The sequence below is a fragment of the Camponotus vicinus genome, unplaced genomic scaffold, assembly GCF_025532165.1.
Source record: "Camponotus vicinus isolate PSW18456_S1 unplaced genomic scaffold, iyCamVici1.0 SCAF_3, whole genome shotgun sequence".
Taxonomy (NCBI): Eukaryota; Metazoa; Arthropoda; class Insecta; order Hymenoptera; family Formicidae; genus Camponotus; species Camponotus vicinus.
In genome coordinates, this window is record NW_028141967.1 from 5,697,958 (window position 1) to 5,751,999 (window position 54,042).

General features: G+C 32.8%; 1 long non-coding RNA gene and 3 pseudogenes across 4 annotated transcripts in view; 2 read left to right on the plus strand and 2 right to left on the minus strand.

Moving 5' to 3' along the window:
- The first annotated feature begins 483 nt into the window (after positions 1-483).
- On the plus strand, positions 484-22,413 carry LOC145968028 (putative fatty acyl-CoA reductase CG5065; annotated as a pseudogene). The gene is made up of 8 exons (XR_014437647.1): positions 484-901; positions 7,001-7,198; positions 10,075-10,271; positions 19,521-19,630; positions 19,737-19,935; positions 20,418-20,660; positions 20,810-21,069; positions 21,840-22,413. The product of XR_014437647.1 is annotated as a putative fatty acyl-CoA reductase CG5065 (transcript).
- Positions 11,120-17,513, minus strand: LOC145968029 (uncharacterized; annotated as a pseudogene). The gene is made up of 8 exons (XR_014437648.1): positions 17,324-17,513; positions 14,465-14,663; positions 13,923-14,144; positions 13,665-13,724; positions 13,384-13,497; positions 12,741-12,964; positions 12,200-12,304; positions 11,120-12,027 (listed from the first exon to the last, which is right to left on the minus strand). The product of XR_014437648.1 is annotated as an uncharacterized LOC145968029 (transcript).
- Positions 22,021-24,458, minus strand: LOC145968030 (uncharacterized). The gene is made up of 3 exons (XR_014437649.1): positions 24,251-24,458; positions 23,954-24,168; positions 22,021-22,339 (listed from the first exon to the last, which is right to left on the minus strand). It is a non-coding gene; the product is annotated as an uncharacterized LOC145968030 (long non-coding RNA).
- Positions 24,459-51,282: 26,824 nt separating this feature from the next.
- The window catches only part of LOC145968329 (putative fatty acyl-CoA reductase CG5065), a 4,948-nt pseudogene continuing 2,188 nt past the window's right edge, over positions 51,283-54,042 (plus strand). Inside the window, exons 1-3 of the transcript XR_014437718.1 lie at positions 51,283-51,480; positions 53,307-53,503; positions 53,853-53,962. The product of XR_014437718.1 is annotated as a putative fatty acyl-CoA reductase CG5065 (transcript). The remainder of the gene's footprint in view (positions 51,481-53,306; positions 53,504-53,852; positions 53,963-54,042) is intronic.

Below are 54,042 nucleotides of genomic sequence, written 5' to 3' on the forward strand. Positions count from 1 at the left end.
CAACGTACTTGCGAAAAGCTATAGTAGCTCTTCAAATATTTATCATTTGAGATTGGAGAGGGGAAGAGCCGTCGCCGCGCGCCTACACACTCATCACTCCTTCCCTCCCCAATCACTGTTTCGCCGCGCGCCGCTATTATGTTACAGTGAGACCTTCATCGCCACGCACTTCTAGCCACGCGCATTGGCCGATTTTCTTTAATTTATTTCTCGTTAATTATTGCGAATATTGCATAACTGTACAAGACTTCTAACTTTGAGCCAATCTACCTTAATTTTTTAAAATTATGATCACTTTCATGACACCCTGTATATGTATATTTATAATATGTATATTTGTGTATGAATCGATATTGAAAAAACTTTAGTGCTCGGTAGAGATGCAAGTCAGATTACAAAATTATAATTGTTTGAATACAATAATCGACCTATCGTCAATTTTCTTTTACCATGATTTTTATTTGTGTAGAGATTTCAGTAGCTTTTGCATGAAAATTATGCGCTGCGATATAATACAATGATTTGAAAATAACAATATACATTTCACGTAGTTGTACAACAATACAAGCACTAAAAATATTATATTGCAAAGCAAATTTCTGTAGTTTCCTATATGTTTTATCGCGTAATAAAGTGCATTTTCTCTTTTTTGTCTATTTTTCTGTCGTGACCACAAATTTCGCAATATATGATAAATTTCAGCTATGAATCAAAGTCTGAGATTCAATCCTTCTACAAAGACAAGAGCATCTTCATTACTGGTGTTTCTGGTTTCATGGGCAAGGTCCTTATAGAAAAGTTGCTATACAGCTGTTCAGATCTCAACAAAATCTATATCTTAATGCGGGCCAAGAAGGGTCGCAGTTGCGACAATTGACTTGAAGATATATTCAAATTACCTGTAAGATATTGTGTGAATTATATTATCTTTATTATATCCTTAATGTCTCAAAATAATGTTGCAGGATAAGGTTGCTATATATTCTGAAATATTCTTATAAGAATCATATCACATGTTTGTATTTTCTATTTGTATATTTGTATTTAGATTTTATTAATTTTTTTTATTTGATACAACTAATTTTTATATTAAATTGTTTAATTAATTATAAATTCTTAGTTATCAAGATTTGCAATTAAGAAAGCTATATAAACTTCATTGACTTATTAGCTAATAATACAATATAATAGTATAATATAAAGAATACTTTAGGAGTAAGAATGATCAAATAAGTAGCGATTCTTATAAGAATTTTTCTTTTTAGCGACTTTTCAACTTTCAACTAAGTACATTTTTTAATAATTTTTAAAAATAATATAAAATTTGTTTTTAGGATAAAATGTATTATACACACACAATTTGTTACATGTCTCTCTCTCTCTCTCTCTCTCTCTCTCTCTCTCTCTCTCTCTCTTCATTTTTATAGTTTTTCTATAGCTTATTTTATATATAGGAGAGACCGAGGACAAAAGTAACAACGTCATGAAAGTAACAAGCCTCGTAATAAACTACACAATATGTTGAATAATTTGTACTATATAGTCGCGTACGCCCCGATTCTCTTCCTTTTCAGCTAATTGTTGTAGAACGATCGCACCGGTTGCACATGCAGGAGTAAAATTAGTATATTTGCATTATTCACCTAAGTATTTCTCGTTTTAGTTTTTTTGTATCTATGCCTAATTAAAGTGTATATATTGATGTAATTATTTGCCGGTGTATTCTTCTAAAATGTATTCATAAGATTTTATAGTTGATTTGGCTAAGTTTTGCATCATATTTAGGTTATAATACTTTTATTCTAAAAAATGTGTTTGGGGACAAAAGTAACACGACACTCTGTGGACGAAAGTAACATGTTTCAACGCTTAAAGTATAAGGATCCCATAATAACTGTACCAAAGGCGATTCTTATTACGTATGCCATAATTGTGATTCGGAATAGATACCAATCTCTTTTGTATAAGTAGTTATCATACAATTTTTACACTATTATTTAGAATTAAATTATTATTTAGACTTAAAAAGGTACAAAACTGGTGTGATATTAAGTATAATTATTTTATGTTATTACTTATAATTATTTTGATTAACGAAAATTATTTCTTTTAAGTTTTTCAAAGATGATAAAAATAAATATTTATTTTATTTTTTATTTTAATATAATATAATACAAATTTATAATAAAAGTTATCTTGCTTAATAAAAGATTATAATAAAAGTTGCCTTAAATTGAAAAAAGGCATATTTACTTTATTTTTCCGAAATTAAAAACTGCTAATTTTATCCTCAGACTATGTTACTTTCATCCCAGGCCCCCAGGATGAAAGTAACAATCAACGTACTTGCGAAAAGCTATAATAGCTCTTTAAATATTTATCATTTGAGGTTGAAAATAGGTATAATAATAGAACAATAAATGGAGTCTTTTAACATATAATCTTTTTTGTTATATCTCTAACGATAATTAATTAGTGACCTATAATACAAAAAAATGTTACTTTTGTCCCCGGTCTCCCCTATATATATATATATATATATATAGTGTTACGTCCCTGGTTCGGGTCGCGGTCGAGTCCGTCGTGGAAAGAGAAGAAGTCCGTTGTCAAGAGGTTGTTGACAGCGGCGGCTGTCATTTGAGTCTAGAGTCAGCTGTCAGGCTGTGTGGACGCGTTTCTCTTACGAGTCGATCCGTGTCATTATTATTGTGTATTTACGTTCTGAGTTACCGTTTGTGTTGTAATTGTGCAGTGCATTAAAGTTCTTTAGTTTCCTTAAGTGCTTGTTTATTTAGCGCGTCCCGCGAGCGGCCGATCTCTTTACCGCGCGACTTCGATATCTATCGAAGTCCCCGCCCCGGGCGTAACATTTTTGGGGGCTCGTCCGGGATCCGAACCAGGGACGTAACACTTGCTCCCCTCTCGAAAGATTGTCGTCCCGACAATCACGCTGTGGTAAGTCTTCAAAGGAATCTCGTCGTATTTCAGCTCCCGACGTGCCTCCATGTTCTCCCTGAACTGCTGTTGCAGGTTACCGAACCACACGTCTTCTTGGGATCAAACGACTTCACAGATTCCAACGACTTCACTGATTCTCTCCTTAGAGAAAAATCTTCAGGCAAGAGGGGGGTATCTTCCCGTGGACCCTCTGTTCTCCCAAGAGAACTCCTCAGGCCCCTGCCTCGGCATTTGCCCGAAGACCCCCCTTAGGGAGGAGGTCGAGCGTATCATCCAAGAGATGAGGCAACGGGGAGTCATTGAAGAATCTCGGAGCCCATGGGTGTCCCCTGTAGTCTTGGTGAGAAAGAAGGATGGTTCGCTTAGATTCTGCGTAGATTACAGGAAGTTGAATGCGGTTACGGTAAAAGACTCATATCCTTTGCCTCGTATTGAAGATATTCTAGATCAATTATCAGGGAATTCTTGGTTCTCCACTCTTGATTTAAAGAATGGGTATTGGCAAACGAAGGTAAGCCCGGAGGACAAGGAAAAGACGGCTTTTTCTATAGGTAATGGGTTGTGGCAGTTTAAGGTCATGCCTTTCGGCCTTTGCAATGCTCCAGCAACTTTTGAGCGACTGATGGAGAAAGTTTTACGAGATCTCCTATCGAAAGTTTGTTTAGTTTATCTAGATGATGTTATTGTTTTTGGCAGGACATTTGAAGAGGAGATGTCTAATCTTAGAAAGGTTTTTCTTCGCTTGCGTTCGGCAAATTTGAAAATTAATCCCCAAAAATGTTCTCTGTTTGGAAGGGAAGTGAAATATTTGGGACATATCGTCTCTGAGCAAGGAATTTCCACGGATCCTGAGAAAATCTCCGCTGTAAAGGATTGGCCGATTCCTCAGAATAGGAAGCAGCTTCGTAGTTTTCTTGGGTTTTGTTCCTATTACAGGAAGTTTATTAAAGGTTTCTCGTTAATGGCTAAACCTTTGTTTTCCCTTACGGAGCATCAGGTAAAATTCGAATGGTCTTCGTCTTGCCAAAAAGCATTTCAAGAATTGAAGCAGAAGTTGATTTCTTCACCGATCTTATCCTTTCCCAAGGAGCAAGGACAATTTATCTTAGATACGGATGCTTCCAATCACGGTGTAGGGGCGGTCCTGTCACAAGTCCAAGACGGCGCAGAAAAGGTTATTGCTTACTATAGTCGAGTGTTAAATAAAGCTGAAAGGAATTATTGTATTACACGACGAGAATTGTTGGCTATTGTGGCCTCTTTAAAATCTTTCCACCATTATTTGTATGGGAGAAAGTTCAAGATTCGGACGGATCATATTTCCCTTAAATGGTTGATGTCTTTCAGAGATTTGGAAGGGCAACTAGCTCGGTGGTTGGAAAGATTACAGCAATACGAGTTTGAGATAGTCCATCGTAAGGGTCATCTTCACCAGAATGCTGATGGATTGTCAAGGCGCCCTTGTTCTATATTCGGTTGTTCGTATTGCGCGAAGGTGGAATTGAAGGAAAGTTCTTTTGCTCGAATAATTTTGGGAGGCGAGGATCTTGAGGAGTGGCGGAGAAGGCAAGAAGGGGATCCTACCATTGTTTTGTTTTTGCGAGGAAAAGAACTTAGAGTACGCCCCAGTTGGCAGGAGGTAAAACATGACGTTTCTGCGAAAATTTATTGGACTTATTGGGATGCGTTAATTTTAAGGGAGGGAGTCTTATTCAAGAAATGGGAGTCTCCGAATTTCAAATCTGAGATTTTTCAGATAGTCGTTCCCAGGAATTTCATCAAACAGATTATGGAGGAGGCTCATGATTCCGTTTCTGGAGGCCATTTTGGAGTGAACAAAACATTGGGGAAAATCCGTAGACGGTTTTATTGGGCTACTTGTAAGAATGATGTGGAAGATTGGTGTCGTTCCTGCGAAGTCTGCGTGGCGAAGAAAGGCCCATCGGGTAAGAGGAGATCTCCTTTGCAAGTTTACGATTCGGGTTCTCCTTTCGAGAGAGTTCAGATGGATATACTGGGCCCTCTTCCGATGACTGCAGCAGGAAATCGCTATTTACTACTGGTCATCGATTGTTTCACTAAATGGGTTGAAGCCTTCCCTTTGAAGAATATTAGAGCTTCTACAATAGCGGATGTTTTTGTGAAGCAGTTTATTTCCCGCCACGGAGTCCCCTTAGAAGTCCACACAGATCAAGGGAAAAATTTCGAATCGAATATTTTTCAGGGAATAATGCACCTTTTGGGAATTAAGAAAACTAGGACGACTGCTTTGCATCCACAATCAGATGGACAGATCGAGCGTCATCATCAAACAATTTTGAATTATTTGGCTAAATTTGTTGCGGAGGATCAGAAGGACTGGGATAATTGGGTTCCCATGTATTTGTTAGCTTATCGTTCTTCCAAACATGAGGTGACGGGAGCCTCTCCTGCGGAACTTTGTTTCGCACGCGATTTACGGTTGCCTTTGGATTTATTACGGGGAAGCCCTCCAGAGAGGGGGGAGGAGGGTTCTTCTGAAGGCTACGATTCTTCTGAAGGCTACGTTCCTTCTGAAGGCTACGTTCAAAGACTGAAGAAGAAATTAAATGACGTACATAGTGAAGCTAGGCGGCATCTGAATCTTCAATCTCTTCGTTCCAAAATTCGTTATGATCAAAGGGCTAGGAAAGTTAATTTTAATATTGGTCAAAAGGTTTGGTTCTATAATCCTCGTAGGGTAAAGGGAAAATCTCCTAAATTGCAAAGTAATTGGGAGGGACCTTATGAAATAGTTAGAAAGCTTAGTGATGTTGTCTTCGGAATAAGGAAGTCGAATAGACACAGATGTAAGGTGATTCATTCCGATAGGTTGGCCCCTTTTCACGAACGAAGTTTTGAGAGGAGTTTTCGGGAGCCCGCTATTTAATAAGAATTAATTTTAGAAAAGCTAAGGTTTCTGCTCTTTTTTTTTTTAAATTCTTTCAGAAGCTCGACAAAGAAGGTGAAATAAAAGTGAAAGTTGAAGAAACTGAAGTTTGAGCGGAACCGAAAGGGATCTAAGCTGCCTCACCCACGGTTTTTGACCCGTGGTTTTCCCGTGGGTCTTCGGGCAAATGCCGAGGCAGGGGCCTGAGGAGTTCTCTTGGGAGAACAGAGGGTCCACGGGAAGATACCCCCCTCTTGCCTGAAGATTTTTCTCTAAGGAGAGAATCAGTGAAGTCGTTGGAATCTGTGAAGTCGTTTGATCCCAAGAAGACGTGTGGTTCGGTAACCTGCAACAGCAGTTCAGGGAGAACATGGAGGCACGTCGGGAGCTGAAATACGACGAGATTCCTTTGAAGACTTACCACAGCGTGATTGTCGGGACGACAATCTTTCGAGAGGGGAGCAAGTGTTACGTCCCTGGTTCGGGTCGCGGTCGAGTCCGTCGTGGAAAGAGAAGAAGTCCGTTGTCAAGAGGTTGTTGACAGCGGCGGCTGTCATTTGAGTCTAGAGTCAGCTGTCAGGCTGTGTGGACGCGTTTCTCTTACGAGTCGATCCGTGTCATTATTATTGTGTATTTACGTTCTGAGTTACCGTTTGTGTTGTAATTGTGCAGTGCATTAAAGTTCTTTAGTTTCCTTAAGTGCTTGTTTATTTAGCGCGTCCCGCGAGCGGCCGATCTCTTTACCGCGCGACTTCGATATCTATCGAAGTCCCCGCCCCGGGCGTAACAATATATATATATATATATTATGTATATATATATATATATATATATATATATATATATATATGAATTATAATGTTCTATATAATTTTTTAAATTAATTTAATAGTATTTAATAGTTTTAAATTAATTTAATAGTACTTCAAAATATTATAAAATTTCAAAAAATTAACAATATTATATTATTCAACATATAGTAAATCAAACATACAAATGAAAATATTACGAAAATTTATTATTAAATTTTGAATATAAATAGATTTAATAAGGTTATTCAAACTAAAATGTTTTTAAGCAATGAATGGTAATATATGCAGGAGATTAGCAAATAGAACTAATATTTTTACACAGTTGTTTCAAAGAATACGAACTGAGAAGCTTCAAGTTTTGAAGAAAGTGATACCGTTTAATGGGGACGTATGTTCGGACAACTTGGGCCTTACTGATAAAGAACGTGAGCAACTAATAAATGAGGTAAACATAGTATTTCATTGCGCCGCGAGTCTGCAAATGAATGCGAAATTGAAAGATGCCGTCGAAATGAACATGGTAAGATATTAGCTTCCCTAAAGAAATTTAAATCTAATCAATTTAAGTCAATTATCAACCTAGTCAATTTGAACAATTGAATTTATATTTTCTATAATGTGTTATTAGTTATTTGCATTGGATGCTAAATTTTTGATTACAATGTAATTATTTTTAAACTTTGTTTGCTCACATGATAAATTTTTATATAAAAATATAGAATAAAGATATTTATTTTTAGAAAGTCTTATGTTAAAGCAATATAAAAATCAAAGGACTCCGCACAAATCTTATGGAAAAGTGGTTTCAATGAAATTGTCTAAAAGTTGAATATGTTTTAGTTTATGATTTCCTAATCAAAATTCCCAATAGACGCGATCCTTAAAAACACACAGAATTTTCGTTACAGATGTTCAAAACGGACAATTAGATTCACGTACTGTAGACATGTATTCGACATTATACAGGGTGTTAGAAAAGTCTGGAAACGGTCAAATATCTCGATTTGATTATTTTGTACAAAAAAGTATTAAGATAAGATAATCGAAAAATGAATATTTTACTAGATATTTTATGGTTTATATAAAATTAAGAAATTATTTCAAGCCTCAACTCGAAAAGTACTCAATGAAGAAATACTTTATTATAGTGTTTTGGAAAGCTCTCGAGATAAGCTACAGGAATAAGTAATAAAAAATAGGGGGTCCCATTTAAAAAATTCAAGGTGACCTTGCTCTGACCTTGACGACGCCACTCAAGGTTAAACTCATCGCGCCAGTAAATAGATCTTTTGAAATCCTACAACTTTGGTTCGAAACATTTTTCTCAGAAACGTTTCGTTTTCGAGATATTTGACCGTTTCCAGACTTTTCTAACACCCTGTATGTGGAAATATGTTAATATATTCGCTTGTATACATGAGTCTGTGTGTGTATATATGTATATAGTATAAAGTATAGTATAAATTATTTTTTTGTTAAGTACTTTTCGTGTTATGAGGCTTGAAATAATTTTTTAATTTTACATAAACCATAAAATGTCTCGTAAAATATTCATTTTTTGATGACATTATTTCAATATTTTTATGTGCGAAATAATAAGAGGAATTAATTGGTATAAAGAAAACACATAATTTTTAAGAAAATTTGTGTAATTTGCAATTAATAATTACATATTTTATCTTAAACAGGTATGTATTTTCTTTACACCAATTAATTCCTCTCATTATTTAATAAAAAGGTAAAGGTTGATATTAGGAGATTCACCTCCGATGAGCTTCACCTTGACATATGTTGTCAAGGTCACTGTCCTGAGTAACATGCAAAAGATTTTAGCCGTCGCTCGTTGTTTATTAAAAAGTTATAAACAAAAGAAGTTTTACGAATTTCACATAATTTTCGGACACATGTACAATAACAGATTTCTTGTCGGGTTAAAAGTTATAAACTAATAAAGGTTTATTATTGTACGGTTTCACATAGATTTGTAACTTTCTATGCAAAGTGAAGTGTATCTCGCATCACAAACACGGGTTGGGTTAGGTTATATCGTCTGAAAATGAAGCCCCCCGTAGGGGGGCGGAACATACTGCACCTACGCATGTACTTCCTAAGATAAAGCAAAATTTACTCTTAATGGAGGTCAAGATTATGTGAACTTTGCTTCATCTTGGAAAGTTCATGCGTGGACAGTATGTTCCACCCCCCCTGCGGGGGGCTTCACTTTCAGAAGATATAATCTAACCCAACCCGTGTTTGTGATGCGGGATACACTTCACTTTGCATAGAAAGTTACAAATGTAACATTTTTCGCGCACAAATAGTTTAATAACTCATCATATTTTGTTGTTAAAGCGAGAAACTCGTAGAACTTCATGTTAACTGTACAACAATCTGTCTTGTACTAACTCACCTTTTCTTAAATATTTTCAAAGTCAGAAATATCAAAAATATAAAAGCCTACCATTGTTCTACTATCTGATTTCAATATAAAAAGTTAAAATATGTAACTTTCAATGTAATAAAAGGTATGTTATTGTACATTTATAATCAATGTACTTGGTAAGGTCAAAGAAATTGAGATGTTTTTCAATACGTTTATTCACATTTATAACTTTCAACGCGACAAGAGGTCTGTTATTGTACATGGTGTCCGAAAATTATGTGAAGTTCGTCAAACTTCTTTCGTTTATAACTTTTTAATAAACAACGAGCGACGGTTAAAATCTTTTGCATGTTACTCAGGACAGTGACCTTGATAACATACATCAAGGTGGAGCTCATCGGAGATAAGTCCCCTAATATCAATCTTTACCCTTTATTGTAGTGTTTCGGAAAGCTCTCGAGATGATTTATAAGGATGTACGATAAAAAATGGGGAGTTCCATTTAAAAAACAAAGTTGAAGTTCATATGACCTTGGTACATTCACTCAAGGTCAAACCAATGTCATCAGGTGTCCCCCTCCGAGCCCTACAACTTTTATCTGAAACATTTTTTCATCCAATTACTTTCTGGGACGTTAATCGGGGTGCTCAATTAAAACGGGCCTGTATGTATACACACACCGACTCATGCATACACGCGAATATATCAACATATTTTCCCATATAATGTCGAATACATCTCCAGCGTACGTGAATCTAATTGTCCGTTTTGAACGTCTGTAACGAAAAATTTGTCCATTTTTAAAGATCCTGCCTATTAAGACTTTTGATCAGGAGGTCATAAACTGAAACATATCCAACTTTTAGACAATTTCACTGAAACCACTTTTCCATAAGATTTGTGCGGAATCCTTTATAAGTAATGAGACGTAGTATATTTTTTAGACTTAATTTTGCATATTATAATATTCTTAATGATTTATAAGACATGAGACTTTGACTTAATTTTCAAGAAAGGTACAAAAAGGGTACTAAACTTGGGAAAAGAAATGAAGCATCTGCAAGCTTTTATACATCTAAGTACAGCCTTCTGTCACGTTGATCAAAAGGAAGTAGGCGAGCGTATATATGACTCCTCTAATGACCCTGAGGATATCTTGAGACTCGTTCAATGCTTAAATGAAGATACTATCGATCTTATTACGCCAAAGTAATTAAAAATCGGTTTTAATAATTAACAACATTTTAAAATCGATTTTAATAATTAACAACATTCAGCATAAGCGTACCCCACAAAACATTAAGATATACATAGTATATATAATGTATATACATTCATGTATATTAAGTGTGCCATGTATATGCTTTTGTGATGCACTGTATATACAAAATATGTGTATAGTATGTGCAAATGTTACCGCAATGATGTACATTAAAGATTCTCTGTATATACACATGTACATAAAATATATGTGATTTATACTTTCTATGTATATACCCATAAAACATTAGAATATATGTCATGTACATACACTGTACATATAATCATGTATATACTTTGTGCTTCAATGTACATACAAAAGATATGAAATGAATGTACAAATGTTACCAAAATGATATGCACTGAAGGTTCTTTATATATACACGTATATATAAAATGATTTACACATTTTTATGTATATATATCTTTATTCGTTTATCAATATGTGCATATTGTATAAAATATATATAAATGTGTATTTATGTATCATTATGGCACGAATATACATACAAATTTGTTTATATAATACATATATAGAATATGTACAGAATAATTCATCTTAATCTACTCAATTTTTCGAAAAATAATATTTCTCAAAAAAAATATTTTTAATAAAATCTGTACATATAATATGTATACACATTTTTTGTGTACATATAATAAATTTTAATCTAATTAGATGCTTCTTTGGAAAAATAATGTTTTTTGAGAAAAAATGTTTTATAGTTATATAATTTTCACGGAGATATAATACAGCTACCTTGACTTTGGGAAAATTTTTCAAAATCAAGATTAACTTGGTTTTTTAAACTATATGTACTTTTTTAAAAATAATACATTGTGTTGGAAATACTTTTTTTGAAAAATAACTTATTTTTCTAAAAATTAATTGGTTAGATTAAAATGAATTACCCTGTATATATATATATTATATAAACAATTTGTATATTCGTGCCATAATGATACATAAATACACATATGTATACATATGTGTGTGTGTGTGTGTGTGTGTGTGTGTGTGTGTGTGTGTGTGTGTGTGTGTGTGTGTGTATACATGTGTGTATACATATGTAACAATAAAAAATTAGTACGTCATAAATACAAAAAAAAACGAATTAAAACGAACATTATATAATATTAATCATAATTATATAAACTTAATTATATGTCATACATAAAAATAAACATATAATTATATTTACAACATATGTGCACGTTTGTAAACACATGTTTCGTTTTGCAAAAATATGAAAAATAAATTCTAACAAAATTTCTAATAAAAATTCAAATTAAATTTATAATATATTATATAACACATATGCTTAGAAATTTATTCTTAAATGGTAATAATTATCGTAATTAATCTAAAATACATGCTTAAAATTAAATAAACTTATTCTTAAATGTTATTAATTGTTACTTAGATTATAGAAAAATTTATCATAATAGTATATGTTGCATAGTAAACTATAGTAAATATATATCTTTTATTTAAAATATTTCCTGAATTAGTCTTTACGCTGCGGATCTTGTACATCCGGATTCTCTTCATTATTGAATGTTTCTATATCTTCATGAACTATTTCTTTATTTTTATTATTATTATTATTAAATCTATCCTTGCTTCTAACAAGCCATGCTTTTATAACATTTATTATTTCAACATCTGTACAGTTTTGAGCATTCTTGTTAAGTCGTACGGCAGCTATAAAATAAATAAATATATTAATAATAAATATTAATAAATTCATAAATTTTAGTCAACATCTTTATTTCCAAATCTTCAATATGAGTAATAATATCCATGAAAGAATCAGAAAATTTAATAAGAACTATTTAATATTAACATAATAGAAATTATGCATAATAAAACTTACACAAAATAGTAGTTGCAATAGCTAAATTTTTAAAAGCTTTTTTCTTTTTAGCCCCTTTCCAGGAATAATTCATGCCAATCCCCCGATGCGACTTAGATTTTCAGACTGTAATAATAAAAAAATTGCAATTACATATTTAAATATTTATTAGATAATGGCTTGAATAAGCTCTTTATTAGATTGCTGTCATTATAATTATGTAATATCATTATTAAATTATTATCATTTTTAATCAAAATTTATCAAAAATTTTTTAATATTATAAATGCTGCTTTAAAGATTTGTCTCTTTACACATAGCATATACATATATTATATTATTGATAATATTCTATAATATACTTATATACAATATAATAATATAAATTTAACACGTTTAAGATTTACTTAAATATAGAAAATAAAATATATAAGAATTATTAAAATTAAACATCAACGACGTCTTACATCATATTGACGACTTCTTAATATGATTTCTTTTAATATACTTTTGAATATACTTATATTTTATTCATTTTAATGGAAGGAAGAATTTTTCTTACCAACATTGCCTTATTTTGTTCAGAACTTGTTAGCCAATTTTCTAATTGAGCTAAGTACTCATTATTCACCGGAAATAGTTCCACAATATCAGGAACTTTGTTATATGTAGATGGATTTTGTGATTTATCTACTTTATTTTTCATTAGAACATTTATACTTTCTAAAATATCATCTATTTTTAGGCTAAGGATGTGTAATTCTCTGAAAACTCGTTTTTCAAATTCTGTAATGTAATTTAAATATTAGTCATAATTTTATATTAATATATATATATATATATACAGGGTGTCCGGTAACTAGTCCGGTAATAAACGGATCAACGCTCGTGAGAAAGTAGAGGGCGGTAAACTGAACAAAAAAGTCCTCTACCATTTTGCGATTTTTGCAATATATATATATATATATATATATATATATATATATATATATATATATATACAAATTAGCATGTTAAAGCTTATCCTGATAAATGTGTGTAACTGTAGAACCATATGCACAAAGAAAATTATCAAATCGCATTTCTATCATAAGAATACATAAAATGCGATTGGATAATTTTTAATGCATAATAGTTATGCAGCTATGCAAGTTTGTCTGGATTAACATTAAAAAGTATATATATCATAAAAATGTGTCTCTTACCAGTACTATGTCCAACAACTAGAGGAGATTTATGTTGCAGTGTTGCTTTTACGGTAGAAGTAGCACAAGATGAAGTAGAAGCAATTGCTGAATTATCAATTTTATTTGCTCTCTCTTGAAAAAATATAAATTATAGATTATAATAACTCTCTTCATGTAATTAAAATTTCCTTTTATATTACATAATGTACAAAAAAAGAATTTAAAAAGTATTCATAAAAAATTAATTTTCTGAATTATTTTCCTCTATACATTTTTCTATATTTTTTGTTATGAATTACCTTTATTGTAAATATCATCCTGATTAATAGATTCAAAGTTTTCGTCTATATCTGTCTTCTCTGTGTAATAAAGCAATGTATCAAGAAATATGTTATTCAATATAAATGTTAACAATACTATTGAATTGTTTTTGTAATGTAAATGTATAATGTTTTTCAATTCTCTTTTAATATGTTTAATAAACATGTACCATTATATTCAACTGTGTAAATAATACATGTAAATATAATATATAATTACATTATTTATCTACTTACTATTATTTAATTGAGTTTCTTCAATATGAGGATATATTGTATCATCTAATGAAGATACTTCCGTCTCAGAAGACAATTCATATTCACTTTCAAATCTTTTGTGATGTCTTTTTCTTATCTTCTTCTTATTTGTACACTTCTGTCTTAAATTTTCATTATTGGAAGAAAGATTATTTGTATTCTTCGCTTTATTAGCTTTCTTCTGTGCTATTTTATAATCATCTGTAAGAACATAAATCATAAATAAATAATTTTTATAATATAATTAATAATCATATAATCTGTAAAAACACAAATAATAATAAATAATTTATAATATAATATAAAATAATATGATATAATATAATAAAATTACATATATATATAAATTTAAAAATAATGCAAATAAGAGTGTTATTTTCATTGTAACACAAATACAAATATATTTGAAATGTGAAATATGCTTAATATATTCTTGTGTTATAGATATTTTATTAATATTATTTGATATGCATTATATTAATAATAATGTATTTTTTTATATGCGTAGATGAATACTGTACCATAACAGCCCAAAATGCTGGCGTCATAAAGTTTCCAATTTGCTTGAGGAGATCGCTTTTTTCTAATAAACTCTATTATGATATTCTTTGCAGTGCCTTCGGATGGCCAATAACATTGTAATTTGTCCTTAACATACCAACTATTTGGTACAGCCTCCACTGTATTATCGGCATCAAATTTGACAACGAGCCAATTCATCTTCAATATTTTATTACTATTTTTAATTAATTAATTAAAAAAATTATCATTAAAAATTTGAAAGTTTTATAAATTCAATATAAATTTGAATTTTAGGCTAGAAGAGCTATACGCAGATGGTAAGTGCACAAGTACTAGTTTATTGAAAATTTATTTTCGATGTAACTTATACTATCATTCGCATATTAAGGCTCTTCTAGTCTATTAAATTCAAACTTATAAAAAAAATATGCATACAAAATATTTAAAATCAACAATAATTACAAATTTACAAATGTAGCAATGGAAATGAAACAAATTTATGTTTATAAGGTAACACTACCAATTTTCTTTTGATGAAATTAATATTCCATGTTTCAAGTGAATTCTCCTTTTTTATATAATGAATATCAAATAAGGATGACGAACATGGTTTTAAATAAAAGCTATCTTGCTTACTATACCTGTATCCTATTAAACATACTGAGTTTTTACAAAAAGCGATATTCTTAATTTCAATAATTAAATTATTTTTTAATTCTACAAATCTGTCGCCTATTTTTAAAATATCTAAGCAATAATGATTTATTTGTGCTTGCCTATATTGTGGAGATGTACAATTATTTATTAAAGGTCCATTGAAATGTTCTATTCGTAATTTTACAGAATCATTATTTATAATATTAATAAATTCAGTATTATTGCCTTCTTCAATTACGCGACGTATAACTTGTTATAAAGGCTGAGCAGATTTGCGAATTTTTTTTTTTAAATATTGCATGAAATTTTCAAAAGGAAAGGCACTAAAATTATCAAGTGAACCATATAATTTTACGCAGTCACTTAAATGCAAAAAGTTATGTATATTATGTGATACAAAATCTGGACCGTAAATTTTAATAGATTGGGAAACAAAATGTTTCATCAAATTATGAGCATATGATACATAATTTTCTATTTTTGAGTTACACCGACTAATCATTATAGAACTTGCAAGACTTAATGTAATAAAATGATTATAGATTTTAGATGATAGAACGTCTTTTAAAACAATAGGACCAGTGTATAGCAAAAATAATCTAAATTCTGTAGCTTTATATCTTTTACATTCAAGTATAGAACACGTTTTTCTAGAAAATTCACGAGGAATATATCGTTTTAATCTTAAAAGATTTTCGGAAATGTTATTAATATCACGAAATCGTAATTTATGAGGTAGTTTGCCATGAATCCAACCATATCGTTTGTGACAAATTAGTCTTTTTATACCACCAAGTAAAAGATTATGCATGTAATCTATTGGTACGTTGTCTACCATATTAAAATTTGGAATATCTAACAGCATGCTTCTATTAATATGATGCTCAGGTTGAGCCATAGTTCTGAATGAATTATCGGTTCTTTTACGTAAATTTTCAGTCTCAGTAAAACACAATACATTATTAAACAATTCACCTTCTTGATCACATTTTGGGCATGAAAAATAGCCTGTATGACTTTTAATACCTAAAGCAAAAGATTTTGCAGGTAAATCACAAATTAACATAGAAATTTGAAAAAAATATCTAACAGAATTTATTAATATTCCATTGGTCGATAAACAGATGCATTCATTAACAAAATCACTGAAAAATTCATTACTAGGTTTTTCTGAACCATGATATAAAGCAATTAAAAACACATGTTTCATAAGTATTTTTATCGATTTTACTGAGCACACATAAAATAGGCCAAAATGAACTATTAGAACTCTTACTCAAGGGTAAGCCATCAATATTAACAGCTAATAAAAATTTTTCATTTGGTTGGATATTGATTTTATTATTTATACAAAATAAATTTAAAGTTTTTTCTATGCCAAAATAATAATATACTCCGCGAGCTAAAGGTGTTGTAACTATGTTACTAGGTGTTCGTAAAAGCGTTCTTGGATCTTTTGGTATGTTATCACATCCAGGTATTTCACGTATAATAGAGAGTAGATTTCTTAATGCCGACAATGTTATGTTTTCCTTTATAGCCCATTTGGCTATTTTCGAAGTTGGAGACACTTCGTTTTTAGGATTCTCAACTTGCGTAATATTATATGAGAATTTATTAATATCATTGTCCTGATTATTAAATAATTCACTGTTACATGGAATATTAATGTCTACATCATTGTCGCTAATGTCTATAGCATTGTCGCTAATGTAGCATAATTTTTTTTGTAATATTGTGTTATCGTTTGTTTTATTATCATTTGCGATATTTTCAATGCTATTATTATCTATATTAATGTTATAAAAATCATGAGATGACTCGGAAATTATTGTTAAAGATCGATTTATTTTATTTGTAAGCTTTCTAGAGAACTTCATTTTATGCTTTAATTCAAGCTTATCCATAGCTAAAACTAGGATTAAAAGAAAAAAAATTATAACAAATCAGATAAAAATTATAACAGACCAAAAGGATAAAATACTATGTACATACTACATACATAATACATACTATGTACATACAATATATATTATACACACACACACACATACATTTATATATATGCATAGAAGTGTATATTATGTATGTTATATACTTATCTTAAAAAATCTCGAAATTTCGGGATTATGTGAAGAGCAACGTCAATAATTACACGTATAGAGTTGTTATCATTCATTCTTTCTTCGTCCCGCGCTTACCTTTGCTTTATTTTGATCCGATTGCTCTCTCGCGAGCTGCGTTTACTCTCACGTGCTTAATGAAAATATCCAGAAAATACTTTCAATTAATCAAGTCGGGATCCGCACCGATACAGTTGAAATATAATAGAAAGCAGGCGGACAGTAAGCAGAGATCGGAAAAATAAAGTCGAGGCTCTACATACACGTAGCCACGTAGCGCGGTAATGACGAGGAAACAGCAGAACATCGAGCCTAAAGGCTTCTATACACGATGCCCCTATACGATGCCCATACACGAAGCCCCTTTACACGATGCGATAATGCATTGCATCGCTTAAAATTTAAGGACCCTCTGTTACTTATTGTTTGTTTCTAACGAAAAATTGTCGTTGTCGCTAACGATATTCTCGCATTTTTTAAATTACAATTTTTACATTTAATCATACATATATTAATAAAATAATATTAATATAATTCTTAACAGCACATATTCAAAAGACATTCAGAGGATATTCAAAGAACATCTAACTGGACATCATCTGGATGTTCTCTAAACGTTTTTCGGATATGTGTACTGTTAAGGAATAATATATATTATTAATATATGTTTAAATGTTTATTAATATATTTAATATATTTATGTTTATTAATATATGTTTAAATAAAAGTTAAAAATAAAAAATTAATAAAAAAATTAAAACTCTCTCTCTCTCTCTCTCTCTCTCTCTCTCTCTCTCTCTCCGCTCTTAGAAATTAATACAAAAATTAAACATTTTCGCAAAAATTAAAAATTAATACAAAATTAAAAAAATTTTTAATATTAATTTAAAAAACTTGGCGTCGCAAAATTTTAAAGTATATACATATATTAAAGATACAAAAAAATAATAATAATATTAATAATATAATAATAATAATAATAATAATAATAATAATAATAATAACAATAATAATAAATTTAACTTGGATCTTTAATGTAAAACTATTTTTAATTTAGTTACATTAATAACTGCAATGTAAATACATATGAAAGAATACGTTAATTTTATTGTTTAGCATATTGTTTAGCAGCATTTTTTTCTAGTTTTTTTAACTATATATTTTTAATTTTTTAATTTGTATTACTTCTTCATTTTTGTAGAAATTTTTAATTATTTGTATTAATTTCTAAGTTTTAATGATTCTATTAATTTTTTATTTTAAATTTTTTGTGTTTTGTATTGTTGGATATATTTTATATTCTAATAACGTAGAACGTACATGAAATGTACATACATTTAACATTGTGCGTTGTATATACATATGAAATACATTAATGCATATACGTATTACATACTATATAATGTATATTCAAATCACGTATATGAAATGTATATACATTTAATATTATATACTGTATATACATACGAACATTAATAATAATTACATTAATAAATATACATATTACGTATCATAATGTATATTCTAATAACGTACATAAAATGTACATACATTTAATATTGTACGCTGAATATAGATATGAAATACATTAATGCATATACGTATTACGTACCAAAATGTATATTCAAATCACGTATATGAAATGTATATACATTTAATATTGTGTGCTGTATATACATACAAATTACATTAATAAATATACATATTACATATTATAATGTATATTTAAATCATGTATATGAAATGTATATACATTTAATATTGTGTACTGTATATACATACAAAATACATTAATGAATATACATATCACATACCATAATGTATATTCAATCCAGGTATATAAAATGTACATACATTCTACATACAGGATATTATTTTCATATAATGGAGAAAAATGCATATACATAGGATGCCCGATGTTATATGGGGTAGCTCGCGCAAGTATATTCAATTTAGTCTTATTAATAATATATTTTTTAAATTATAATTTTTTTTAACTATTTATAATATTTAAAAATTTAAAATATTTAAATATTTAAAAATTATTGTAAATAATTATATAAATTAATGAAATAAACTAACTATATTGATGAAAGAATATTAATAAACGGTATTAGTAATATGTAAATATAATGCTTATAACTAATAATGTTCTTTTTATAATGTTTAATTAAATAATTAAATTAATTTAATTAAATTAAGTTATTTCTCTCTCTTAATTGTGCATAGGAAAATATATGAGATTTTATCGTGTTTATGTTTGCAATTTTTTTAGATTAATACATCCGCACCCAAATACTTATACATATTCGAAACATCTGGCTGAAAAATTGGTAGCCAATGAATTTCCTGAACTGCCTTGTTGCATTGCTAGACCATCAATCGGTAATTATAGGTGTATCTTATTAATTATAAAAGATTTTAAAATATAATATATCGGCGACTGTGTATAGACAAAGAAAAATATAAAAATTAATGAATCTCGTCGCAGTGTTCCCTTCTTACAAGGAGCCGTTACCAGGATGGATCGACAATTTAAATGGACCTATAGGATTACTTGTCGGTGGAGGCAAGGGTATTATCAGATCGATACATTGCAACGGCAATTTTAATGTCGAAATTATACCAGTTGATCTTGCAATTAACGATTTAATAATAATTGCATACAAAATAGCCACTAGCCTGAGAAAGTAAGTTTCCATTTTGCTCAAACTTTTCTTCTACAATAGTAAAATATATCACAATTTAAATTAAAGTGAAATTTAATCATCTAATATTATGCTCGTAATATAAACAAATCATTTTATCACTAGTGCTCCTTAAAACATTTTTGATATTAAGATTATATAATATATTTTAAATTATTATAAAGTATCCTAAATTAAAGTATCGTAAACTGTTAAAGTATCTTATCTTTTTTTTAAATTCTAAACTTTTCTTAAATTTATTGTCGTGATTTATTAAAAATAAATTTAATACAATTTATTACAATTTACTACAATTTCTAAATTATTTAATGTTATGCGATAGAGAGAAATGTTCAAGAGCTTTTCATATATTCTTTAATCGATTTCATTAACATTTAACTATTTTATATTTACACAATTGTCTTCCACTTAAATAAATAAAAAATATTACATTTAATTTTTTATGTTTGATTTAACATTTATAGTTCGAAAAGTATACTCGTAGTCAATATGACATCGCAAATCGATACAATGCGTGTCACATGGAGCGAGGTATGGAAGAGAAGTAAACAATTTGTTCACAAGTATCCTTTCGAGGGACAAATTTGGTATCCATTTGGCGACTTACATAGCAATAAATTTGTGCATAATATTATTGTCTTAATTTCCCAAATTATACCCGCATATTTGATCGACTTTCTGATGCTGATATTTCGACAAAAGAGATTGTAAGTTTCATATGTTTTAATATTTGTAGACATATATTTTTCGATTTTTATCTGTTGACTTTTTTGCTTTTTTACATGTAATTACACAATATCATGTAACTGTATAAATTTCCTTAATTATTATCTTTTTTCGTTATTCTTACAAACAGTATGGTCAGAATCCAGAAACGAATTTTAGACAATCTCGCAGTATTGCAATATTTCATCACGCGGCACAATGGATATTTTATAATAAAAATATAATTACTTTATGCAACGATCTAACACCATTAGATAAAAAAATATTTCCAACTATGATTTATAATGTCGATAAAATGGAATACTTTAAGCATTTAATCCTTGGCATACGGCAATATTGCATGAAAGAAGATCTATCTACTTTGCCGAAAGCCCGTCGGCATCAAAAAATGTGAGTATTCTTTATATATTCTTTATAATTAAATTCTTATAATTATATTCTTTATAATGATATTCTTTATAATTAAATTTCGCGATATATTTTCGCAATCAACAGTACCTTTGCCATACTAAAAATAAAATCTGTTAATTATTTGATTAGAGATCTGTTAAATATTTTATTAGAGATTCTTCGAAACAAGTACAAACAATAAGATAAATCTCTCAATAAGCAGAAGAGAAAAGTGGATATATAACATTTGATTATAAAATTTGCGGAATCTTTGTATATTAATAATATATTTTTTACATTTTTGGGAAAAAAATATTTCATCATATATTAAAGAAAATATAAAATGAAAAAAGGAAACTAAATATCTGAAGAAACTGAATATCTTTGAAATTGTTTCTCATATAAATGTGTACTTTTTTCCTTAATGTTACAGATGCATTTTCCATCTTATATTTTATGTTTGTATAAAGTATAGTAATTACCGTTTCTGGTGTAATAACGATTTAATCCACTTTTCTCTAAAAATTTGAGAAAATTATTTTTTAGACTTTTAAATTATAAATTTAAATAAATTAAATTTTATAATATATTAATTAAAATTATATAATAAATCTAAACTTGAATTATATAATAAATCTAAATATATATTAAGATTAAACTCTGAATTAATTTAAATTTAAAATTAATTTTTTAAATTTCTTGGAAATTTAAAATGTATTTTTATTTAAAACTTTTATGTTATCTTATTCTATGAAGCTCATTTATTTCAGGATGTACGTTATTCATATCACGACAATATACCTGTTTTACTACGGTGTATTATATTTTATATGTAACAATGTTGAGAAATAGTAAGATTTTTCTTGGATTACGTTACTGAGAAAATAAAATCGCTACCGTTTATAGGCATATTCATAGGACATGTTTAAGAGTTTATTTGTAAAGCAAACGTTGTATTGCATTTGTATTTATTGCACTATATACATAATTTGTGGAACTTAAAGATAAGAAGAGGAGAAACTATAATCTCTTAATCGTTCATTGCCCGACACATCTCTCTCTGTCTTATACGTATTTGTATTTTTAAACTACTTATACTTATGCGCAATGGGGTATGAATTATAGAATAAAAGTGAATCTCAATATACTATCTAAGTATATCTAAGTAATCTACTAATTACTATCAGAATTACTATCAGAAATCTTCTCACGACTATCAATATTAGCTATAATATGAAGACAAAGATTAGATTCTACATCGCGGACACATCTAAAAAGAAAAAAAGTAAATCTTACTAAACATTTGTAATTCCTTGATAAAAATATAAATGTAATACAAATGTTTTTAAGAAATTTGAATAAATGTACAAGTTTTTATGGAATTTATGTGTTATTTCTTTGATAAATATATTATTATGTTATCCAAAACATGTGTTTACTGGAATGAAAGATATACAGGGTGTACCAAAAGTCTGGAAACGGTCGAATATTTCATAAACTATGAATTTTAGAAAGAAATGTTCCAGACAAAAATTGTATGGCTTGAAGGGGGCCATAAGATGGTGTTATTGGTTTGACCTTGAAAAGTCGTTTGAAGATCACGTGAAGGTCACCTTCAATTTTTTAAGTATAATTCCCTATTTTTTATTACATATTCTTGTAACTTATATCGAGAGCTCTCTAAAATACTATAATTAAGTTAGTTTTCATTAAATACTTTCCGAGTTATGAGGCTTGAAATCATTTCTTAATTTTACATAAACCGTAAAATATCTTGTAAAATATTCATTTTTCGATTATCTTACCTTCATACTTTTATGTACAAAATAGTGAGAGAAATCAATTGGTGTAAAGAAAACACATAATTGTTTCGAAGAAGACATATGTAATTTGCAATTAACAATTACATATTTTTTTTAAAAACAACTATGTTTTTTCTTTACACCAATTGATTCCTCTTATTATTTTGTACATAAAAGTATTAAGGTAAGATAATCGAAAAATGAATATTTTACTAGATATTATATGGTTTATGTAAAATTAAGAAATTATTTCAAGCCTCATAACTCGGAAAGTACTCAACGAAGAAATTTATTATAGTGTTTCGGAAAGCTCTCGAGATAAGCTACAAGAATAAGTAATAAAAAATAGGGAGTTCCATTTAAAAAATTGAAGGTGACCTTCACGTCACCTTCATACGACTCTCCAAGGTCAAATCATTGCCACCATCTGATGGCCCCCTTCAAGCCATACAACTTTTGTTTGAAACATTTTTTTATTTAACGCACCGTTTCGGAGATATTTGAGCGTATTGTTTAAAATGAGACACCCTGTATGTTTATTCAATATGTTAAAATTAATGTTAAGAAAGTGAGATTTCGTTTTACAAAAAAATCATAACGATTTCAAAAATATAAATTTTAGTTATATTGTTGCGCCCGCGGAGCGATATATCTCGAAACGTGCGCGGCACAACTATCGGCACCCGATCACACTCGCGCACTCGCGCACTCGGGAATAAAAACACGGTTCTTTAGAACAAAGAACTTTAATACGAAACACGAAAAACATACAAGAACTGGAATAACACAGAACGAAACATAGGTTAACGCGCGTCCACACAGCTTGACAGCTGGCTCCAGACTCCATAACAGTCGTTGTTAAAAACAAACGTCTTGACAACGCGCGCGGAGACGATCTTCTTCCGTCGACGTACTTCCCGCCGACAGAATAACGGGTGGCGAATACATCCGCAGGGACGGGACGCGGGGGCGCAACAATATATACAAAATTTAAATAAATATTTATATACTGAAGTGAAAACATGAAATATAAAAATAGTATATAATATAATTTAAAAATAGTATATAATATAATTATAAACCTGCTGTTCTATATATAAATTCTATTTCATATTTTTCCAATTGTACGTTTACTTCAGCATATTTACAAGATTTAGTCAAATTTATACATTGTGCTGTATTCACATTAGATGGTCAAAATGTATATTTCTTGTCATCTGTTAACCATTGTTTCGGTACTGTAACCAAGCCATCCTTCAGTAAATTATGTAAAATACGTCTTTCCTTTGTATGTTTTCTAGAAAAAATAAAAGATAAAAGTATGTGCGCACACTGCTAAATTTTGCTTACTAGGCTATTTTACGCAATATAATATTTACCTACGATATTCATCATCCGTGAAAAATTATTAAGAACGCAGTATCTCACAAAATCTTTCTTTATAAATTGCTGCCTCGATTCCTACTGAGAATAAGAAACACGAGTTACACTACGAAGAAAATGGCTCGCGTATTAACAATGATGCAGTCTCGAGCCGGTACCGATACAAAGAGTACGTGGTGGATACATCGATATGTATAGACTGGATTAAGCATTGCGGTAAGTAAACGCGCGCCCGCTGTAGAAAGAGAGTGTACTACATAAGAGGCCTATCTTGTCTCTCTTATTAGCATCTCATTGGTAATTTTCAGCGCTATATTGAAAAAGCTACCAATAAGAGAATAGCATAGCAAGTGAGACAAAATAAGCTTTTTATGTAGTACCTCTCTTTCTATAGCGGGCGCGCGTTTACTTATCGCAATGCTTAATTCAGGCTATACATTATACACAGTGCAAGTGTGTTTTCACTTCAATATATAAATATTTGTACATTTACGTTCATGCATATATTTACTAACAATTGTCATCTTAATTATTTTGATTATCATCATATATAATTATGTATTAAACATAATTATCAGAAGCATTTGATATAAGATTACAATATGTGATCTTACATAAAATACTCCTGGTAAATTATTATATTTCATATATAATCATTTATATAAGCATTTTATGTAAGATCACATATTGTAATCTTACATCTAATGCTTCTGATAAGTAATTATATTTGCTACATAATTATATATGATAATAATCAAAATAATTAAAATGACAATTGTTAGTAATTATATGAAGTAAATATACGTAAACGTATAAATATTTATGTATTTAAGTAAAAACACAAAATATAATTATAAGAATTTACTACAAGATAATTTATTTTTGGACAATTATAAAAACTGATATTTTTATAATAATATTTATGTAAGTCAATGATCTCGATGGGTATATTTTATATATATATTTATACATGGACATTTTTTTCCTCGAGAGTTTATCAAAAGAGTAATTTTCATCAATCATAAATTTATTGAAGTACAAATAAAGAATTTTCTTTAATTTTTCTATCAAAAGAAACTTATAAAAGGGCTCGAGAAAAGGAAAAGTTAGCAGAGGAAATATCCGACATTAATACTACTGCAGATGAAAATGAAAGCAAACGTAAAAGAAAATGACGGAGTAAGAAAACATTAACTAGTTTTGAATCTGAAGATGATGATGCTTCATCTGTTATTGCAAAGTTGCCAAAAAAAAACCTTTACCTTTATCTCTACAATTGACGTATCCAAAACCGCCATCTTTGAAAGTTACATCTGTATCCAGTGTAATGAGAAATATGGATCACATTGAAAGAAATAAATCAGATTCTGATTTTGAAATTGAAAAAGAGATTGATAAAAATCGGAAATCAAACAATTCAAGTCCTCTAAGAAATACAAGTGACAATTCTAATGAAAAAAATATGGCACATAACACAAGTAGAAAAGCTATAGGTAAAAATGTTATTATGTTTGAAATATATTATTATATAACAATAGAAATTTACACCCGTATTCATAGATGATCCTTATCTTAAGGATTGAGGAATCCTTATTGGAGGATTCCTTATTTTATCAAGGCCTCCTTATTTCATAATAAGACCTTAAGGTTTCCTTCCAGAAGGAGCTTATTCTCTAGGAACTTTTGGTAATTTATAATTTTAACTTCAATTATGTCAATGTTCAAAGAGAGCATCTTTTTTTTTACATAACCAATTTTTCTTCAACTAATTCAAAGTGTCATATATGAGTGCAATTATGGATTGCGAATAAAAAAATGTTCATTATACGGAAACGGAACGGACGCTCCTTGCTCAATTAATCTCAGAAGAAAAAGTAATTGAAAATAAAAAAAACAGGAGCGGCAGATTTAAAACCATATTTACATACATATATTTACATATTTACAATATTTACATACATACTTGAAAACTACTGGTTGCATAAAATCGTAAAGTTATTAATAACTGCATAATTAGAGAAATCGGCAATCCGCGCTTATCTCGTTTTAACTGCCCGTATACCAGTGGTAATAAGATCTCAATTACACATCTTTTATTAAATCTATATCGTTTTTTAAAAGGTTCATCTTCGTAAAATTCAATTAAATTTTCCCCGTTACGAATGTACTTTTTTGGTAAACGCCAACGAATATAATTTTCCGCATTTTCATTAACAAGTTCATCATCTGAGTTATTTAAAAATTCGTTATTCATTTTAACACATGGAGCAGCAATAATAGTGACACTTTATAGGTTGTTATTGCGTCTTCTGCTAATAAAAGTTTGCAATCGCCACCTCAAGGAAGCTCGCAACCTCCCTTGAGATAAGGGAGCCAATAAGGTTCCTTATTTGATAAAGGAAGGTCTATGAAACGTGTTTTAGCGAATAAGGATTCCTTATTCCTCAAGGAAGATCTATGAATACGGCCGTTAGTTTCCATATATAATTATAAATTTAAAAAAAGCATTATTTGTCCTCTTCTACAGAAAACGAAAATTTTAAAACATTTGTTATTAAAAGCTTGATAGATATTACTAATCGGATAAAGAGATGCGAATTTTTATTGAAAAAAAAACAAAATTTTTCTGAGCAATTGGAAAATCAGATTAATGATACTGATGAAAACAATATTTTAGATGAAAAATTTCCTATGAAAAGTCTTGATGACGTAAGAGACATTGAACAGCAATTAAAAAATGACGAAACATTTAAAAAACAACTTGTACGTATAAATAAAAATATTATAAGTAGTATAGCTAGGCCGGTTCTAACTTAGGTCCTCTCAGGGAGGGTGAGGTGCGAGGGGAACTGCGGCGCGGGGGCGAGTGACGTCACGCGCGGGGAAGAGGGATCCGCGGCGCGACCGATGGACAAGGGGATCCGCGCGGGGAAGGGGGATCCGCGGCGCGACCGATGGACGAGGGGGTCCGCGAGGAGAAGGGGGATCCGCAGAAGGAGAACGGTGCGAAGGTGTGAGAAGGATAGCGCTACGTGTGGGAAAAGAATAGCGCTAAGTGTGTGAAGAGGACAGTGCGACAAGGATGGCATCAACTTGCGACAAGGACGATGCATTGTAAGATGGCGCATAAGTGGGAGAAGGACGACGCAAAGGTAAGTGAGTGATAGCGACGAGCATATGAAAGACAAGAGAACGATAGCGCGAGAACAACGCGTGCGAGAGAGAACGATAATATCGCGAGAACAACGCGTGCGAAAGAGAGAACGATAATATCGCGAGAATAATGACGAGTGTGATAGAGACAACGATAAAGACTTATAACTAGCGCGAGAGAGATAGCGCAAGGGTTGGGAGCGCAAGGGAAAAGTGTGTAAATAAATACATTTTTTCAATTATAAATATAAAATATACATTTATTAAAGTGTAAATACATTTTCGTGTCATAGCGCGTGCGAGAGAGATTACTATACTTACTCTATCTAAGCGCGAGAGAAAGAGATAGCGCGAAAGAACAATGACGCGTGCCGAAGATAGTGAGACTTATGATTAACGCGTGCGAGAGAGAGAATTATAATATCGCGAGACTTAGAACGATAATAGCGCAAGACAACGCGTGCGAGAGAGAACGATATTGCAAGAACAACGCGAGTGAGAGAGAACGCATACGAAAGAGAGACTTATGATTAACGCGAGACTTACAACTAGCGCAAGAAAGAGAGACGCAAGAGATGGGAACGCAAGGAGAGGCGCGTAAATAATCACATTCTTTTTTAAATTAAAACATAAAATGTATTTAAATGTGTGCGTGTACTATACAATTTGTGTGTGTATGTGTGTGTGTACTTAAAATTAAGAATAATAATAAAAAATATAAAAATATAAAATTTATAATTTATAAAAGCGCGAGAGAAAGAGATAGCGCGGAAGAACAATGACGCGTGCCGAAGATAGTGAGACTTATGATTAACGCGCGAGAGAGAGAGCGCAACGAAGATATCGCGAGACTTACAACTAGCGCGAGAGAGAGATGCCAAAGGATGGGAGCGCAAGGAAAGGCGGAATACAATTATAAATAATTGTAATTTTTTCTTTTTTTTTTAAATTAAAATATATACAATTTATTAGAATGTGTGTGTTTAATAAAATAATAATAAAATATAAAATTTAATTTAAAAATATATAAAATATAAAATTTAATAATAAAATATTTATATATTGGGGGGGGGGATGCACCGGGCTAAGGGGGAGGCCGCTCCTGGAAGGCTAAGGAGGCGATGCGCCGGGCTGAGGGGGGCCGCTCCTGGAACAGAAAAAGACATACATTTGAATAGTTATTAATAATTTATTTTAGGACTTTTGATGTATTATAAATTGAAAGTTATTTACAATGTTATCCATGATCCATTTATCTTAATTTGTGCAAATGGGACACATGTCGCATGGTATTATTTGATGCAATGATTTTCTGCATTCTTTACAATAACTGCCTATTAATAGGGCACAATAATCCGTTTTATGTTTCCGAATAGAATCGGCTTTACGAAACGACGATGCCAATCTCAGAAAACAGTCTGAACAATACTTAGTTCCTTCTTCAGCATCATAATAATAGTATTTGATGCGACACATTTTTATGGTAACATCCAGATTATTTATTTCCATCGCGTTTAAATGTCTATACTTTTTCAGTCTTAATTCTTCATCATTATCACTAGCATAATCTGAATTCACTAAAGATGGTATTTCCTCCTCGGATTCTTCCTCAGAGCCATCCTCGTCTGATTCGTCTAGATTATCAACATCCATTTGGTTGCCATCTTCGACGATAACAACCTCTTCAATGTCCTCGTCGACGATAATAACATCTTCGTCATCGATGATAATAACATCGTCTTCAACCATTATACGTGACCAACGAAACACAAGACCAACGAAACACAGAACAACGAAAGAAATAATATTCTAATGCTGCAGACTCCTCTTCATTATATATTTTTTAATATCTTTTGTCTCATTCCAACTAGAGCATCACGTCTCATCTACCATTTCTCTACATCTTTAGCGGAGCGTGTTGAGAAAAGTATAACTATTCTTATTCGTATGGAAGGAAAGAATTAAAATCACAGATGGAATAAAAATAATTATTTATTGCACACATCGTAAAGAATATCATTTACAGCACATGTTAATAATTCGCAATCGATTAATGATTCGCTGTTAAAGACATCACTCTCACGTATCGTTTTTACAGCATCGCATACAGTAGTAATATTGTACGTTGTAATACAGTTTCAAATTGTTTAAATTTTTCATTCACGAGATACGTATTCTCGCATAACCAATTGTGCATATGATCGATACAATTTTTAAAATTAAATAAATGTAATAATGTTTGTGGTTTCATGTACAAAGAATTGTAACATAATGTGAGTTTTACAATTTTCGATTGATATATTTCGATCGATAAATCTCCAATCCTTAATGGGAGAGCAGTCGATTGTAGAAATTGTTCGACATCTGCTTGCTTCTGCATCAACAAATTCCACGTTGAAAAAGGCAACACTATTTGATTGCCTCGATTATCGCCGAGAATCAGCTCCACGTATGATACAGCTCCAACGCTTATTCCAATGTCCAAATATTTATACGACGTTGTGGTTAGAGCGTATCTTCTTCCAAGTATACGAGTCGCACAACGAGGCTGAATGCTATAAAAATATAAAATAATTAGATCAATATTTTAAAAAATTAATAAATAAAATTTTTAAACGATCGAAACTTACGTGTCATATTTTTGCTTCTTACACGGTGGAGTTCCACCGTTTCGAATCGGAACGTAAGAATTCATGGTGATTTCTTCAGTGAACCTTTCACACGCGCGATTGATGTAATACTGATCGTATTAGAATTATTATTAATTCAAATAGTATCGCAAATTGCGATGTAGAGGGGATTATTGCTGACGCAACATTTTAATTTCCTCTAAAATTTTGTCACGCCGGTGTACGGCTGCGATGATATCATCATCCCCAGAACAAAGATTTAGCTGAATATAACAAAAATTTTCAAGCGCCGATGTACGGCTGCTCCTGATGCGATCAAATGTACGTGACAAAACGCGAAATTATCAAGGTTAAATTGCGCATCAGAACAAAGATTTAGCTGAATGCGCTAAAATCGAGCGCCGATGTACGGCTGCTCCTGATGCAATCACGTTAGATTTTTCAAATGTACGTGACAAAACGCGAAATTATCAAGGTTAAATTGCGCATCAGAACAAAGATTTAGCTGAATGCGCTAAAATCAAGCGCCGATGTACGGCTGCTCCTGATGCAATCACATTAGATTTTTCAAATGTACGTGACAAAACGCGAAAAAAATAACCGTCAAGGTTAAAATGCGCATCACCCCTAGACAAAGATTTAGCTGAGTGCAGTAAACTTCCAAGCGCCGATGTACGGCTGCTCCTGATGCAATCACGTTAGATTTTCAAATGTACGTGACAAAACGCGAAATTATCAAGGTTAAATTGCACACGTTATTCCGGGGAATTTTTTAAGATGAAATCATTCTAGAATGTTTGATGATATGCACGAGACAGTATATAAGTCATGATAAAGAGGCACACCCCGCCAGTATTTTCGCTAAAGTACATCCGGAACTATCATTGGGAAGCGCATTTCGCAAGTCTGATACAATATGGAGGAACAAAGTTTGCGAGAGCAATCCATTTTGGTGAATTCGCTGGAAGATTACATTGCGTGGGAGCAACGATGCGATACGTATATCGAGTCGCTGGAAGAGCAAAGTCGAATCAAACGACCGCGATTATCGATCGGGAATCGACAATCATTAATTGCTCGAATCGCGCGCCTCGAGGGTTTGAAAAATTTGTTACGCGGACGTTTCGTACACGCGGGTGCCGGATGTAGCGTGCGTCAAAATGGACTTATGTGGCGTGAGATTGATACGGCGTTCGAGAGTCGTATATTGACTGGTGTGGTGATAAACTATAATCACATCGAACCTCGACAATTTCTCAAGGACGTCAAAGACATTGTGTTAGAACATGTGAAGAACGTTATGAAAAAACATTATAATGTGAAAGTGAACACTATATTTAACGGTGAATTCGTGTCAGGTGATAAACGCGCAAATAAAAGTATCAATACGAAAGACTATGAACTCTTTCGCACATCCGATTTACGCGAGTGGTACGAACGGTGCGTCATCGAGCCCACCCTAGCGTCGCTGGAAAAGTTTCAGGAACGCGACAGCGGGTGGGCACTGTCGCGAATACTAAATTTAACTGTAAATATAAATAAGTATAATCCTATGCGCGCGGGATGTCACATTAAATTGCCGCGGGAGATTATGACGAAAAGAGCGGTGATTAACGTGCAATCAAAAGACAATGCGTGTTTCGCGTGGGCAGTGATCGCCGCTCTATACCCCGCAGAAAGGAACGCGGAACGGGAATCCTCGTATCCGCATTACGCGACAGTGCTGAATTTCCGGGACATTGAGTTTCCAGTGACTGTGAATCAGATTAAGAAATTTGAATTTGTTAACAACGTTTCGATCAATGTGTATAGCATTGAAAACGAAGGCATTGTCCCGATACATCTTACGGAGCAAAAGCGGGATAAGCATGTGAATCTGCTATACGTGGAAGACGGCAACAACGTCGGACATTTCGCGTGGATCAAGAACTTATCTCGACTCGTGAGCTCGCAACTGAGCAAAAAAGATCATAGGAAATATATATGTGACCGGTAAGTTTAATTTATATAATTATAAGTTATATAACAAATTGTTCAAATCTTAAAAAAAAAATGTTTTTCTTTTACAGATGCCTGCATTACTTTAGTTCGGACGACAAGTTGCAGTCTCATATGGTCGACTGCCGTGAGATGAATGGTTGCGCTATCCGGTTACCGAGCGATAAGGACAAGTGGCTTGAGTTCAACAACTTTAATCGGAAGGAGCGGCTTCCATTCATCGTATACGCCGATTTGGAATGCGTTTTGACCAAGACGGAGGAAGAGAAGAACGTGTATCAACACCACCAAGTATTTAGTATCGCATATTATGTACATTGCTCGTACGACGAATCATTATCGGCGTACCATTCTCGTCGCAGTACTGATTGTATAGCATGGTTCGTTGAAGACCTTAAAAATTTAGCATTGCGTGTAAAAAGTATTTTAACTACCAATGTCCCTATGGTAGATTTAACACCCGAGGAGTGGGAAAAATTTCATCACACTACTCAATGTCATATATGTGAAAAACCATTCGCGGAAGACGATACTGTGACGTCTCGATCAATAATTTTCTTCTTTTTACCATATAAGTGAATTCCTTCTTTACCTTATTAAAATTTGCGCAATTCCATCTAATTACAAAAGAGCAAGATTGAAGGAAATATCATCTTTTGTTATCATTAGCATCATAATTACATTTATCCTTAATTATATTTTAATTAATTTTTATTATATTTTAATTAATTATTTTAAATAATTATTTTAACCAAATTTATTAGAGTTATAGTATTAATTTTATAAGGATACTTATATAAAAGAATTATAAGTTCATCAACGAATAATGCATTGTACAAGGGAGCGATATTGAAACGCCTTTAAGATTCGAGCGCTTTTATCTATTATGGAATGTAAATCATAATTATAGATAACGATCGTTACTGGTCGTCATTCCCTCGTTATGACATCATTTGTAAATTTTCGGTTAATTAAATATTCCACTTAAGTAATATTGAAATTAGGAAATAAGAGCAAAATTCAAAATTGTACATAGCCAAATTTGGAAAAAGGAACTAAGCCTGTAATAGAATTGTAATATTATTAAGAGGAATCGTTCATATATTTCACACCGGGACTTGCTCTCGCTAATCAGCTAAACATAACATCCGCATACCAAGCTCTGGCCGATCGATATTCCAACGGACAAAGAAGATGACGAAATTTGCATTAACTAATCCCCCACTAAATCGTACTAAGGAGGACCAGCGTCTACCGGGATTGTCACGGAGGACCAGAAGTTTTTTCTCCGGCTTACAGTCGAGACGTACTCTGATTTTCGCTGATTGTCCACTGCATTATTCACTGACTTGATTGTAACTACTTATACACTTCTATTCTATACAATATAAATGTATAGTTAATTGGAAAGTTTACGAGAGATTTTATTGAGAACCACTCTTTACCGCCGAATTTTGAAATCTATTATCCATTGGAAAATTCATACTGCGGGATCTTTGAATTTCGAGCGATACTTCTGACAGATCTAGAAGGAAGGAAGAATATTAATTATTCTCCTAGTAAGTAAGGGATAATTAGAAACTAGGTGAGTTAAAATTATTTTAATCCTTTTTCTATCATATAATTATTATAATTAATGTCATTAATTTAATTTCCATTGGATTATTTAACATAATTTTGTCATTATTACTTTACTTGATATAATTATATTGTATGATTCATAATTATTACTATAATTTATAATTATTACTTCGATTTATAATTATTAATTATCCTATTATTTGAGTTCATTATCATTATTTGATTATTATCGTTTATTAATAAATGAAATGATTGAGTTAATAATATTTATATTAATATTGATTATTTTAATTTTATTCATTCTTTCGGCATTACTTTATGATCAATTGCGTTTTCTTATTTAATCTAATCATTTAGTTATATTATATTATTTTATTTTATCTTTTTTATTCTGTTTATCCTCATTTAGAATATAATTTTAAATTTGATAATAGATCATAATCTCCCTCATCCCTAGTAAACCCGGTGAATGCAGGGTGACTGAAAAATACGGGAGGCATTAGAATAAAATAATTAAGTTACCCATCTCGGTATTGTAGTTTTCTATTATTTTGTAACCGGGACGTAACAATACACGCGTACGCGATCATTGCCATCTGACCGGGCGGTACAGAGGTCCCGCCCATTCAAATTGTAATCTAAATTATAAAGAATCTTTTTGCATTCCCATAGTTTTTCACAATTTATCCGGTTACGATCGGCATTTCATTATCGAGAAAATAGCCACAGCGTTCGAAGGGAAAATCGAATTACTTCCAATAACTAAAGAAAAGTATATTTCGTTTACTAAAAATGTCGATCTTAAAGAAAAAAAATAAAAAAATCAAGTAAAATTACTTTTATCGATTCATTCAAATTTCTCGCATCGAGTCTCGACAAATTGGCATCATTTTTAGATAAAGATAAACTCAAAATTTTTAAATCAGAATTTCAAAATTTATCAACAGAAAAATAAAATTTCAATTTATTAACACGGAAAGGCGTCTTTCCGTACGAATATATCGATTCCGTTGACAAGTTGCAAAATACGTGTTTACCACCGCGCGAATCATTTTACAGTTCCTTGACCGGTGAAACTGTATCCGAGACCGATTACGCGCACGCCGAGAATATCTGGAAGCGATTCTCCATTCGAACGCTAGGCGAATATAGCGATTTATACCTCAAAATCGATGTCTTGTTATTAGCTGACATGTTCGAAAATTTTCGAGATAAATGTATCGAAAGTTACGGACTCGACCCCGCGTATTACTATACTCTCCCCGGATACACGTGGGATGCCATGTTGAAGCATACGAAAATTACGTTCGAGTTGCTTACTGACATCGACATGGTTATGTTCATCGAACGTGGTATACGCGGCGGTCTGAGTCAATGTTCCAACAGATACGCTCGTGCTAATAACAAGTACATGGAGTCGTACGATCCATCGAAACCATCGTCATACTTGATGTATTTCGATGTAAATAACTTGTACGGATGGGCAATGTGTCAACCGTTGCCTTACGCCGATTTTCGATGGGTCGATGACGTGACCAATTTTAACGTATCATCGATCGCGCTAGATTCGCCTACGGGTTATATCCTCGAAGTCGATCTCGAGTACCCGCAACATCTTCACGATGCGCACACTGACCTACCGTTTTGCCCGACACGCGACAAACCACCTGGCAGGCGAGAGCTCAAACTGCTCGCAACATTATACGATAAGAAGCGTTACGTGATACACTACCGCAACCAGCAGCAGTGTACGCGTCACGGTCTTCGCGTAACAAAAATACATCGAATTTTACAGTTTTCTCAATCTCCATGGCTTCGAAATTACATAGAACTAAATACACATTTCAGAACATTGGCTAAAAATGATTTCGAAAAAAATTTATACAAATTGATGAACAATGCGGTGTTTGGTAAAACGATGGAAAATGTACGGAATCGTGTAGACGTTAAACTCATAACTCACTGGGACGGACGATACGGCGCAGAGGCAATGATCGCAAAGCCAAATTTCCACAGCAGAAGCGTGTTTTCGGAGAATCTTATTGCTGTGGAATTGCGCAAACTCGAGGTGAAATTCTACAAACCGATTTACGTGGGTATGTGTATACTCGACATATCCAAGACATGTTTGTACGAGTTTCATCATGAGTATATGGCGCCAATGTATCGCGACAAAGGTAAAGTCATGTACACCGACACCGACAGTCTCATATAACACATTGAGTGCGCGGATGTGTATGAGAATATGAAGTGTGATATCGTCAGATTCGACGAGCGATTATGCGGTGGATAATGCGTACGGTATACCACTTGTAAATAAAAAGGTACCGGGCCTAATGAAGGACGAAAACAACGGCGCCATAATGACCGAATTCGTCGGGCTTAGAGCAAAGATGTACGCGTTACGAGTGAATGGGAAAAAGGACACTAAGAAAGTTAAAGGTGTCAAGAGTAACGTTGTCGCGAGAACGATAACGTTTGACGATTACACGCGGTGTTTAAACGAAGAAATTGAAATGACGCGTCAGCAGTCGTGTATACGATCTAAACTGCACCAAGTATACACGATCTGCGAGACGAAAATTGCTCTGAGTCCGTACGACGATAAGTGGTATATCGTATCCGAAACCATCGATACGTTACCGTGGGGACATTATAGAATACCTTTGTAAATAAATGTATATTTTGTTTATTATTAATTGTATATTTTGTACATAACCATGTATATATTTTTATATTTTATACATTTTATATATTTTTATATTTTAATAAATTTTATATTTTTTATATACATATTTTATATATTTTAATAAATATTTATAATACATTATTTTTTATACACATATTTTATATATTTTAATAAATATTTATAATACATTATTTTTATGTATCCGAGAGTTGTATGATTTATTCATTCACAACCATTTCACGTATACGTTATCACCCTTTTCCCGCAAAATTTTTTCCACGAGATATACGTCGGGATTAGCGACGCGTTGTAACTCGTATTCGTAGAATCCTCCAGCGACGGAATTTCCACGCGAATCTTCGAGTATGAATGTCGCGGGATTAGTTTTCTGCACCTCGACAATCTTAAAAACTTCGGTCGTCCAATTAGGTGTGAAACCTTTTTCAAAGATGGTCTTGTATTTGCTCACGCGTACCGAATCGCCTACTTTAAATTTTGTCGGAGCCGCAATTTTTACGTTGCTATACATCGTATTTAAAAGTTTTTCGGCGATCACCGGAGTGACGTCGACAGGTCTCATACCGATGGTGCGATGTTTTCGCGTATTGTACTCTGCAACGAGTTGAGATAGCTCGTCGATCCATTTGTAATTTCCATTAAACGTAAACATTTTCCACATATTGTTTTTCAAAGTACGATTGAATCGTTCCACGACCGAGGCTTTCATAACGGAATATGTCGAGTAATGATTAATGTTGTGTTTCTTCATGAGTTTCTGCACACTCGCGTTGTAAAATTCTTTTCCTCTGTCGTTTTGAAAATTTTTCGGCCACTTTTTATCGTCTTCAATAATCTTTGCGATCGTTTCGGACATTTCGTTTCCGCTCTTACTTTTGAGCGGTACGGCCCACGCATACTTGCTCAACACATCGATAACTGTGAGTATGTATTTATGACCCTTGTTGAGTCGAGAGTACGAACGCATGTCGACCACGTCCGCCTGCCACAGATCGTCGTATCCGCGTACAATGACGCGTCTTCGTGGAAAATTTCTTCTCGCCGGAGCATGTAATTCCTCAACTAGTTGTCGCTTTTCGGAGGTGTTTTTCTTCTTTCGCACGTTTGATCGAGGCATAATTAATATTGCGATATTAGTATGTCTCGTTTACTGTGCCGAGTCAGATGTTGCATATCTCAGCACATTCTTTATCTCGTCCATCATTATTCGTAGCGCCTGCACGTTTGTTTCGAGCGCGATAATTTTTTGCTCAATTTCTCCCTGTCGATCTCTCAAAAGTTTATCCACGTATCGTTTGTTGACGGCGTCAGTATCAGTTTCCGGTTGCGCTACACGTTGAATCTTGCGCGACCTTGCGTCAAAGCCGGTAGTAGTCTGACAGAGAGCGTTATCGCGAACGTAGTTTCTCAATAATCCATTCCATTGATAGTACAAATTATTCGACGTTCCGAACGATAATCCAAATTTATTAATCGACATTTCGGTACCGAGAACATTGACCGAATGACACGTATCATCGACGCATAGTTTAATTTATAATAATGCCGGCCTCGCGAAGTTCTTCGATAATTGACAAGATTTCATTGTCGTGAGCATTGTTGCCGGCTCGACGCGAGGCGTCCAGCAATCGCAAACGATCTACCAATTCGTTGGGATCGTTCCAATGCACGTAATCGATCATGTTGTCGCTTAGCGTCATGGTGCGCGGCGCGTCTATACCTCTTCCCACTTTTCTATCGGGGAATAATGGCGCAATTATATATTTATACTTGTATCCTTTATTACTTTTAATAGGATTATTAACTTTGTTGTCACGTTTATGCGCATTTGTTGTTTTTAATATACTTTGATATTTATACAAATCGTCTTGAGTATATTTTTTATGATTGGGAAATTTTCTAAAAATCAAATCGTAGATACCTTCGATTCCCGTATATTTTATTCCATCGATAATTATATTATCTTCCTTGTCCACATCGAAACGTTTATTACCGAACATCATTCCTTCGCTGGTAAATTTAACACCGTAGACGTAATCCATACTCTTATTTTTATCAACACTCATGATAGCTCCTATATATTTTTGCGCTAATGGACCAAAATGATCTCGGAACGTTTTCTAACCTTCGGACGTTTCTAATTCGTGTCGGACCGATGTTACAAACGAATCGGGCGTGGTCTCGTAAATTTCTTCAACGGACGGGGATGGTATTGTTTGACACGGTTGTACTTTTATCGGAGTAAAAACAGTAGCCATATTAGAAAATTGTTTCCTTCGCTTTGATCGATTCGGTGTCGAATATATCGGCGAATCGTTTATCGGCATATTTATCCGTGCTCGCTTTATTCCTTGCTTTGACTCTTTTATTTTTTCCTCGTGCTTCTCTCCGAACGTCAAATTCAATGGCTCGATTTTCGACGCATCAGATTCCACAGTATTTTCGACAAGCTGTTTTAAAGGTTCGGTAATTGGCTTAAATTGTCTTTCCAATGCAACGTCTTCCTCCATTTTACCAGTTTTCAAAACGCGATATTTTTTGCGAATTGATTCGCTCGTTTTTGCAATCTCTCTCGCAATCTTTTCACGATCGCCGTTCATGATGCTCGATCGATGTGTCGATGACGACTGATCGCTTTACGGTATCGCGAAATCATTAAATCCTCTTCTATATCGTCCATTCAATGTACTGTCAATGTACTGTCTTTATCAATGACTACGAAGCCATATTTGCGTTGCCAACATTTTTGACACAATGCGCGGAAATCATCGTAAGACATGTCGGTATTTACATGATCGTTGTACACATGTTTCAAGTTTGTGCCATCTTGTTTAAATAAAATCAAAAGATTCGCATTGTCGCGTATAAGATGCTTAGGTATCTTGGCGTACGTTTGACAAAGATAGAAACAGTCGACGCTCGAGTGTCGACCCATTGCAAAGTACTCTCTTATCGTATCTTGCTTGTCGCATGCCACGTCATCAAAGATAAAGATGGAATTCGGAAGCGCCTCGCTCGGTGGAATGACATCGCTGTTATTAGAGAATGTAAAATAACCAATTTCGTCTATATGTGCTAGTAAATTTTCCAAGTATCTATATTTCAGTTGTTGAAGCGATTTCGAGTATACGTACACGTTCTCGAAACGTACACCGTACGGACTTTCTATCAAACTAATCAACACGTTTGTCTTACCGCAGTTTGAAGGGCCGCAAACGATACCGCGTATAGTAGTCGGTAGCATGTTTCCATGCTTGCATACTTTTTTCTCCGATATTAGTCTATCGTCGAAATTTGATACTTTGATTATCCGCGCTTGTCGCACGAACCGCATGTTTTCTCTTTCGAATCAATTTTGCGAATGATCACGAGGGGGAGACCTATTTATAGAGGTGTCTCGACTCGAAACCGCTCAGTATCAAAAATGTTTCTCCTTCTGTCGGATAATAGAGACATTCTCCAGCTTACCGCCGAACAACTGCAGTACCATATATCCCAAAGATTGTTTTACTGCAAAATTTTGGTGATTACGTGGAACGATTGTGGGACAAGCTTCCAGAATATGTAAAGGCTGATTCGGAGGTTCGACAATATCGTTCGTGCATGCGACATTACAATCAGCCGTGGCAGCGAACACACATCGACGGTCCACCACCGTTAATAAAAGATTGCTACGAATGTCAGCGAGAATTGTAAGAGGTAGCGGTCTCTTAAATCGTGCGATAAACGCGCTTCCCATCGAATTACATATTCCCGGTTATCAGTTTTGCGGCCCGGGAACTCGATTAGAGAAACGATTGGCTAGAGGCGATCGAGGCATTAATCCATTGGACGCTGCTTGTCGCGAGCACGACATTGCTTACTCGCGAAGCAACGACCTCGACCAACGACACGTCGCGGATCGCATACTAGCTGCAAGAGCGCGAGAACGCATTACCGCGAGGGATTCGACTCTTGGTGAAAGAGCAGCCGCTACGACTGTTTGAGCGGCAATGAAGGCAAAGACAAAACTCGGCATGGGGATGAAAAAGCCGTCGACGACAAAGAGGAGGAAAAGACGAATACTTCCAGTAGCGAAACGCGGTGGTATTTTACCACTTTTACCGTTGTTGGGAGTTGTCGGTTCTTTGGCCGGCGGTGCGGCGGGAATCGCAAAGGCGGTAAACGATAGCAAGGCGGCGCAACGTCAGCTAGAAGAGTTGCAGCGTCACAATCGCGCTATGGAAGGTCGCGGACTTTATCTCGCTCCGTACAAGCGTGGACAGGGATTCTCAACAAAGTCTAAGAGAAAAAAAAAACGTCGAAAAAACATTAAAAATGCCTACGGGTGCGACAACTAACGTGCAATTGGAACAATTGGCGAAACGTATGCACATATCTTTCTTTAGAAGTGTTTTCATGCGCAATAATTTACCGATAAACGGTGTACGACGAAACGAGAGCGGTATCGTCAATTTGGATGACGTTGATGGTCCCGGTACTCATTGGGTAGCGTACGCAAAGAGGGGAGATCGTGTCGTATATTTCGACAGTTTTGGAAATCTTCGACCACCCAAGGAACTTGTGCGATATTTCGGACGAGTGAAAATTGAATACAATTATACATCTTATCAAAGTTACAATCAGAGTATCTGTGGACAGTTGTGTTTAAAATTTCTTCAAACAGTCGACGATCAATTTAAAGCCTGACAATCCATCGTCACGACTCAGTATTCGTTCGACATGTCACTTACGTTGACTGGCAGAAGCAGCGTTCTCGCTGTAAGCTATTTTCCCGCTATAGATTTGACCGATGCCGATTACGAGCTCGGATTAACGGATTTTGAAACTTATCATACGATTCCGAACGTAAATTTTTCGAATAATAAATTTTGGCAACGACGACAAAGAAATTACGATTCCCGAAGAATCGTACAAATTGCACGCTATAAATGACTATCTCAAACGCGCAATTTTGCAAGACGAACACCTTTCCAGAGATGTTGAAAACGATTATGATGAGGAATATCCAATAGCGCTCCGCGCCAATCATAGCACGCTAAAGAGCGAAATCAAGTACGCCTACAGAATAAACTTTACTAAATCCGACAATGTAGGATCCTTGCTTGGATTCTCGTCGAATCGTATATTGCAACCTCGCAAGTGGTACGAATCGGACGAACCGATTAATATTATAAACGTAAATATTATTCGTGTAGAATGTAACGTGACTACTGGTGCGTACAGCAATGGCATGCGCGTACACACGATACATGAGTTTTCACCGAGCGTACCGCCAGGATATAAGATATCGGAAACGCCGGCGCAGATCATTTATCTGCCGATCATCGTACGGAGCATTACGGATTTAACGATACGCATTGTGGATCAAAGAGGTCGATTGCTCGATTTTTGAGGAGAGGAAATTACCGTAAGATTGCATATACGGCGGCGACAAACATAGTATGCTCGTGCTGAACGAAACGGAGCACGTGAGAGACAATACTTTTACGAGGGACAATACTATTGCGGTATCGGGTGACAATAATAAGATAGCCGTTAAAAAGAAGCTGAGCGCGTTGAATCGTGAATTTTTAAAATCATTGGGATTCATCGTACGAAAAGAATGATTGATATTTTGAATATCGGAGGTGAGCCAGTCTTTGACGATCGCATCGTCAAGATTGAGACTCATACGTACAATCCGTCCGCCAATACGACGCTTGGATACAGCGACGAGATACGAATACCTATACAACATCAGGATTTGTACACGTTACCGTGCGAAAGCTTTCTTTACATCAAGGGAAAGTTGAATGTGCGTAAAGCGAATGACGAAATAAAGGTTGTATTGGGAAACAATTGCGTCGCATTCATGTTTGATGAGCTTCGATACGAACTCGACGGAGTAAAGATTGATCGTAACAGAAATGTTGGAATAACTTCAACGCTCAAAAATTATGTCTCTCTAACGCACCAGAAAAGTATAAACTTGAAGAACGCTGCGTGGGATTTGACGTACAACGGTGACAAAAATTATTTCAACTATTGCGTACCGCTCAATATGCTGCTGGGATTTTGCGAAGATTATAAACGCGTTGTGATTAACGCTCGTCACGAATTGATTCTGATACATTCGGACAACGATAATAATTGTCTATTCGGACATCCATCGTCGGAAGCAGAGATTGAATTACTCAAGATGCAGTGGCGTATGCCTCATGTAATATTGAATGAGATTAATAAATTTTCGATGTTACGAATGTTGGAAAGCGGACGATACTTGAATATGAGTTTCCGATCTTGGGAATCTATACGAATTTCCTCTGCTATAGCACGACTAAGCATTCGTGGACCGTGAAAGCCGCCTCCCAGCTAGAGAAACCACGATACGTGATCTTTGCACTGCAAACTGATAAAAAGAATTCAGTGTCACAAGATGTTACATTATTCGACGACTGCAAATTGACCAACGTTAAACTCTATTTAAACTCGGAATTTTATCCCTACGATGATTTAAATTTAGATTTTGAAAAAAATAGATTCGCCATCCTATTCGACATGTACTCTCGTTTTCGCAAATCTTATTACGAATGCGATAACAGCACCATGCTATTAACCATTTCAAAGTTTGTACATTGCGGTCCTCTCGCGGTCATTGATTGCTCGCGACAAAACGAGTCTGTCAAAACTGCTACCGTGGACGTAAGAATAGAGTTTGACTGCAGGGAAAATATACCAGCGAATACTACCGCCTATTGTCTCATCTTGCACGATCGGGTTGTCAAATATAATCCATTGACCAATGTACTCCGCAAAATTACATAAGTCAGCAAATATCATCTCCAATGCGCATAAAGAAAAATATAAAAGATTGAGATGTTTGACGATCGACATCAGTCTGCGATCGGATCTTGTCATCATGGCTCCGCCAACGTTTGTGGATCTACAAGGATTTATTGTCGGGAGAAATTTTGTCATGAAGGAAGCTGCGGTTCTGAGAAAAGGAATCCATACTTTCTCATTATATTTTTACATGTCCCGTACCATGGCACATGCTCACAAAATCTGAGAGATGTCAGGTTTTATGGCTGATTAAAAATCACCATGGATTATCGTGAGATGATGGACACGTTTCATATTGGAAATCGAAACGTTTAATTACGACGGCAGTGATGAGTGCAACGGAGGAGGATGATGCGTCACCTCTCGTATACGTTAAAGGGCACGAAAAACGACAATGGCTAGCCGATATACTGGACGATGATGCGAGAAACAATGTTATTATCGAAACTTTGGATGCAGACTATGAGGATAGCTTCTTTAAATAAGTTAGATGTTAAGAATACTGTGCGTTGTGAAAATCATGTAAAAAATTGCGCTTTACAAAATGTATTTAAGATTTATAATTGGTGATTGAAACATCATGATAATGATTCATCGAATCCATATTTATAATAAATTGATGATGCAATATATTTTTATCGTCTTTCTTATTCTCTCCTTTCTTTCCTTTTCTTTATCCCCTATATGCATGTGGGCAATATCGTGTTTCCGTACGTGACACAGCTGTCATTAGATATTGTATTTCGATTTATGGTAATACATTTAAATAATTGTTTGATAATTGAATATAGTTTTGCGTTTGATAGTCGTTGATTTCCGTTCATTTCCGTTCAATAGCCGTTCGGTAGCCGTTCGATGATCGTTCATTTCCATTCGACGGGCGTTCGTTTCCGTTCGACGGGCGTTCGATAGCCGTTCATTTCCGTTCGATAGCTGTTCAATTACCGTTCGATGACCGTTCGACGGTCGTTCGTTTCCGTTCGACGGTCGTTCAACAGTCGTTCGATAGCCGTTCGACGGTCGTTCGTTTCCGTTCGACGGGCGTTCATTTCCGTTCATTTCCGTTCGATGACCGTTCAATAACCATTCGATCAGGGTTGACGCATTATATTATAGCGTTATATTATATCATGCTAAGTTGCATGGGAACATGCATACTTTTGTCTTACGACGCCTTTTTAGTAAAGCACTAATGATACGTTCCTATTCTAAAGTTTCGTACCGAGACAACTGTCTCCTCACAAAGTTGCGACATGATGATATTAATATTATATACTATGCTGAGTTGCATGGCAACGCGCATACTTTTGTCTTACGACGTGCTTTGATATGGTGATGACGCCAATCTCTACTATAAAACCTCGTGCCGAGACCTCGTTGCCTCGTCACAAAGTTATGGACAGTGCGCAAGTCGAGATTCACAGTTAAAGGGTTAAAACTTTTAAAAATAATGGATCGCGTAAATGTTTACCCTGAGTGGAAGAGGAAATGTTTGATTTGTTGTGAATCGTGTTCTTCAAACTAACCTTCCTGTGGAACGTAAGTAGTGTTTTTCTATGATTATTTTGTGAAAAATTGTGAGAAAATGTGTGTTTATAATAATTTTTTGTCTTGTAGTACCGGGATGAAAACTCAACGAATCGTATAAATTAATCGTAAATTGCACACTACAGATTTCACGGAATCTTTCAAGTCCCACCATTCTTCTTCTTCTTCGAAGATCTTATATGGCTCTTCTCCGAACAGCTGTCGCAAATAAAAGATGTCGGTGTATTTCCAACTATTCAATGGGAGACTTATGTAAGCATCATTTTTATATTAATTAAAATTTATTAAATAATTTAAAAAATGATGAAATGTGTGTACTCTTCTGTTTCAGGAGCGGCCTCCCCCCAGCCCAGCGCATCAACCCCCTCCACCCTATTGAATTTTAATTTTATATTATTTTTAAATTTTATATTTTTATATTTTTTATTATTATTCTTAATTTTAAGTACACACACACATACACACACAAATTGTATAGTACACGCACACATTTAAATACATTTTATGTTTTAATTTAAAAAAGAATGTGATTATTTACGCGCCTCTCCTTGCGTTCCCATCTCTTGCGTCTCTCTTTCTTGCGCTAGTTGTAAGTCTCGCGTTAATCATAAGTCTCTCTTTCGTATGCGTTCTCTCTCACTCGCGTTGTTCTTGCAATATCGTTCTCTCTCGCACGCGTTGTCTTGCGCTATTATCGTTCTAAGTCTCGCGATATTATAATTCTCTCTCTCGCACGCGTTAATCATAAGTCTCACTATCTTCGGCACGCGTCATTGTTCTTTCGCGCTATCTCTTTCTCTCGCGCTTAGATAGAGTAAGTATAGTAATCTCTCTCGCACGCGCTATGACACGAAAATGTATTTACACTTTAATAAATGTATATTTTATATTTATAATTGAAAAAATGTATTTATTTACACACTTTTCCCTTGCGCTCCCAACCCTTGCGCTATCTCTCTCGCGCTAGTTATAAGTCTTTATCGTTGTCTCTATCACACTCGTCATTATTCTCGCGATATTATCGTTCTCTCTTTCGCACGCGTTGTTCTCGCGATATTATCGTTCTCTCTCGCACGCGTTGTTCTCGCGCTATCGTTCTCTTGTCTTTCATATGCTCGTCGCTATCACTCACTTACCTTTGCGTCGTCCTTCTCCCACCTATGCGCCATCTTACAATGCATCGTCCTTGTCGCACGTTGATGCCATCCTTGTCGCACTGTCCTCTTCACACACTTAGCGCTATCCTTTTCCCACACGTAGCACTATCCTTCTCACACCTTCGCACCGTTCTCCTTCTGCGGATCCCCCTTCTCCTCGCGGACCCCCTCGTCCATCGGTCGCGCCGCGGATCCCCCTTCCCCGCGCGGACCCCCTTGTCCATCGGTCGCGCCGCGGATCCCTCTTCCCCGCGCGTGACGTCACTCGCCCCCGCGCCGCAGTTCCCCTCGCACCTCACCCTCCCTGAGAGGACCTAAGTTAGAACCGGCCTAGCTATACTACTTATAATATTTTTATTTATACGTACAAGTTATTTTTTAAATGTTTCGTCATTTTTTAATTGCTGTTCAATGTCTCTTACGTCATCAAGACTTTTCATAGGAAATTTTTCATCTAAAATATTGTTTTCATCAGTATCATTAATCTGATTTTCCAATTGCTCAGAAAAATTTTGTTTTTTTTTAATAAAAATTCGCATCTCTTTATCCGATTAGTAATATCTATCAAGCTTTTAATAACAAATGTTTTAAAATTTTCGTTTTCTGTAGAAGAGGACAAATATATATAATGCTTTTTTTAAATTTATAATTATATATGGAAACTAACGGCCGTATTCATAGATCTTCCTTGAGGAATAAGGAATCCTTATTCGCTAAAACACGTTTCATAGATCTTCCTTTATCAAATAAGGAACCTTATTGGCTCCCTTATCTCAAGGGAGGTTGCGAGCTTCCTTGAAAAGTGAAGTGGCGATTGCAAACTTTTATTAGCAGAAGACGATAACAACCTATAAAGTGTCACTATTATTGCTGCTCCATGTGTTAAAATGGATAACGAATTTTTAAATAATTCAGATGATGAACTTGTTAATGAAAATGCGGAAAATTATATTCGTTGGCGTTTACCAAAAAAGTACATTCGTAACGGGGAAAATTTAATTGAATTTTACGAAGATGAACCTTTTAAAAACCGATATAGATTTAATAAAAGATGTGTAATTGAGATCTTATTACCACTGGTATACGAGCAGTTAAAACGAGATAAGCGCGGATTGCCGATTTCTCTAATTATGCAGTTATTAATAACTTTACGATTTTATGCAACCAGGAGTTTTCAAGTATGTATGTAAATATTGTAAATATGTAAATATATGTATGTAAATATATGGTTTTAAATCTGCCGCTCCTGTTTTTTTTATTTTCAATTACTTTTTCTTCTGAGATTAATTGAGCAAGGAGTGTCCGTTCCGTGTCCGTATAATGAACATTTTTTTATTCGCAATCCATAATTGCACTCATATATGACACTTTGAATTAGTTGAAGAAAAATTGGTTATGTAAAAAAAAAAGATGCTCTCTCTGAACATTGACATAATTGAAGTTAAAATTATAAATTACCAAAAGTTCCTAGAGAATAGGAATCCCCCTCGTCCATCGGTCGCGCCGCGGATCTCCCTTCCCCGCGCGGACCCCCTCGTCCATCGGTCGCGCCGCGGATCCCCCTTTCCCGCGCGTGACGTCACTCCCGGCGCGCCGCAATTCCCTCTTCCCCGTGCGTGACGTCACTCCCCCCGCGCCGCGGTTCCCCTCGCACCTCACCCCCCCTGAGAGGACCTGAGTTAGAACCGGCCTAGCTATACTACTACTATATGTTATTTACTTGTTTAGAACAATTTATTCATTTTTTAAGTTTTATATCATTTCAAGTTATTATTATATTATTTAGTTTGTATTATATTATACATATTATATGTTTGTATTATTTTATATTACATTATTTAATTTGTTGTAATGTGTTCTCTTTTTTGAAAGTGTAATTTGTATAATCATTATAAATATTCATTATCAAAATTTTTTTTACAGAAATCGGCGCTTTATCTATGCTCACAAAATACTTTTAAAAGACCGTTACTAGGATTATGAGAATATTGTTTACAAACGAAGTAACTGCAAAATTCAGTTGGACTGGACAAAAAGAAAAGAAAGAGAAATTTGAAACGCTGTTTTTATGGAAAATCATATTTGGTAAGAATAGATTTATAATTTATTTAAATCTGAAATTTTATTCAAAACTTCATTTCTTTTTGTAAAAGTAGAGTTGTTAATATTACAAAATATTTATAAATTTATATTTTAACTTTTCCTTTCATAAATTATATCACGTATTGACACGCGCAACATAATCTGCTTGTTGTCATCGAGCAATCTGCGCCTCGAGTGCGCTATGCATTTAATGTGTTTCTTTCTTGAAGTAAGATTAATAAATAATAAATATATAATAATAAATGTATAATAATAATTTAACTTAATGAAACGCTTATAAATATAGTTTTTTATGAAAAAGGATATAATACTATTTTTTTAATTTTTATAATTATTTTTATAATTAGTAAAGTAAAAATTATATTTTTTATACAAATGTGTTAATGCTATTTTCAGATTTAAAAGAACATTTCTTAAAATATATTGTAAAATTGTTAATAATAAGTGGCACGTTTAAACTCTATTTTTTGCGTGGCACGAAATTTCATATACTCTATATTTTACATGAACTTTATTTCACTTTAATAAAAAAAATATATTTACATTAATAATGTTTAAATTTATTTTTTAATATGTTCTATGATCATTTTAGATGTTATAAGAAGTAAATTCAAGGATGTCAGTGAAGGAGATAAGCGCACTTCTTAAAATTTGGTTGTCCCATGCACAGGACCGAATAAAAAGACAGAAATGATTATTTCTCTAAAAAAGAATTTTAGAACTTAGTATTAATAATGTCATATATTTACTTAATCTTTTATAATTTCTATTTAGTGTTTAAGATACTTATTTAATATAAAGATTATAAATTCAAAGATTATAATTATAAATGCTGTTTTTAAAAATATTGTTTCTTTTATAAAAAGATTAGAATTTTTTGTTATACAACAAATTAAAAGATATTTATATAAAGTTATAAAGAATTTTAAAAAATTTAAAAGTAAACAATAAAAAAAAATTTTATTTAATGAAAATAAAATTTATAATTTGTTCATTTTCCTATATATTTTTCGCATTGATTAATAGGCAATATTTATAAACTATTATCTTTTTAATATTATTTATAGAATTTTTAATAATATTTATAGAATATTAAATATTTATGATTTATAATATTAAATACTAATATTTTTTTAAGGTTCATATAATATTACAATAACATTAAATAACATTATTTCTTTAATATTTATATAATATTATTAGGAGCGGACATACAACCATCTATTAGTATTTCAAAATTGTTATATAAATATTATAAAATATTATATTTAATATTCTAAGAATATTTCTAACATATTACTTAATATTAAATAATATCACGCGCTTATAGGGTTATGACCTGTCACTTTTAATTTTACGAAAATCTTATAATGATTATTTGTAGATGTAACTTTTTTTCCTTTCAAATCGAAATACAATTGAACAAAAAATGTTAAAAAGAGAATGGTATATTTTGTAGAGATAATACAGATTTTATGACTCATAACAACTTCATTTATCAATGTCCCCTCTATCACTTTGAGTAATTTAGTCAGCGTGAAAAGAATAGAAAATGAAAGTTTGTATAATGAGAAAGGTGCATAATGAACACGAAACCTTAATGCAGATTATGTATCTTTAACTGACGCATATTATTAATTACATAACATAGAAAATTTCAATTTTGCAATTTCTGAATATATTTAAGTTTGATTAACACTGTATCATCAATGTCAGTCAAATTTTCCGCTCTTTTTTTATCATCACAATCTTGAAATCTAATATGTAAACAAGTGGCAGGTATAATCGCCGAAACATCATTATCGCTAATCATGAAAATTGCTTCAAATTTAAACTTTTAATATTTAATATACATTGACATACATATTACTACAAAATAAATATGATTAAGAAAAAATATAAATTATGTATTTCGTGGCTTTTAATTTCATTTAAAAAATAGCATGCAATGACATTTTATGTTATTCATAAGTTTGTGGCAAAAATTATTTATGTGTTTGCTATTAATATTATTTATGATTTTATGTTTATATTTTTTTTAAATAAATACTGCATTAAAAAACTTTGTTCGTTTCAGTCAATTTTAAAATTAATTTCAGATGCCTTTGTTAAAATTACAATTTCAAAATCCCCTACATATAAATAATTTGTACATATTCAAATATATGATATATATTGCAACATCTACAGGTATTGCAAAATCTTTTTATATGGTCTTTTTGCTAAAAGTAATTATCCCGGATACTCGTGATCTCTTTATTGGCTTCGAAAAAATTTACTGCTAAGATTATAGATTAAATAACAATTTCTCGAGCCTCGAATGCATTTATTGTAGTTTTTTACAATTTTCTCAGTAAAAAATAATCGCAATATATATTCTCAAGGATAATTCGCGCGATATTACACACTTATATAAGTGCAAATACAAATTACATCACTTATATAAGTGCAAATGCATTCTTAAAATTTCATGAAAATGACCTGACAACTGATCTTAAATAATCTTTTTCATAATTTTTTTAATAACACAGTAACTGTATAAGTAATATGTGTACATGTATATTTGTTTTATTTGTATATGTATATTTATAATATGTATATTTGTGTACGAATCGATATTGAAAAACTTTAGTACTCGATAAATGTGCAAGTCAAATTACAAAATTATAATCGTTTGAATACAAATAATCGATCTATCGTCAATTTTCTTTTAGCATGATTCTTATTTGCGCAGAGATTTTCCCCATGTAGCACATATTCGTTTCAAAAACGTTTCACAAATGTTTCTTCGAACCGTATCATATCATATCATATCATATGGGACACCCTGTATATATGTATATATGTATATAGAGTGTCCCATTTTAATCGATCACCCCGAATAACTTTTTTAATTTTGATTGTAGAAAAAAAGTTTCAGACAAAAGTTATATGATTTCAAGGGGGACATAAGATGGTGACAATTATTTGACCTTGGAGAGTCATTTGAAGGTGTTTCTCTCTCTCTCCCTCTCTCTCTTTCTCGTTTGGAAATTTTTATCATAGTTTATTATATACATATAAATTATAATGTTTTATATAATTTGTTAAATTAATTTAATAGTACTTCAAAATGTTATAAGATTTCAAAAAATTAACGTTGTTATCCTATTATTTAACATATGATGTGAATCAAAGATACAAATGAAAATATTACGAAAATTTATTATTAAATTTTAAATATAAATAGATTTAATTAATTAAGGTTGTTCAAACTAAAATGTTTTTAAACAATGAATGGTAATATATGCACGAGATTAGCAAATAGAACTGATATTTTTATATAGATGTTTCAAAGAATACGAACTGAAAAGCTTCAAGTTTTGAAGAAAGTGATACCGTTTAATGGTGACATATGTTCAGATAACTTGGGTCTTACTGTTAAAGAACGTGAGCATCTTATAAGTGAGGTAAACATAATATTTCATTGCGCCGCGAGTCTTCGAATGAATGCGAAATTGAAAGATGCCGTCGAAATGAACATGGTAAGATATTAGCTTTCATAAAGAAATTTAAATCTAATCAATTTAAGTCAATTTAAGTTAATTACCAATCTAGTCAATTTGAACAATTAAATTTATATTTTCTATAACGTGTTGTTAATTATTTACATTGGATGCGAAGTTCTTGATTACAGTGTAATTGTTTTTAAACTTTTTAAACTGTTTTTAAACTCACACGATAGATTTTTATATAAAAATATAGATAGATATTTATTTTTAGAAAACCTTATATTAAAGCAACATAAAAATCAAAGGACTCCGCACAAATCTTATGAGACAGTGGTTTCAGTGAAATTGTGTAAAAGTTGGATATGTTTTAATTTATGACTACGTGATCAAAAGTCCCAATGAGCAGCGATCTTTAAAAATGATTTTTCGTTACAGACGTTCAAAACGGACAGATTCGCTGAAGATGTATTCGACATTACATATAGAAATATATTGATATATTCGCGTGTATGCATGAGTCTCTCTCTCTCTCTCTCTCTCTCTCTCTCTCTCTCTCTCTCTCTCTCTCTCTCTCTCTCTCTCTCTCTCTCTCTCTCTCTCTCTCTCTCTCTCTCTCTCTCTCTCTCTCTCTCTCTCTCTCTCTCTCTCTCTCTCTCTCTCTCTCTCTCTCTCTCTCTCTCTCTCTCTCTCTCTCTCTCTCTCTCTCTCTCTCTCTCTCTCTCTCTCTCTCTCTCTCTCTCTCTCCGTGTGTGTGTGTGTGTGTGTGTGTGTGTGTGTGTGTGTGTGTGTGTGTGTGTGTGTGTGTGTGTGTGTGTGTGTGTGTGTGTGGGTGGGTGGGTGTGGGTGGGTGTGTGTGGGTGTGTGTGGGTGTGGGTGTGTGGGTGGGTGTGTGTGTGTGTGTGTACATAAAGCATAGTATGAAGTACTTTTTTGTTAAGTACTTTTCGAGTTATAAGGCTTGAAATAATTTCTTAATTTTATATAAACCATAAAATATCTCGTAAAATATTTATTTTTCGATTATATTATCTCAATATTTTTATGCGTGAAATAATGAGAGGAATTAATTAGTACAATGGAAACACATAGTTGTTTTTAAGAAAAATATATAATTTGCAATTAATGGTTACATATCTTTTCTTAAACAACTATGTGTTTTCTTTATACCAATAAATTCCTCCTATTATTTCACACATAAAAATATTGAAATAACATCATCGAAAATTGAATATTTTATGAAATATTTTATGGGTGTGTAAAATTAAGAAATGATTTCAAGCCTCATGACTCGAAAAGTACTTAACAAAAAAATTCTTTATTGTAGTGCTTTGGAAAGCTCTTGAGATGAATTATAAAAATGTACGATAAAAAATGTGAGTTCCACTTAAAAAAACAAAGTTGAAATCCATATGACCTTAGCACATTCACTCAATGTTAAACCAATGTCACTATCAGATATCCCTTTCCGAGCTTTACAACTTTTATCTGAAACATTTTTTCATCCTACCACTTTCTGCGATGTTAATCGGGTGCACAATTAAAACGAGATACCCTGTATATACATATGCACACATACATAATATCATGACATCTTCAGCGTACGTGAATCTAATTGTCCGTTTTGAACATCTGTAACAAAAAATCTGTCCATTTCTAAAATACGTGCACATTGGGATTTTTGATCAGGAAGTCATAAACTAAGACAACTTTTACACAATTTCACTGAAATCACTTTTCCATAAGATTTGCGCGAGATCCGTTATAAATAATGAGACATAATATATCTTTTAGACTTAATTTTGCATATTATAATATTCTTAATGATTTATAAGACATGAGATTTTGACTTAATTTTCAAGAGAGGTACCAAAAGGGTACTAAACTTGGGAAAAGAAATGAAGCATCTGCAAGCTTTTATACATCTAAGCACAGCCTTCTGTCACGTTGGTCAAAAGGAAGTAGGCGAGCGTATATATGACTCCTCTAATGACCCTGAGGATATCATGAGACTCGTTCAATGCTTAGATGAAGATACTATCGATCTTATTACGCCAGAGTAATTAAAAATCAATGATTTTAATAATTAATAACATTCAGCATAAGCGTATCACGCGCAAGTATATATTTTATTTAGTCACTAATAATGTATTTTTTAAATTATAATTTTTTTTAACTATTTAAAATATATAAAAATTTTAAATATTTGAATATTTAAAAATTATTATATAAATTAATGAAATAAACAAACTACATTCATGAAAGAATATTAATAAACAATATTAGTGTAAGTATAATGTTTATAACTAATGTTTATAATGTTTAATTAAATTAAGTTATTTCTCTCTCTTAACTGTGTAAATGAAAATATATGAGATTTTGCGTGTTTATCTTTGCAATTTTTTTAGATTACTATACCCGCATCCAAATACTTATACATATTCAAAACATCTAACCGAAAAGTTGGTAGCTAATGAATTTCCCGCACTACCTTGTTGCATTGCTAGACCATCAATCGGTAATTATCGATATATCATATTAATTATAAAAAGATTATAAAATATAATATCTCAGCGAGTACTATGTATAGACAAAAAA